Raw genomic sequence first — 72,089 nt, 5'->3', positions numbered from 1 at the left:
TCTGCCAGTTCGCCGACTATATCCACCGGATGCGTGAGAAGCGTCCCATTTGCGGCGCCTAGTTGTATTATACTTTTATTGCCACCTCCTTTCTTGTCCAGCCAGGCTAGCATTTTCCCTGCCTTTTCCCCTACATCATATATTCTATGTGTGGTCGCCGTTATGTTGTCTATAGCATGCCGCTTCAGGTGGTCGTCGTGTTGACGTTGACATAACTGTAGTGTATGAAGTGTTTCTGGCGTAGGGTCCGCCATGTGTGCTGTGTTTGCTATGTGGAGGGCCAATTCTAATTCCGTTAGTTCCTGTCTTTGTGATCGCTTGTGTCCCGCTATGGATGCTATGGCTTGCCCCCTCAAAACTGTCTTGTATGCTTCCCATAGGACCGAGGGAGATGTTACTGATGCCGTGTTCTCAGTAAAATAATACGGTGTCACTTTCTGTAGGGATTTTCTTATTGTAGGGACCTTGAGGTATCCCGGATATTAATTTACCTTTTAAGGTTTATATTGATGTCTGACACAAAAAAATGTTAGACTAGATGATCATGAAGGAAACGACTCAAACAGATATGTATAAATAGATTCTGAAAAGAGAAAAGAGCAGGGGTATGTAACCAATTTTCTACACGATTAGCATCTTAACGTGACTATTTTTGTCTCGTGATATTGTAATTAACCCAGTAGCCATTGGTACAGGGCCCAGATTACCTAATTTATTTTCGTAATATCCCCGATGCCTCCCGATTCTTTAAAAACGTTGATAATGCGTGAAACTGAAAAAACAAATGAAAAAAGGGGAGCAATCAACAAAAGCGCAACTGACTGCTTATTCTTTAATCTTGGTAAACATAGTATTTTATTCTTTCCAAATTACGTAGCTGCATAACTGAATTTCTTAAACTAGCGCGCACACTTTATTCAGAGACAGCGGTGATTTTCATACATTATTTGTTTACGATAACTCGCCACAGTTAAAAACGGGTGATTAAAAACCCAGGTCTTATATATGTGGAGGCCGAGCAGCTAGAACATATCTCTGGGTCAGATCGCCCCTAAGCAGATCTAGTATTTCAGCATTTCTAATACCCAAAGTACGGGGCACGTGAAAAGATATTTACCTAAGATAGTGCTTCGCCACAGATAAAGGGAGGCGACTGGACAAAACCACAGCGTCCCGCTTCTTCTTCGGTAGCCGAGCGGCTGATAAGTATCAAAAGAGTCGCGATTTCCCGGTCTTTAAATACTCACAGATGATAGGTTAATTAAAAAGTAGCCCGTCACATGGAATAACACGTGACTGATACATGTGACCATTCATGAGCTTCTTGTAAGTCGTGTTCTATGATTCTAGATGGGGAAAGCTGTACCCATAATGGTCACACTACCCATGCAAGCAACATGTGGAATTGTAAAACAACCAACATTATCTATTTTATCCTGTGTCCTTGTTCGCTTGGATATGTGGGAGAGACCTCCAGGCCCATTCAAATTCGGCTGACGGAGCAACACTCCGCTATAAGGACAAAAAAATTATTATCACCTATGGTCAAACATTTTATTGACTGTAATCATGGATCTGATGAATTCAAGTGGCGGATACTGGAGAAAATAAATATTGCTGATAGTAAAGGAGGTATGTGTATCAGAAAGAAACGTGAAGTTTTTTGGATATTTACTTTGGACACTTTTAAAAATGGATTAAGTAGCGGGATCCCCTGGGAAAACGCTATTATCTGATACCATGGACATTATCTGATTTATTTTATATATGTAGGCACTTTTTTTATGGATTCTATTTTTCTGTTTTTAATATCGAATATAACTTCTGCACTGACTGATCTATTTAGGAAACCGTAATAACTCTCTTTTTCTTGTTAACTCAATGACGCTTATAGGACGTTTTTGTACTATATCTTCCCTTTGCGGAGCAATATCTTCAAAATTCCATTATTGGAAATGATGTTTAGAACAATATAATATCGCGTCATGGTTATTTGACGTTGTTGGATTGTACATATTTCTCCAGCTCTATTAGATAGTCTGTCTTCCGGTCTTATTATTTAGTCCTTTCTTTATTATTATGAATTAGTCCTTTCTTTATCATTACGAATGGTCACATGTATCAGTCACGTGTTATTCCATGTGACGGGTTACTTTTTAATTAACCTATCATCTGTGAGTATTTAAAGACCGGGAAATCGCGACTCTTTTGATACTTATCAGCTGCTCGGCTACCGAAGAAGAAGCAGGACGCTGTGGTTTTGTCCAGTCGCCTCCCTTTATCTGCGGCGAAGCGCTATCTTAGGTAAATATCTTTTCACGTGCGCCGTACTTTGGGTATTAGAAATGCTGAAATATCAGATCTGCTTAGGGGCGATCTGACCCAGAGATACGTTCTAGCTGCTCGGCCTCCACATATATAAGACCCGGGTATTTAATCACCCGTTTTTAACTGTGGAGAGTTGTCGTAAACAAATAATGTATGAAAATCACCGCTGTCTCTGAATAAAGTGTGCGCGCTAGTTTAAGAAATTCGGTTATGCAGCTACGTAATTTGGAAGAATAAAATACTATGTTTACTAAGATTAAAGAATAAGCAGTGAGCTGCACTTTTGTTGATTGCTCCCCTTTTTTCATTTGTTTTTTCAGTTTCACGCATTATCAACGTTTTTAAAGAATCGGGAGGCGACGGGGATATTCCGAAAATACATTAGGTAATCTGGGCCCTGTACCAATGGCTACTGTGTTAATTACAATATCACGAGACAAAAATAGCCACGTTAAGATGCTAATCGTGTAAAAAAATTGGTTACATACCCGTGGTCTTTTCTCTTTTCAGAATCTATTTATACATATCTGTTTGAGGCGTTTCCTTGGTGATCATCTAGTCTAACATTTTTTCGTGTCAGACATCGATATGAACCTTAAAAGGTAAATTAATAGTATAATACTGTGTCCATTAAGCGAATAGTTATATCGTAATATTCTGAGGTTATTTTTGATAAAATGATTAGATGCATGTGATTAGGGAGACTGTTGGCTCTTTGGTTTTCCAATTGATATGTTTTGATCTTGATGGTCGTTGCGACCTACTTAAGTACTACAGCTTATATGGTCATTGCCTTGTTTACTGTAGAAGGGTTAAATTATTCCTTTCTTTGACCTGGAATATACATAGTCGTTTAACAATCTTATGGTGTAAATTGAATTCTTTTAATAATTCGGCCTCTGAATCAAAAATTGATAATTTCTAATCTTTAGGTCGCATTTTAAAAACTATGACGATAGGAATGTGAATCTCATAGATGGGTGTCTTCAGCTAATATCACAGAATAGTAGAAGCACATCCATACTCAATTTATGAAAAACCTAAGCTGAAAATTGTTGTAAGTAAGGGTACTTTTAATTAATCGATTGAGAACAAATGTTCCCGCATCAAGGCTACTCATGATTATGTTCTCTGATTCATTTTTCAGACAAACTTCTCTACATATCATTAGAGACAAAAAGACTTGTTAAATAAATCCTTATTTTAAGAGGTTAAAAGTTCCTTTTGGAAGTAAGTACTACCATATAACCTTGTTTGAATTTAGTTAAATGATCCCTCATGTAGTGAGATCGTAAGAGAGTTAGTTTATTTAAGCAGCCCCTACAAGTGAATATGAGCACTGAATCTAACCTGACTTTATTAGACTTCATTGGTCTATAAGTCTCTTTTGTCTATTTTTTGGGGGAGTGTAAATTAGATGGATTAATAACACTTCAACTAGGAGCTCTGTGATTATGTTGTCTACAAATGTATTTATGCTTGTTTGATTGTTACAAAAAGGTATTGTAATCCTTAGGATATAATTTTAGGTTTAAAGTATTTTATTACTTCATTGCATAAACAAAACAAACAAACAAAAACAGTCGTCATAAAGGGGGTAAGGCAAAGCTACCGCTCCACGGGCGCCCTCCATTTGCATGATGCTATAGTGATAACATCCTTCATTGCCTGAGTCCAGGTGGATGTGCGGTGACGACAAGTTCAGCAGTTACAATCCCCCTTCCCCAACTTCCCTCCTCCCCCCAACCACCAACTCCCTTCCCCCCTCCCTCTCGTGCTGTGCGAATGTCCCACACCCCGTGTATCTCTGCAGAGCATCCGTTCCCTTTGTCAAGCAACCCTCACGTACAAGCTAGGTGGGCGGGTTAGTCAGTGACGTTAGCCGCAGTAAACGAAGATATCGGGGACAAGTGAGTTCTTTGAATTCTGATTGTAGTAAGGTATGGAAGGGCTGCCACAGCTCCTCAAACATATCCACCTCCCAGCTACCGTGAGTGACAACTTCTCCATCCCTAGAATGTGCCACAGCCTGTGTAACCAGCCAACAATGGTGGGGAGTGTGGTGGAGCGCCAGTAAATGAGTATGTTCTGGATCGCCGAACCCAGGGCGATCGCTATCTGCCTACCCCTCCTGGACCGCAGCGGGTACATCAGGCCATTGGGCAACCCCAACAGGACATAGGCCGGGAGGCGGGGGAGTTCTATGTCAAAGCACTGATCGATTTCATCCAGGACCTCCTTCCAGTAGGGACACAATAGAGGGCAATCCCATAGAACGTGTGTGAGTGTACCAATCTGCCCGCACTCCCGCCAACAGGTGTTCGCTATGTTTCGGTTCATTTCGTGCAATCTCTCGGGGGTGTAGTACCAGTAAGTGGATATCTTATTATAGGTTTCGGTAAGCCCGGTGTGGTATGCTGAATGGCGTGCGCGGTAGGAGATGTGTTCCCAGTCCTTGTGACTCAACTCTCTACCCAGCTCCCTTCCCCAGCGTTCCCGCCCCGGGTTGTAAATGTGGAAAGGGGGTGGCTGCAAGAGTTTGTATAAGTCGGATATAAGTTTGGAGTCCGAGGAGCGCTTTGCTAGCCACGTCTCATAGGGAGTAAGTTTCCTATCAGCTAGTTCACGCACCTGCGGCTGAAGCGCCCAGTGTCGCACCTGTAGGTACCGCAGCCGTTCGGTCTCAGGCAGTCGGTATTCCTTGCTGAGATCCTGAAACAAAACGGCACCCTCCGGGCCGTATATATGACACAGCGCGCTGCACCTAGCCCCCCGCCAGTGCGCGAAGGCTCCCGGTTCCATCCCAGGCTGAAAGTCCGGGTTTTCGACCAGCGGCGTGAACGGAGACGGAAAGGTGGTAAGCTCGTGCTTAATATTCACGGCGTCCCAAACACGCAACAGGACTCGTGTGATAAAGGACGCGTAGAGATTGGGGGGACGATGAGCCCTGTTCATGAAGGGTATCTCCTGTAGGGTCCTACCCGCTACCGCTTGGTCCTGGAACAACCAGTGTTTATCAGATTCCCACCGGCTCCACTCCACTAAATACCGGAGCTGCGCCGCCTGGAAGTACTTGTGTAGATCTGGAATGCCGAGTCCACCGACTCCGGCGCCAGTGTGGATAAGGCTCTCTTGAGTCTGGGTTTGCGGCCCTGCCACACGAAACGTGCGATGTCCACCTGGGCCTGTCCGATCCATCCCTTCGGGGGCTGAAGAGGTAAGGCCCAAAACAGATACAGCACTTGCGGCAAGAGCGTCATCTTCACCGCTGCCACTCTGCCCAACAACGACAACGTCCCTTTGTTCCAGCGGGCCAACTCTTCCTTAATTTTCTTGCCTAATGCTGCGTAGTTGGCTGCCACCATAACAGGTAAAGAGGGCGCTAGCAGAATGCCTAAATAAGGAACCAGTTCCTTCGACCAGCGCATGGGAAAGAGGCCCTGCAGCTTGAGTCTCGTGGCAGTGGTCAGCGAGATGTCAAGGGCCGCCGATTTCCCCACGTTCATTTTAAAACCTGCCACCGCGGCGAAGGCCTCCAGCTCAGCGACGCAGGCCGGCAGCGCCCTTCGCGGGTCGTCAAGCGTTAAGATGACATCGTCCGCGTACAAGCTAACGGTGTGAACATACCTCCCCATCCGGACCCCAGTCGCATCCGGGTTCTGCCGAAGTCTCTGCGCAAACGGTTCCATATATAGAGCGAAAAGTAGCGGTGACAACGGGCACCCTTGTCTGGTGCCCCGCTCTATCGCAAATGGTCGAGAGCTGTAACCATTCACACGGACCACTGCGGATGGATATCTATAACAATTAAATATCAAGGTGCGAAATTTCTCACCGATACCCAATTTGCAGAGCACCTGCTCTAGGTATGGCCAATGCACTCGGTCGAACGCCTTCTCCGCGTCAACCGAGAGGAGCATTCGCTCCCCAGGAACACGGGAAGCTTTTTCCAAAATGTGGACTACCCTCTTGGTGTTGTCTACGGTTTGTCTGCTGGGGATGAACCCCGCCTGATCCGAATCCACCAGGCCCGGCAGATGTGGTGCTAGCTGCGCCGCCAGGATCCCGGTGTACAGCTTGAGGTCTACATTTAACAGCGAGATCGGCCGATAAGAGCCGCATTCCGTCCGGACCTTCCCCGGTTTGGGGATAACCGACACTGTCGCTCGGAGCAAATCGGGAGGGATAGCTTCCGGCTCCGCAAAGGAGTTGAAGAGTCGCGTCAGCAGCGGCGCCAGTTCCTGGCAGAACGTTTTATAGAAAAGAGGGGTGTACCCATCAGGTCCCGGGGCCTTTCCGTGCTTGAGGCGGGAAATCACCGTGATCACCTCCTCAATCCGTATGTCCCGTTCTAGGTATTCTGCCTGTTCCTTGGCAAGGGTGGGGAGATCGACCGAGGCCAGGTAGTCAGCCTCGGGTTGCGCCGAGGAGGGCTCGCCCGCATATAAATCCGCGTAGTACCGGCGGAAGCCGTCCGCAATCTGCTCATCGTCCGTGACGGTCGCTCCGTTGGGAACCGACAGCTCTTTCACCCGCTGGTGTTGGTGCTTAACACGAAGCTTGATCGCTAGGAGCCGGCCGCACCTGTCCTCGCCGGTATAGTACGCGTGCTTCAGGCGCAACACCGCGTATTCCGCTCTGTTCACGTCCAGAGCGGACAACAGTTTACAGGCTGCTTTAAGCTGCCTCCAAACCCTGGGGGCTCCCGTCCTCTGATGTACGTGCTCCAATTCCCTCACCGTGCTCCTAAGTTCGTCCCTTTTTTGTTGCCGTTCCCTATTTTCCGCCGAGGAGATGGCGATAAACTCGCCGCGAAGCACTGCCTTCAAGGCGACCCATTGCGTCGCTCTAGCGGTATCGCCATTATCATTGTGCCATCGGTAGTCGCCAATCGAGTCTCGTATTTGTTGTACAACCGATCGCCTGTGCAGCAGGGTGTCTCGGAGGCGCCAGACCCCTCGTGGGAGGGACACCGGTGGAAGCTGAAAAGTACCCGTTACCGGGGCGTGATCCGACAAGGTAAGAACGCCTATGTCAGAGGCTGTCGCTAGTGCACAAAACGGCCCGTTACTAGTAAATGATCTAGCCTCGCGTATATTTTATGTGCGTGTGAATAGTAGGAGTAGGCTCGGGCAGTAGGGTGGAGGCGCCGCCATAAGTCATGTAGGTCGAGGTCGCCTAAGCTGGATTTAGACCGCTGTGTGATTTCTCCCACCTGTGGACGTCGTTGTGCCGACCTATCCAGGGACGAGTCAAAGACCATGTTCAAGTCGCCACCGATAATTATGTGCCTATCTGGGGTGGTTGCAACTTCCTCTAAAGCAGAGCGCAGGAACCTATTTTGATGGTCATTAGGGCTATATATCGTGCCTATCGTGAACACCAAGCTTCCCAACCGGGCCCTATAGACCAGGAGCCTCCCTTTCTGTTCCGCTAGCTTGTGCAGGACCTCCCCCTTAAATTTCCTAGCCACCAGAATTGCCACCCCCGCCATTTTGGTAGTCCCAGAGGAGAAGAGCTGTATTGGGAATTTCGGAGATCGTAGCCTGTGACAATCCCCGGCCAGGAGGTGTGTTTCCTGAAGGAGACAGATGTCTGCCTGTGTACTTTCAAGGAGGGATAGCACAGCCTTCCGTTTGACCGGGTTGTTCAGCCCTTTCACATTGAGGGTAACTATCCCCAAGGCCATTAACGATAATCGTAAGGGTAACGCTGAACAAGCCTGACATGCCCCCAGGGGCCGTCAGCAGCTGGGGTCGTGCGGAATGATGGTGTGGGGTGTGGTAACTGTAGCAGCAGGACATCGCGATTCCCGAGCCTTCTGCAAGCATGATGCGAAGGCAAAACAAATGCAACACCAATACTCAACAATGCAGCGCTCTCCCCGGATCCCCCTCCCCTCCCCCCGAGCCCCCCCCCCAACAACCCGAGTGCGACAAACTCAACAGCCCTGCAGCGCAGTACCCGGAACTCTGTAAAAGCGGTGTGAGGACAAAGCAAGTGCAGCAGCAAAACAGTACAGCACAGTACAAACCCCGGATCCCCCCTTCCCTACCCACTGAACGTCCCTCGAACTACCCAACTCCCGGCCTCCCCTCCTCCCGTCTAGTGGCCTACCCTCTCCCCCCCTCTCCCCCCCTCTCCCCCCTCAACCCCAACCCCAACCCCAACCGTTCAAAGAACACCATTGTCCCAGTCTGGTCCAAGATGGACAAGTCCGTGGAGAGTTATTCGTGTGGACGTCCAGCCACCACCTTTGCCCTCCCGGAGCCCTCCCTCCCCCCCAGAACCCTCGCACCTGCAATGATGATGAGGCCAATATGATCTCCCCCCGGAGTATGCTCAGGCCGTCAAGGCCACTCCACCAGACGACGTGTCTCTGGATACCTCCCGTATGGCGCTGTCCATTTCAGCTCGGATCGTGGGAGAGTCCGGTCACGGAGGTGGGAGCGTGGGTCGTCGCCTCCGAATTGTCTGCCATCCCTCCCTGGAGTTGCGCCGGCGGCGAGGCGTTGGAGCGTCGTCATCCGTGGCGGTGATACCCAGCACTCCGCAAGTGTCCTGGAGGGACCGAAGCTGATGTAGCGACCCGTTCCACCGGAAAATGAGCCTGAAGGGGTGGCCCCAGGAGTATTGCGTGTCGTGTTCCCTCAAAAAGTCTGTGGCGATCTTGAAGGACTTGCGTTTCTGCAGTGTGATCGTTGATAAGTCCTGGAACAGGGCCACTTGATGTCCCCGGAAACACACCGGCTGCCGTTGCCGAGCCTCGCGCAGAATCCGCTCCTTCAGAGGGAAGTCCGGGAGGAAGGCCAGAATGTCCGGGGGCGGCGCCGAGGCCCGGCGTGGTGGACCCACTCTATGTGCCCTGTCAATTCTCACCGGGAAGTCTCCAGGCTCGCCCAATATGTCGCGAAACAGGTCCCTCAGGTAGGCAGCTGCGTCTTCCCCTTCTTCTTTAGACGGGACGCCTCGGGCCCTGATGTTGTTGCGCCTGGACCTGTTCTCGAGATCCTCAGCATGTGCCTGGAGGTCAATCTGTTGGTCTCTGAGCCGCAAGACCTCCTGCTGGAGGTGTGCAATCTTCTCGTCTCGGGAGTGGCTAGCGTCTTCTATGGTGGATACTCGTTCTCCAAGTGAGTCGACCTCTCTTCTCACCTCCCGGACCTCCCCAGCCACCTCCTGTTTCAGCGTTTGGAAGTCCTCCCTGAGGGTGCCGAACAGCGACTCCAGAAAAGATCTGGTTACTGGAGGCTCTCCCCCCTCCGCACCTCGAGAGCCAGTCGGGGGGCTCGGGGCTGGTTGACTCTTGTCCTGCCTCGGGGCACCTCTGCCCAACATTTCGGGTAAGGTGCGGTCTCCTTTCTTGCCCCCTCTGTTGCCCGACATCTCAGATGTGGGGGTGCGCCGTCGGAGGGAGAGTACCCACAAAGTTCAGTGGGATATGGAGGTGCAGGGGCCAAGACTCGCGCAACCGCACCTCCCCAAGTGTCACCCCACAGACGGATTCCAACCGGTAAGCCCACAGTACCCCAGGGGCGCCGATTAAAGGAAGGGTGCAGCAGTTCACCCTCAGTGGCAGGTCGGCCCGATGGCTCCGTGGGGTAATGGCAAACGTCCAGTAGTGGTGGCAGCAGAGTATTCCCTCTTCTGTCCAGGGGCAGGGCTCCTCGTCGTTGGGGCACTGACCTCTTCTCCGGGCCGACGCCCGAGTCGCTGCACCCCTGCAGGGGTCGAGGACTCCGCCACAGGGAGAGGTGTCACAGGTTGGTCCCCCTCCTGGTCGGCTCACGCCACCACAATCACCCGCCCGAGTTCGTGTTGGGCCCAGAGGCACCCCCCCTCCTCCACGGGTCCTCCGATGGTGATCCCGGCCCTGCTGTTGAGCCCTGGTTCCGCGGAGAGAAGGGCCGGGGGGGGCAAAGGCCCGGCGCCAGTCAGGGCTGTTGACTCGTGTGCTGGCTCCGTGTTTCAGGCCTGGCGTAGTCGTCCTCGGTACCGGGTCAGGCAGGGCCGCCACACCGTCCAAGGGGAGAGCGGGGCACTCTTGGACACCCCCCGGTCTTCGCCCGTCCCCACCTATCAGCAGGGGCTCCGGGAGGGGTTCCGAGGGTCGGCGCGCAAAGTTAGGCCTCCCGGCCTACCTGATCCCCGGACTGGCGTGGCAGCACTCCGCCGGCTCCTCCCCCACTCCGCCTCGGTTAAATCGCCCCTGTCTCGCCTGGAACCTCCGCCTCCAGGTCTCGCCGGTGGCTCGGGATGGATGTGCCCCCGAGCTGCCGGTCCTCGCTGTGTCACTGAAGCCCCTACGGCACCTCCGGCGGGTCGCGGCCTCCGATCCTGCGGGCCTCTGCTGGCTCCGGGGCCGGCTCTCGCCCCGGGGACTGCTTCGGCGCGGCGCCGCCGTGTCTGTGGGGCCACCAGAGGTGTTCAGGCTGCACCACTGCACTCACAGCCGCACCGCGCGCCTCCTCCGCTCGATCCGGGGGAGATCAGCGGTACAGGGCGGCACAGGGGCTGCGGGGTCTCGGGAGCTCGCGGTAAGAGCGTCTTCTCAGCCCGCCATCTTGGCCACGCCCCCTTAGGATATAATTTTAAATATATAATGGATGATTTCTATTCTAAATTTTATTTATAGGTTATACGTGGCTTGTCCTGAAGAAGGCGCTGGTTCGCCGAAACGCGTGTCGAGAATTTATTGTTGTGCCACTATTATTTTTTATAATAAACCTTTTTAATGAATTTTTGACATTTGTATGATCTTTATTTTATTTGTATACAAAATTGCATTTATTGTCTCCATATGTCCCATAGACATAAATTCTTGTATTGAATTATGTATTTTATTATATGTGGTTTTAATAATTTGTAACAATAAAAAGCAGAACTCTAACTGTTAATGTGTTGATTCCCCCATTTAATATTATATAAGACAATACAGTATAAATTGCCTAGGTTGTTACTTCTCATATACCATCCATATAATGCTATGCAGTTGATTGACGACCGGTCCAATCAATGACAAGTCATTAAAAAACATAAAAGGAGGCGGGGTCTCACAGCACATAGATTGAGATTTGCGTCCGGGGACCTCTGAGCCACCGCTGCCTTTTAAAGCTAATAACACGGCACCAGGGCATCGAAGAGCTCACCTCGAGAACGCCTTGGATGCTGGAAGCGCGGCGAGTGGATTGATCACGTTCTCTAAGCGGGCAGACTCGGAGGCTGCTACTGCACCCAAAGCGCCTGGGGCTTATGTCCACAGCCGCCATCTTGAGTTGCTCTACACCCTGAGAGCCACAGAACGAGTGGGCGCTCTCCCTTGGTGGGCCTCCAGAAGCCCTGAGCGAGCCGCACACTGGAGTACACGGCGTCAGAGACGACCTCGAGGGTGGACGAGCAAGGGCTGGATACCGTGTTCCGGCAGTGTGAAGGTACGGACCTGCTGGGGGAAGGCCCAGGCTGGAGAAAATACACACCACATTGCAGCTTAACAACAAACGCTGCAGAGGCAAACTGGGGAAAGGTGCAACAAAGTGATGAATTGTGCCTGATTCCAATTGGGCGGAAGCTAGGCCATGCTTTGTAGGCATACCCTAGAAGTGACTGAGGCTGCCGCATACTAGCGCGGCAGAAGACAATCATGGCAGGCCTTCAAGGGGATAATTGCTATATGCCACAGAGAGCGCTGCGGCGACTCCCGGACTGGAGCTTGGCAGGTGCGGGTGCTCGCCACCGGCACGAAAAGAGGAGAGGAGAGGATCTGCAGAACTACGACATAGTGGAGTGTGCGCTCGAAAGAAGTTACTGCTATGTTGGAGGGCTCATGAGGCAAGGATGCTGGATTGGGCAGACCCACAACTCATCCACCTACTGAAGGTAAAAGCCGCGCACACCACAGGATAACTAGGCCGATCGTGTGCGAACTCAGAAGTACCAAATTAGCGTGCAGGTCTGCCATTAACACACAATAAAATGCTGCCGAGGGGCGCGATCCCAGACCCCACACTGTGGCCTGCGATAACCACAATCACCCCACCTCAGAGGTGCTATCAGAGTCCAGTGGATAAGCAAGAGGACATAATAGCAGACAATGCTCTAGGAGAGGGTGGTCATCCCCTGCACCGCTGCTATAAAGATCGGGGTCACCTCCACACGACTTACAGAAAAGGGATTCGCTGGGACATTGGCATAGGGGGAACAGCACAGCAGATCTGGAAATACACTACAGCGCCATACTGTACTTGAGGGTGTCTGTTCCCGACACTAGAAAGGCTGCCTCCACATCTTGAAGCGGTCCTGCCCTACACCGCTGGGTATTTTGAGATCTCTACCCTGCTTAATTGGGCAAGCTACACCGCAAAAGTGATACTGACTAAGGGCTATAGCACGCTCCAAGACAGGGAAAGACACTGCTGCACATCTGAAGGACAATCCTGTGACCTCCTTGTGGAACAAAGCTGGTCCCTTGGCTACTGTCCCCATGGCATCTACACCAGAGGGATCATCCGACCCTCTCATTCAAGCCTTCATTTCCAATTTTCAGCACAAAATCAAAACAGAAATTGGATCCCTTAAGGCCGAATTTAAATCATGTATAAAGTAACTTAAAAAAGTCAACTGAAATTGCAATTCTCATATTTACATGACTAGAGAATCTGGATTTCATTAAAGACTCGGAGGCTGACATTATGCATACACCTTTAATGCAGATCCCAGCAGCCGCATCACAATACAAAGTTCCAAATGGAACAAAGGCAGCAGCTAAATGCCATGAGCCAACAACACAAAGCCTCTTTTAAATGAGGACATCAAAGAAGATAAAGTTCATGAAAGAGCTTGAATGCTTGAGGCGAAACTTCGCAACATAGGAGATGAAAACAGGATAACTGGAAACTTGACTGGAGAAGACAGGAAAGGAAGAAATCCAGGCAGGACGCACTCTTGAAAAGGTGTAGTCAAGATCAGGCATTATCTGAAAAGGATAAAGAAATTAGTCCAAAACTCAATAGATACAATTCAAAACATGTCAAAAAGAACAAGTCCATAAGTCATAAATCAAGGACAGTAAACATTACAATAAATTGTACAAGGAAACAATATCTATTGGATTGCCTCCGGAGGAGGGAGGGAGGGATAATGTCAGCCTCCGAGTCTTTAATGAAATCCAGATTCTCTAGTTATGTAAATATGAGAATCGCAATTTCATTACAAGACCGGAGGCTACATTATGCATGTTGGAAGCTTCCTAAAACAGCATCAGACATGTGTTGAATAGGTTTACACTAGTGAATAGCGAAGGTACCGGCATTGGACCAGTCAACAGCTTTCAAGATGTCATCCAACTTACCTCCAGACCAAAGTGATTTGCTAACCATAGCACCTCTAAGGGAATGAGCCTGAAATGTACTCAAGTCAACCCCAGCTAGACTCATTGTGGATTTAATCCATCTAGCAATAGAGGAGGTACTAATACCCTTATGAGGTTTAACAAAGGAGATAAGCAATTGATTAACACCAAACGGACGGAGTCCAGACATTCTAAGATCATATTCCTTCATGCACTCAACAACACAGAGTTTAGGATGAAGGTCAAACCGCGGAGGAAATATGGAGTCAGACATGGTTTTAGTTCTACTATGGATATGGAACTTGACGCCAAATACATTGTAAGAACGATAGGTAATATCAAGAGAACGGATATCCGAAGACCTTCTGCAAGAAACTAGGCATAAAAGAGTAGCCAGTTTAATAGATAGATTCTTCCTGTTGAGGAGAGAATTAGAAGGCCAATTACTAAAGAGACGAAGAATCAAATTAACATCCCAAAGTATATCATACTTGGGTCTAGGGGGTCTTTTAAGACGGATACTCTTCATAACCCTACAAATAATGAAATTTTTCCCAATTGTCTTTCCATTAACAAGAGTATGGCCTGCAGAAATCGCAGATCTAAAGCAGTTGATGGATCTGTAACTAAGTCCCCTTTCGAATTGTTCAACCAGGAAATTAGTCACATCAACAATTGGGGCTTCCTGGGGATCCAGGTCCCTTTCCATGCACCAACGTACCCAAAGTTTCCAGATTCTGTTGTATCTGTAATGGGTGCCTGGTGCCTAAGACTCCCTGAGGAGGATTGAAGCCGCATCCGAAAGACCTGAGATTCCGTTAGATCTCCTGACACCCTCCAGGCCAGAAGGGATAAAATCCAGTTGAGGATTAGAGGGTGTATCCGACCATCTGAATCTGTGAGAAGATCTTCCAGTGAAGGGATCAAGATTCAGGGTCGAGAAGACAGAAGGATTCAGCTTCCAATCGCTGAAATCCACAAGGAACCTTGAGTTCCAGTCCGCGGACGAGTTTGCTGCCCCCGGAAGATATTCCGCTTTCAGAGCAATCTTGTGCTCTAAGCAAAACATCCATAGTTTCCTTGCCAAATTCGAGAGGTCTGCAGACTTTGTGCCTCCAAGGCGATTGATATAAGCTACCGCCAACATGTTGTCCATCTTTAAAAGGACAGACCTCCCTTGAAGAGAATTTTTGAAGCTCATAAGAGCATAAAGTCCGGCGGTCAATTCCAGGTAATTTATGTGGTGGAGAGATTCCTCCTGAGACCAAAGGCCTCCAGTGTTCTGATTCAAGAGGCAAGCACCCCAGCCGTGCAGGCTGGCGTCCGACTCCAGTACGAATTCCTGGGATGATCCGAAAATGGCCTTCCCATTCCATGCCTCCAGGTTGTTCAGCCACCAAACCAACTCTGAACGTGAGTCTGAGTCCAGAGAAATATGATCCCCGCACCAGAGTCCTGACCTCAGAGCTCTCGCTTTGACCCTCTGAAGAGCCCGATAGTTGAGAGGCCCTGGAAAGATGGCCTGAATTGAAGACGAAAGAAGACCTAAGAGTCTGGCCAAGTCCCTGAGGGAGAGACTCTGTCAGGTTAGAGCATGTTTTATTTGCTTCTTTATTTTCGAGATTTTCTTCGAAGGAAGGAGGAGACAACGGAAGTTGTCGACCGTAAAGCCTAGAAATACTATGGATTTTGAGGGGATCAAGCATGATTTCTCCTTGTTTATGATGAAACCTAGGCTATGAGTTTCATCGTAAAGTCTAGGTCTCGAATTAAGTGTGATTTTTCTTGCGACATGATGAGGATATCGTCCAGGTAGATGATTAGACGAACGCCCCTTGATCTTAGGTGAGAGACAACGGCTCTCATGACCTTGGTGAAGCACCAAGGTGCGGAAGAGAGACCAAATGGAAGTGCCTGGAACTGGTACAAGTGACCCTTCCATAGAAATTGGAGGAAGCGTTGATGAACCTTCGCCATGGGAATAGTAAAATACGCGTCCTTGAGGTCTAGTTTGGCCAACCAATCCCCTTCTAGGAGTAGGTCTCTCAGAAGGTGAATTCCTTCCATTTTGAAGTGTCTGTAAGAAATGAATCTGGTGACTTGCCGAAGGTTTATAACCGGTCTCCAACCCTTGTCTTTCTTTTCGACCAAAAAGAGGTTGCTCACGAAACCCATGAGTTCCATAGGAACCTTCAAAATTACGCCTTTTTGAATCATTGAAGAGATTTCCTCTTCTATTATAGCTTGTTGTTCTGGGCACAGGGGAATACTCTTTGGGAGAGAAATCTGCACAGGTTTGTGATCGAAATCTATTGTAAAGCCCTTTACGGTGTTCAGTACCCAAGTGTCTTGAGTAATACATTCCCAATTTTTTAGGAAATACTTCAGTCTGCCGCCCACATTTAAGGGGGAAGAAAAGGAAGGTAGAGGGGGAACACTAACCTGAGTGATTACTCTGAATGTTTGATCCACATGATCTGAATCCCCTGCCACGCTATCCTCTACCCCTCTGAGGGTAGAACTGCGGACTTGGATATTGTTGGTATTGCTGGTATTGCTGGTAGCCTCTGCCACCTCTGCGTGCTCTATAGTTGGGCCTCTGGGAGTAGCGGCCGGAAGATTGGCCTTGTCTTCCGGCCTTTCCGTAAAGATTATTACCGGTATTAAAAACTTTCCGCATGTTTTGTTGCGCCCTGTCTAGGGCGGTAAATGTCGAAACATACTTGCCAAGTGATTTAATTAAATCCTCGCCAAAGAGGAGCCCCTTTTGATTTTTTGCGGGTTCCTTATCAGCGAGATCGCTGAGTTTGGGGTTAATCGAGTGAGAACCACTCTATGCCTTTCGGCATTGATGCTTGCATTGGCATTCCCCAAAAGGATAATGGCCCTCTGGCTCCAGCCTCTTATCATTTCAGTATCGAGGTGAGTTCCCTCCAAGTGGCTCTCCTCTGCTGAGTCAAGGATCCTTGTGAGTGGTCCAAGAACGTCGAGTAGACGATCCTGACAACTCTTAAAGGATTTCTCCATACCCTTCCTGGGGTCTCGCCCCAACTTAAAAAGGAATTTAATTAAATCAGGGTCAAGATTAGGGGTGTAACAGGTCTTATCGCCCACAGATGGCCTAGCACATTCTGCCCTCAAAATGTTGCGAGTCTCTCTTTCCAAGGGATATCTAATCCACTTCTTTACAAACTTTGCAACATGTTCCTGAGGACACCATTCGGAGCTCCGGGGGTGTTTCAGATTTTGAGGCGAGAGCATCTCTTCACCCAAAGGGTTACGAATCACGTCCTTAGAGGAGGATGTTGCCTCTTCCAAGCCTTCCCCAAAATCATGGTCTTCCTCATTAAGATCGAGGACATACTCGTCCAAAAATTCAGAGTCATCTGATCCACGTTCATCATAGTCGTAATGAGCATTCCTTAAGTTCGTGTCGCTTAGGACACCTGAATTCTTTGTGCCGCTAAGGACACCCCATCGATTCGAGGTGCGAAGACCTCCCTCACTCCTCGAGGTGCTAGGACCTCCAATATCCATTGAGGTGCCAAGACCTACCATGCCCAAATCATTATGATTGCTCTTCTTGTGCCTCTTACCCCGGATAGACTCATCATCTCGAGGGGGACGTTTTGAACTGATGATGTGAGAAAGACCCTCCTTCAAACAGGACTTCATCTCCATCTGGAGCATCTTTTTACATTTTACTGTTCATATCTTGTATGGGGGCGGAAGCCTCCTCAGAGCCCGAGCTAGACATGGTGTCAATAGTAAAATTAGCTCACACAGGGCTGACGATAAAACCAGTGAGGTTAAAAAAGCCAATTAACTAATCAGGGTATACTCCTAATTACTTAGAGGCAGCAAGCAAATAAAGGAAATTGTGAAATATAGGCCTTTAAGTGAGCCCAAATATTATAATGCAGTTAGATATATCCGAAGATAAAAACAATTGATAAATTGCGCAATCGGGGCTAATTAGAAAAAAGTTGCGCTACAAAAAAGGCCCAAATAAGCACTCGCTTGTAATTTAATCAAACTGCCACTCGAGGGATTACGAGCGCGCAGTGAAGCTGAGGCGTTGTCAAGGAAACTGCTCTCTATGATGCGAGGAGGCGAAGCGTCTTGAGGAAATGCCCTTAGCAACGTGACGACGCGGTGTCGTCGTTGCCTAGGGTCATTCCTTTAATGCCTCCGTGTTTCTCGCTGTGAGCGCGAGAGAAATACCGAGTAAAATAACTTAAATTTAAGTTACAACGATACTTACCATAGAGGACAAAAAAAGATGGTCATCGCCAAATGAGGACGTGCAAGCACGATTAGAGTGAGTCAAGTCAACAATTTATATGTTAAACTGCGAGAGTATCGAGATATAGGCACTCGTGAAGCATAAGCATAAGGCAACAACATTACACCATGCGAAAACGAGGGGGGGGTAGCGAATCTCTGTAAATTGGATTGACATCTTTGGAATGGACTGTGCCATGGCGCCTTGCCCGTTCTTGGACTGGAATAGGAATTGTTGGCCTTGTTGGCCGCTAATTGTTTTTGTACTTTCTATTTTTCTATTTTTTTTATTTCCTAGTGGAGGGAGGGAGGAGTGTTACATTAAGATTAAACAGGTCTCTCAGTTATGGCTATCTCCTGTTGGGAGTTAGGGCTTCAATCTCTACCATCATCACTAACAGAATGTCTACTGGAGCAGGGCGCAGGGCCAGGGGTATTTTCCTTACAATCCAACGCCACAACACAGATGGATAAATTAGCCATTCATAATGACCACTGTCCCCTGTTTGAAGATACTCTCTCTAATGTAAAGGGCCTCAATGCCCCTAACAAATGCCGTCAGATTTGGCACTATGTGCTGCATCAGGACCCCAACATTATTTTCTTACAGTAGACACACCTCCTGAGGGAGGATATCCATCCCATGGCCCATCCCAAATACCAACTCCAATGCAGGGCGTCCGCGCCTACGAAAACTGCTGGAGTGGCAATACTTTGTAAGACAGGAATCACCCAAGGTAATATGCGAGCAGTAAAGAGTAGGGAGGGTAGATACATTAAACTTGTAGTACAAATGGTGACACAAACACTTACACTTTTTAACCTTTATGCACCTAACCAAGCTCAAGACCTCTTCATCTAGGACCTTTTAAGAGCGCAGATATCACAGAATGAAAGCCACCTTGTCCTAAGGGGAGACCTAAACTTAGCATGGGATGCAGTACTAGACTGGAGTGCTAACACCTTCAAGATAAATGGAGCCATGTCTGCCTCCTTGAAAAAAGCAATTGGGGACCTGGGACTCATAGATGCTTGACACTATCATTTCCCTGACACACAAGACTACTCATACTACCCGCCTCCCCCGCATATCCGCGCATATGGTAGATGTAACGGAAATTAGAGAAGCAATCACAGCATATTTCATATCTAATGATCTCCCGGAGACCTCATTCCCGGTTGTATGGGACGTTTTAAAGCTACCACTAGAGGCCTAATAACATCCATAAGGATAGCGCGCAACTGGGAAGCCCACCTGGTTCAGGACAAGTTGACTAGCGACATTAAAACAATGGAGAAACTGGACCAAGAGACTCCCTCAGCCATTAATAAACTACGGTATAGAGTCAAAATATTGAGTTTTTATTATCCACTAGACATAATATCGAGTTAAAAATATAGAATGGACATAATATCGACTAGACATAATATAGACAACAAAAATATCGACTAGAAAAAATTAATATCGAATAGAATGGACATAATATTGAATCAAAAATATAGAATGGACATAATATCGACTAGAAATAATATAGACAACAAAAATATCGAATTTAAGGTAAGTTAATATTATTTTTTATTTTTTGTGTAATATAATTCTGTAGCGGGTTGTGGGTTTATAGGGGAATAGGGTGGGAAGTAATTTAAGTATAATTAATTAAATATGTTAATTTATTTAATATTTATTTAGAATGAATTGTTAATTAATTATTAATTGGTAATTAATTAAAATATAATTGGTAATTAATTATAATTGATTAATTGATAAATATTTTAATTTTACTAATTTATTTTCTGTAGCGGGTTGTGGGTTTATAGGGGAATAGGGTGGGAAGTAATTTAATTATAATTAATTACATTTGTTCATTTATTTATTGATATTTATTTAGAATTAATTGTTAATTAATGATTGGTAATTAATTAAAATATAATTGGTAATTAATTATAATTGATTAATTGATAAATATGTAAATTTTATTAAATTATTTTCTGTAGTGGGTTGTGGGTTTATAGGGGAATAGGGTGGGAAGTAATGTAATTATAATTAATTAAATATGTTAATATATTTATTGTTAATTATTTTGAATTAATTGTTAATTAAATAATAATTGGTAATTAATTAAAATATAATTGGTAAATAATTTCAGTTGATTAATAAATATGTTAATTTCATTAATATATTTTCTGGAGCGGGTTGTGGGTTTATAGGGGAATAGGGTGGGAATTAATTTAATTATAATTAATTAAATATGTCATTTAATGTATTGGTATTTATTTAGAATTAATTGTTAATTAATTTTTAATAGGTAATTAATTAAAATATAATTGGTAATTAAAATTAATTGATACATTTTTAAATTGTAAATTAATTTATTGTTAATAGGTCATTCATTAGTATTAGTAGGTAATTTTTATAGTTAAATAATTATAATTTGTATTTATAAATAATTATTTAATATATTTTATACAATTGTAAAATATTTTAATTAATTTGTAATTGGTATTACTATTTATGTTATTTATATTTATATATGAAGTATTTACTTTCCCTACTATTGCACTCACTGGAGTTGGAATAGTAATTTTTACCCCTACACTATCCAACACTTTCCCTACTGTTGCACTCTCTGGAGTGGGAATAGTAATTTTAACCCCTACGCTATCCAACTCTTTCCCTACTGTTGCACTCTCTGAAGTTGGAATAGTAATTTTAACCCCTATGCTATCCAACTCTTTCCCTACTGTTGCACTCTCTGGAGTTGGAATAGTAATTTTAAACCCTACGCTATCCAACGCTTTCCCTACTGTTGCACTCTCTGGAGTGGGAATAGTAATTTTTACCCCTACGCTATCCAACGCTTTCCTTACTGTTGCAATCTCTGGAGTGGGATTAGTAATTTTTCCCCCTACGCTATCCAACGCTTTCCCTACTGTTGCATTCTCTGGAGTGGGAATAGTAATTTTTACCCCTACGCTATCCAACTCTTTCCCTACCGTTGCACTCTCTGGAGTTGGAATAGTAATTTTTACCCCTACTCTATCCAACGCTTTCCATACTGTTGCACTCTCTGGAATGGGAATAGTCATTTTTACCCATATGCTATCCAACGCTTTCCCTACTGTTGCACTCGCTGGAGTGGGAATAGTAATTTTTACCCCTATGCTATCCAACTCTTTCCCTACTGTTGCACTCTCTTGAGTGGGAATAGTAATTTTTACCCCTACGCTATCCAACGTTTTCCCTACTGTTGCACTCTCTGGAGTGGGAATAGTTATTTTTACCCCTACGCTATCCAACGCTTTCCATACTGTTGCACTCTCTGGAGTGTGAATAGTAATTTTTACCCCTACGCTATCCAACGCTTTCCCTACTGTTGCACTCGCTGGAGTGGGAATAGTAATTTTTACCCCTAGGCTATCCAACTCTTTCCCTACTGTTGCACTCTCTGGAGTGGGAATAGTAATTTTAACCCCTACGCTATCCAACGATTTCTCTACTGTTGCAATCTCTGGAGTGGGAATAGTAATTTTTACCCCTACGCTATCCAACGCTTTCCCTACTGTTGCACTCTCTGGAGTGGGAATAGTAACTTTAACCCCTACGCTATCCAACACTTTCCCTACTGTTGCATTCTCTGGAGTGGGAATAGTAATTTTTACCCCTACACTATCCAACTCTTTACCTACTGTTGCACTCTCTGGAGTTGGAATAGTAATTTTTACCCCTACGCTATCCAACGCTTTCCATACTGTTGCACTCTCTGGAATGGGAATAGTAATTTTTACCCCTATGCTATCCAATGCTTTCCCTACTGTTGCAATCGCTGGAGTGGGAATAGTAATTTTTACCCCTACGCTATCCAACTCTTTCCCTACTGTTGCACTCTCTTGAGTGGGAATAGTCATTTTTACCCCTACGCTATCCAATGTTTTCCCTACTGTTGCACTCTCTGGAGTGGGAATAGTTATTTTTACCCCTACGCTATCCAACGCTTTCCATACTGTCGCACTCTCTGGAGTGGGAATTGTAATTTTTACCCCTACGCTATCCAACACTTTCCCTACTGTTGCACTCGCTGGAGTGGGAATAGTAATTTTTACCCCTACGCTATCCAACTCTTTCCCTACTGTTGCACTCTCTGGAATGGGAATAGTAATTTTAACCCCTACGCTAGCCAACGCTTTCCCTACTGTTGCACTCTCTGGAGTGGGAATAGTAATTTTTACCCCTACGCTATCCAACGCTTTCCCTACTGTTGCACTCTCTGGAGTGGGAATAGTAGTTTTTACCCCTACGCTATCCAACGCTTTCCCTTCTGTTGCACTCACTGGAGTCGTTACAGTAAATTTAAACCTCTTGCTATCCTACAGTAAAAATATTGTATATGTTTTGTTAATAATATGTATATATATATGTATTAAAAATATATATTTTTTAAAGTTATATTAATTATTTTATAATGTTACGTTTATTTAAGTATTTTAAATAAGTTAAAAATAATTTTATTTATTATTATATTACTTTTAAATTACTTTTAAGACATTTAAAAAATTCGATATTTTGACAGTCTATATTTTTTACACTCGATATTTTGGAGTCGATATTTTTGTACTTACCTGTTTGAAGATAGGTAGTCGATATTTTGTAGTCGATATTTTTACCTCGATATTTTGTCATATCGATATTGTGACTGTCGATATTCTGTCAGTGATCCATAAACTACGCCTGGCCATGCTCCGGGGTTAACTAACGGCACATAGAATTAATAAAGCGGAGCAAGCCTTAATGGCACTAAAGCAAAAGTACTATGATCGGGGATAAGGTTGGGACAATCCTAGCGCGTCGGTTGCAGAGGAGGGCAGCGAAGGCACACATAGTGAAAATTGAAATGACAGAAGTCACATGGGCCAAAACTGAAAAAGCTAAATTAGCAGTTTTTCATGACTATTACACTACTCTTTACGCGCAGAAGAACCCCACACAAATCAGATTCAGGCAGTGCTGACTAACTGCAAATGGACTCAAACAGATAAGCAACATGAGCAGCTCCTTGAGGAGCCACTCACACTAGAAGGACTTAAACGAGCACTGAAAGATCTGCCGGTAGACAAAATGCTAGGCCCAGACGGCTTCCCAGTCAATTTTTACCTCATCTTTCTCCCACAAATACAAGACCAACTGTTATGCCTCTTTAATTCATTCACAGACACCACTGGTCTGTTAGCTTCTATGGCTATGGAAGATATAGATATAGCACTCATCCCCAAACCGGGCAAAGATCACACACAACGCTCCTCAGACCGCTACCAATGCACTTATTAATACAGACCTGAAGATTTACACAAAAATCTTGGCTAATCGTCTAGAGCCTCATATGCCGGGACTCATAGAACCAGACCAATTTGGCTTTATCCGACACCGCCAGGAAGCTGACAATGTACGACAGATAGCGCACTTGGTAGAAAAGGCACACCACTGGGTCATTCCCGCCTGTCTGCTGTCATTAGACGCAGAAAAAGCTTTCGATCGATTGGACTGGGAATTCTTGAGGGCTGATTTACAGAAAATAGGGCTGGGACCTACGATGACCTCTAGGAAAATGGCATCATACTCCTCCTTCAAACCCAGGTTAGGGTAAATGACCAGCTCACAAATCCAAAACACATACTTAAGGGCACCAGGCAAGGCTGTCCACTATCCCCCTTGCCCTTTGCCCTAGTAGTAGAGCCTCTCAGTATGGTAGTTAGACAGTCAGGCGACATCAGTGGCATCACCCTTGGAGGAGTGAAACACAAAATGGCTCTATTTGCAGATGACTTACTACTCACGCTATCGAAACTGCACACCTCAATGCCAGCCATTCTCACTTTACTACAAACCTTTGAGGCAGCATCTGGCCTTAAAATCAATCATACTAAATCTTGGGTGCTAAACCTTATATTCCAATCCTGACAATCCAATCCCTGGTCCCGTACCAATGGTCTAAACACTCAATTAGATACCTCGGACTCAACGTAACCCCCACGGTACATACATGGGCGCAGGCAAATTGACAGGCGTGTAAAAAAGCAAGACCTGAGAACGTGAAAGTCCTTACCAATATCGTGCTTGCGGTGTCTTAATGCAGTTAAGATGTTGCTGTTGCCAAAAATATTATATTTATTTCAAATACTACCCACGTCAATACCACATGGCTACATTCTACACCTAAAGTGTGAGTTCACCACTTTCTAACAAATTACTCATGCTACCTCGGGTCAGGGTAGGGTTAGCATACCCCAATATATTGGAGTACTACTGGGCATCACACTTGCATTATATCTTGTAATGGATGGTTCGGAAAAGTGAGAAAACTTGGTTCCACATGGATACAGCAGTGGCATGTAGGCCCCTGTGGGACCTTGCATGGCTCCCGGGAGGAGCCAGACATGGCTCCCGCGAGGGGCCAGACATGGCTCCCGCGAGGGGCCAGACCACGTAGGGCCTATATAGCTACACCCACAAAAATAGTCCTGGAAATCTGCAATAAAATTGCAATATCCAGGGGCCTCACCTCCTTTCCATTGCCTATAGCACATAATCCGAACTTCCTGCCAAAGTCAAAGTCAAAAAATCTTATATAGCGCACAAATCACTGTTAGGATTGAAGGTGCTTGCAGACAGTTCCACTACCTGGATCATATTTCATTTCATTAGAGAACAGCCATGTTTTTAGTTCTCTACGAAAACGAAGGTTATCAGAGATAGATATGAGGTGGGCTGGGAGCTTATTCCAGAGATGGAGGCAAGATAGGAAAAAGAGCGGCCTCCATTGCGCACAGTGCGGATCTACAGAGGAATTAAAAGAGGTTTAGAGCTAGACCTCAGGGTTCTGGCAGGCTGGTATTTTTTCAGATTTTTTCCAAGATAGCCAGGGCCATTGCCATAGAAGCTTTTGTGTGTTAGGCACAAGATTTTATACTGCCCTCTCTTCCTAATTGGATACCAGCGGAGGAATTTCAGATTGGGACCGGATGGTGATCTGGGGGGGCAGGTCCAGGATTAATCTGGCTGCGATATTCTGCAAAATCTGTAGTTTGGAGAAAATATCCACCCTTTTTGGGTAGCTGTTGCGCAATATAAATTCAAATCCAAATTTATAGAGGCCAATAAGGTATTTCCATAGTCCATGCGACTTACGATAAGGCCCACCACCAGTGGCTTACGGGTTTCAATTGGTAGCCACTTGAAGATTTTTCATAATTTCCGTAGAATGGCATATGTTATGTTATATGTTATATGAGACTTATAACGCGCTCAATTACAGATGAGTATCCTTGATCTGTCGGGATCCATCTGTAGATCTTGCAGAGCATGCCGAGGGTGTTGAAGCAGGAGGACGAGACGGCGTTGACTTGCTTGGTCATTGAGAGCGTTGAGTCGAGGATGATTCCCAGGTTGGATGCGTGGTCGGTGGGGCTCGGGGCTGTCCCCAGTGCCGTTGGCCACCAGGAATCGTACCAGGCTGATGGGTTGGAGGCGAGGATGAGGACCTCTGTCTTGTCCGAGTTCAGCTTCAGATGGCTGATCTTCATCCAGTCGGCGACGGCCTTCATTCCTTCATGGAGGTTGGCTTTGGCGGTGATGGGGTCCTTGGTGAGGGAGAGGATCAGTTGAGTGTCATCGGCGTAGGAGATTATGTTGAGGTCATGCTGTTGGGCGACGTGTGCGACCCGGGCTATCTAAATGTTGAACAGTAACGGGCTGAGGGAGGATCCTTTGGGTATGCTGCAGATGATCTCGGAGGCTTCTGAACGGTACGGGGGAGGTGGACGCTCTGGGTTCTGCAGGAGAGGAAGGAGGTGGTCCATTCCTGAGCCTTCTCTCGGATCTCTGCAGCGTGGAGGCATGCGCGTAGTGTGCGGTGGCAGACGGTGTCGAAGGTGGCAGAGAGGTCTAGGAGGATGAGTGCTGCAGTCTTCCTGTTGTCTAGCAGGGTCCTGATGTCATCAGTGGCGGCGATGAGGGCGGTATCGGTGCTGTAGTTGCTGCGGAACCCTGACTGGGAAGGGTCCAGGATTCTGTTCTCTTCACGGTATTGGGTTAGCTGTCTGTTAACAGTTTTCTCGATGACCTTGGCCGGGAAGGGGAGCAGACAGATGGGTTGGAAGTTCTTGAGTAGGGCGTTGATCTCGGCGTATTTTCAGCTCTCTGGGAAGGTCGCGGTCTCAAGGGAGAGATTGATGACGTTGTGTAGGTGGGGTGCGATGGAGCTGCTTGCTTTGTTGCGGGAATGGGTCTGACGGAGAGCCGGAGTGGATTGTGCTTATGGTCTTGATGGTGTCATTGATGCTCACGCTGGTCCAGGCTAGCAAGGGGACGTGGTCGATGGTGTGCGGAGGGTCTGTTGTGTTGCTGTCGTTTGGGGCTGTCTTGGTGTTGCAGCTGTCGTGGATGTTTGCCATCTTGCGGTGGAAGAAGGTGGCGAGGGAGTCGCACAGGGCTTGCGACGGCGGGATGTCGTTGGTGTTGGAGCTGGGTTTGGAGAGTTCCTTCACGATGTTGAAGAGCTCCTTGCTGTTGTGTGCATTGTTGTTGAGGCGGTCTTTGAAGAAGGTTTTCTTGGCAGCCCTGATGAGGTGGTGGTGGTTGCGGACGGCGTCCTTGTGTGCTGCATGGCTGTCCGGAGTCTGTTCACTGTGCCATTTCTTCTCTAGTTTCCAGCAGGCTTGCTTGGAATCTAGGAGTTCTGGGGTGAACCAGCTGGCCCTCTTGCTGGTGTCTCTGTGGGGGGGTTTCTTCAGCGGGGCGAGGGTGTTGGCGCAGTCCTCGATCCAGCGTCTGGGTTGTGGGCAGCGACGTCAGTGTTGGAGGGTTCGGTGGGTGGGCTGAGAGGGAGGTTTGCATGTAGTTAGTCTTCGGTGATTTTGCTCCAGCGGCGGCGGGGGATCTGTTGGGTGCGGTGGTGTGTGGTGGGTTTCTGGAAGGTGAAGTAGATGCATCGGTGGTCGGTCCAGAGGAGTTCGGTGGTGTGGCTGACGGAAACATGCGGGCTTGAGAAGCGGGGTCGAGAATGTGGCCGGCAGAGTGGGTGGGCGTTGTGACGAGTTGCCTCAGTCCGAGGTTGGCGACGTTGTCGATCAGGGTGGTGGAGTTGCTGTCATTGTTGTTCTCAAGGTGAAAGTTCTGGTCTTCGAGGAGAATGTAGTCGGTGGAGGTCAGGGTGTGCGTGCTGATGAAGTCGGCGATGGAGTTGCTGAACTGGGGGCGGGGACCGGGGGGTCGGTAGACAAGGGTGCCTCTGAGGGTGGAGTTGGGGTCAGTGTTGATCTGGAAATGCATGTGTTCGGCAGTGCTGAGCGCGTCGGCGGTGCTAGTCGAGACCCTGATGCTGTTCTTGTGGACGATGGCGATTCCGACTCCGTTGGTGCGGTCTCTGCGGGTGATCTTGTAGCCGTCTGGGATGGCTATGGCGATGTAGGGTGTGGAGGAGTTGTTCAACCAGGTCTCTGTCAGGAAGGCGATGTCCATGGAGGTTGTGCTGAGCAGGTCCCAGAGCTCGACGGCGTGTTTGCGTGCGGAGCGGGTGTTCAGTAGTATGCATCGGAGGTGGTTGAGGTCTTTCTTGGCAGGTGGTTCGTCGGCTCTGTGGCTGGTGTAGGTGCAGTTCCGGGAGGTGAAAGACCGTGTGTGCATTTCGGGGCGGCCTTGAAGCAGTTGTGGGTCTGTCCAGGGTTGAGAGCGTGCAGAGTGCTAGCGTCGTAATGGCGGCGGTCGTCGTGGCGGGTGCAGGGCCCAGGGGTTCTGGCGCTGGGCGCGGTCCAGGTGCGGACGGGCGCAGACGGGCTTGCCGCACGCCAGCGGCGTGACCGCGCAGCGGCCGGCATGTATGGGGAGGTGGGAGTAAGGAGCAGCTGGGAGGCGGGAGGCGGGGGCAGCGAATGGGCAGTCAGGGGGGCGGAGACGCAGGGTACGCAGCGGCGTGGGCCATGAGGGGCGACGAAGGAAACAGAAGGCAAAAGGGCACAACAATTGTGGGCGAAACGAGTGGCACAGAGGGCAGAAAGATCTCAAAAGGTCAAAAAGGTCACAAGAATACAGGGGAAAACGAGTGGCACGGAGGCAAAAGGTCACAAGAAGGGCAAAAAGGTCACAAACAAGCATTTGCAATGCAATAGGCCTGGCATTAGGAAAGTTTGAGCTATTAGTATTGTAAATGACAATTTTTTTATTTATGTGTTGGTTTTGAAAATAGCTAAATTAATAGCTTTGTCATTTACAATGCCAATACTTTTAACTTTTGCAAATGTGACACCTATAGCATTTGTAATGCAATATGTGTTGTATTTACATGGCTTAGATGTATTGATATTACAAATAAAAAAAAAAAATTTTTTAATAATCAACACTTAAATAAATGTTATTATAATTTATAATGGCAATAGCTTAAGCTTTTGTAAATAACTTTTGTGAAGATTATGTTCAGTGTATTTTATTGTGACGAAAATCCAAGAACAGAAGTCAAATATTAACATCTTTTGTGACATTTGTAATAAAGCTTGAATCATTGAGAGAACATATGTGAACCAGTTGTTGTTGAATGGTTGCACAGATTGATGCTGTGGTCGCGCTGAGTGATGTTGTGGTTGCGACGAGTGATGCTGTGGCGTTCAGTGATGCTGTGGTAGCGCATAGTGATGTTGTGGTGCCCCTGAGTGATGCTGTGGTGGGGCTGAGTGATGCTGTGGTAATGCGATAGAATGTAATTATGTGGGGTGGAACTATGTGGCACTGAGTGGTATTTGGAGTGTATGTTGCATTGAGTGCAGTGTAATTATGTGGCGTGTAATTATGTGGCACTGAGTGGTATTTGGAGAGTATATTGCATTGAGCGCAGTGTAAATATGTAGCAAATACTTATGTGGCACTGAGTGGTATTGTGTGGAGTGCATGTTGTATTCAGTAGAGTTTAATTGTGTGGCGTGTAATTATCTGGCACTGAGTGGTATTGTTTGGAGTGTATGTTGCATTGAGTGTATTGTAATTATGTAGCATATAATTATGTGGCACTGAGTGGTATTTGGAGTGTATGTTGCGTTAGGCGCCGTGTAATTATGTGGCATGTAATTATGTGGCACTGAGTGGTATTTGGAGTGTATGTTGCATTGAGTGCAGTGTTTTTATGTGGCGTGTAATTATGTGCCACTGAGTGGTATTTGGAGTGTATGTTGCATTGAGTGCAGTGTAATTATGTGGCATGTAATTATGTGGCACTGAGTGGTATTTGTAGTGTATGTTGCATTGAGTGTAGAGTAAATATATATCATATAATTATGTGGCACTGAGTGGTATTTGGAGTGTATGTTGCATTGAGTACAGTGTAATTATGTGGCGTGTAATTATGTAGCACTGAGTGGTATTTGGAGTGTATGTTGCGTCTAGCGCAGTGTAATTTTGTAGCATATAATTATGTAGCATACAATTATGTGGCACTGAATGGTATTATGAGGAGTTTATGTTGTATTCAGTAGAGTGTAATTGTGTGGCGTGTAATTATGTCGCACTGAGTGGTATTGTTTGGAGTGTATGTTGTATTCAGTAGAGTGTAATTGTGTGGCATGTAATTATGTGGCACTGAGTGGTATTGTGCGGAGTGTATGTTGCATAGTAATTATGTAGCATACAATTATGTGGCACTGAGTGGTATTGTGTGGAGTGTATGTTGTATTCAGTAGAGTGTAATTGTGTGGTGTGTAATTATGTGGCACTGAGTGGTATTGTTTGGAGTGTAAGTTGCATTGAGTGCAGTGTAATTATGTGACGGGTAATTATGTGGCACTGAGTGGTATTTGGAGTGTATGTTGCATTGAGTGCAGTGTAATTGTGTGGCGTGTAATTATGTGGCACTGAGTGGTATTTGGAGTGTATGTTGCATTGAGTGCAGTGTAATTATGTGGCGTGAATTATGTGGTCTGATGTCATAATCTACCTTTTGCTCCTTAATTTGAAGATTTCATGAAAAAAATAGTGTGCTTCAATGTCAAACAGTTCATAAGTTACATGACTGCTACCATACAGCGGTTGGCGCGTTGAACAGGTTAACTATTCAAGTCTGCTGTTTCCGATGATAAACTGGAACACATGAAGTGAAGTTTTTGCCCGGATCGTATTAATAAGACAAATGCGGAGATTTGTGATGTTTGATTAAAGTGCACTCCGCTGGCAGTTATGAACTGGAATCTTAGTGAATTTTTAGTATGAGAATTTGCGCCCAATTACCAAGCCTTAGCAATTTTGACAGTCTCCCTCAATACAGTGTTATTAGTTTGTAAAATAAGTAACTAATAGCACAAGTTTACAGTTACAAATCAGCCCACTTTGTCATGCCCAGTGAGACAGAAATGTTAGTCGGTTCAATCTGTGGTAGCTTCTAAGCTAATCGCTGCATATCGCATAAGGCCAAACCACGTGACTTTCCGATAAGAGAAAGTAATATCTTGGGACAACCAACAAACATACTAATAACAAGTCACAGTGTTTTTTACTTTTTTTGCTAAGACGAACACCTGAGGCCACCAACGACAATCTGATCTGCTTAATAAAATGTTAACAAATCGACCAGTGTTTATTGCCCAAACAAATAAATGAAACAACAATGGTACAACAATAACTGGACTCATGTGCAGCCAGCTCCTCCGTTTTAGAAGTACTGGTGGCTGAAGTTTAATGGGATGACCGTCCCATCATTTTAGTGGACACATAGGTGTTAGCCTACATTTAACATGACCAAGCTTCTAACTAAAAGAGAAAGTGTGGTCCAGCATTTCCATAAAGGCTCGGTGTAAGAAAAACAATGCAGCAATGGAGTGCGATTAAAAATGAAACTGCACCAAAGTGTAATAAAAACACAGGCAAGGCAGGTGAGCTAATTTTCTTTGTATAAAAAAACGAGCAGACTGCTTTAAAGAGTCCCCTTGGGTCTTAGCCACTTCTCATACTAGTGCCCACACATTAACACTGGCAGCATCTGAAAGCAAAAACATGGTCCAGCCTTTTAGAGGAGGCTCTGCGTAACAAGATAAGCGCATTGTTGTTGGACAACCTCAAATTAAACGAGCAATGTTGTGGGACGGGTAAGGGGCTGGGGGACGACACGGGGAGAATAAGTGACACAGTGGTTTCGGGTAGAGAGCGGTGGAAAAAAAACAAGACAGAGACATGCACACAGAAACGCACACACAGAGACAGAGGCGCAGACATAAAAACAAGTCGGACGCCACGCTTTACAGCAAATGTAATGAAGACCTGTGAAGTCCTTGGGTGCGGCTGTAATACTAAGCAAAGCAGCAAAGATGCAGAGTACTAAATGTGAAAATCCAAAAAATGTTGTTTGCGAAAGAACGTAGCTCAAACGGAATGCACAAAGAAGCAAAAGTTTCAATTAGTTGCTACAGCGGCGCAGATATCACTAAAAATGCGGGCTGTGAAATGTGAAAACCGTAGTAATGTGAGAAATGGCGTAGCGAAAATAGAAGGCAAAAGACGCCAAAAGCCAAGCATTTGGTACTTTGTAAAAGAATACTAATAGTACGTACTGCGAAATAAACAAACACTACTAATGCTTTAGAAATGTGTATTCTTCAATTAACATCAAGATGAAGTTAAACAGCATGAAAACATGAGCTGTGCATATAACACGGACGCAGTCCCTGGGATTGGCAGTGGGGAACGGATTTGGGACGAGGGATGAGTTCCTTAGGCAGAAAGCAGTGTAACGGATGGCATTTTGTCAGCCCCTGGGATGGTTAGTCACTGGAGAGGGCGCACACTACGGAAGGAAGTTGGCAGTCTTGAGGGGTCAAAGCCCGTGGGTGGGGCAATCTGACTAATGGGGGGGTTTGGAGTAAGAGCAAACTCACAGGGGCGTTAATGGAAGGAAAGACAGGCTCACGGGCGGTATAAGGGGGGGAGCGGATTCGCTGGGGCAGATTCACAGTGTCAAAGCAGACTCACGGGTGGTAAGGGAGGAAAGGTGGTGAGGCAGACTCCCTGGGGGGAGGCAGACTCACAGGTGGTGGGGGGGCAGACTGACGGCTGGTGGAGGGGCAGACTCACGGGTGGTAAGGGGGGAGGCGGACCCTGTTTGAAAAGGGAAAGCAAGTGCAAGCAAGCACAATATGAATGAGAATGTACGTATTCAAATTGCTTTTGTCTGCACACCCGGGTTGAAACTGGGTTTGCCAAAATAGTTACCTAATCGGCTCTAAATTACGAGAGACCGCAATAAAAACAAGAAGCCAACGGTTTTCCCTGTATGAAAATACTGTAGGCTAGTTTGAAAAAAAAAGTTACTGATTTTTTAAATTGGACAGCACCCTTCAGAAATTATGCACCATAGCAAAACAGTTGTTTAGAAAAGAACATACAGATGAACATAGTATTAGTTTTCCCAAACGTTCACAAAAGACACACAATGTTGTGACTTTGGTTTTCTTTCTTTTATTCAGTTTTTATTCTTTCTTTTCTTTTTTTGATAGTTGCAAATAGCCGACGCGTTTCGTCCGTTGCCGGACTTCTTCAGGGCTATACAAAACACATACAAAAACATATATTACAAAAGTTAATACATCACACAGTCTGTCTATACAAAGACACCCTAAACCAAAGAAAAATAGCAGAACCAGAATAAATCAAGGGGTCCAGTCACTAATTAAAAACACATATTACAGATATGGGAAAACATTTACATTCCATATTAAAAGAATATACAAACAGGATAACAGTGATGCAATCAGTTTAATAAAGGAATCAAAGCATATTTCTGTCATCACGATATATGACATGGAGTGCCCCAGCTGTTTGGTTTTTGGAAAATAATGTCAATTTGTTGATACAAACCAAAAAGATGAACTTTCAATTAATGATGATAGCTTTAAAATACACAACATTATTATTGAAAGAAAAGCACGTCTTCTGAAGAATACCTTCAAATAATCTTTCTGATTTCGCTTTTTCACATACGTCCCGGTCAGGTTATCAGGGATTTTCTATTATTAATCTGTTAACAAAATTGCCACAACATATATCAGAGGTAATCTCCTAATATCATAATGCATGAAAAAATATATATATATAAACAAGTCCTAATTGTATTTGTATCAATTTCAAAATATTAAAACAAACGTTGTATTCAACATTGGTTTGTGACTGGGAAGTCAAGTTGTAATAATCTAAAACCTACATGTTTCCATGTCACTGCACTATATTATTAGAAAAAAAACCTAAAAAGGAGCCCTCTAGAATCAGATAATGTGTGTACTCACTGAAAAGGTCATAGGCAGGATCACAGATCCTAGTAACGGTCAGTGTAGACAAAAAGACAAAAGCAGGCCCACAGTGAGGTCTAAGGAGAAATTTCCAAAACAAATATATTAATTTGTGAAGAGAAGTATATCAATTCTGTAGTTTAAGATATATCACAAACATATCAGTTAATCATTCCAAGTCCTAGGTCAATTGGTCAAAAGACAGCAGAACAACAGACTTATCAAGAGAAAGACCTCTATACATTCATTTACGGCTCAAGTTCCCACTTAGGTTACAAAAAACCTTTGATTTTATATAATATAATGTACAAATAGATACTAGTGCATTTAGGACAAGGATAGTCGAAATTCACTTCGAAAAGGGACTTCAGTCATACACCTCCAAAAGGTATTCGCAGGGATGCATATAAGCCCTGATATATTCAAGCAAAGAATCAGGCAGTTGTTATACTGTATTCAGTGCAAAGGATCCGCCAGTTTAGGTAAGGTATACTGGTCCTTGACTAAAACCATAGTTACATATGCATGCAACCCCTATTGTCAAAGTGATCAGGCAATCTAGACTTGAATTCCAGTTTTGAACAAACAAAGACTAAATTGTAATATAAAAAGTCTCTAAACCGAGCTAAACATGTCAAAGTTTCATTCACAATTTAACAGGGGAGATTAGGGTCAGTGCACAGAGTGTAACTCACCAAGGGGCTGGAACATACAGGAGCATCGCGTTGTGGCCTTCTGGTTCGAAATACCAGCTCCAAATACACAGTATATATAGGTATACTAATTGATTAATTAAATCAATTAGTCTTAATTGAGGATTAATAATTACCGACTAAAATACGAAAAAAGCGCCGCCATCTTAGAGCAGTGAGAAAGAAACGAACCCTTGATACCAAACCACACGTTAAGTGAGAAAAAACAAATTTCGAAAAGTCCCCAGATGACAAATGTCACATCCAACTTCAGACTATGCATTAGATGTAGGACACCGATAGATGTTAATGGAAAATTCGTAAGAAACGGGCGGCCTGTTATCGGTCTCCCGATCACATCGTAGAGTGAACAGACAGCGGCCACCATCTTTAAACGTTCAAATCCTATATACCCTGCGCGGATAACTACAATTTGATAGTGCATTTCGAGAGTTCACGCATGCTAGTATGAGTAAAGTTTACAAGTGATAAAGTCACCTTATAGTATCGTCATTGTCCATCATAAGCATAAAATTATATTTATAAAGTTAAAGTATGTTGGTAGAAAACAAAATATTTAGGTAATGAAGCCACCAAATAATATAGCCATGCGCTGGCATAAACCTGAGATTAAGAGTTTTCGTAAATGAGCCCATGGCCTCAAGAATACATTAGCCCTTACAGCACAATAAGTGCCGTGACAGGCGCCATCTTGGAGTGGTCAAAAATCGCCGATTAAGTAAAGGAGCAGGGATACTAACAAGTATGTCCCATGCAAACAGTTATTGCCAGAACCTATTTTTCACAAATAGCAAGCCTATTATGGCAACCCAATATATAGAGGATGGATAGTCCTGCTATCGTGACAAAAGTTCAAAATATAACGTATATGAACTAGATAAGATAACAAGTTTGATATGTCAAAGACTGTTTAAGTGACATTATGTGTGCAAAAACACGGTATAACATTAAATGAAACAGGGCGAATACACATAGTTCCAAATTCACCGGAGGAAAAAAAAGTCCTCATGAGCATAATAATACTAGATTATTCTTATCTAGACAAAACTAACCCTGGGCGTAGTTCGCGGAGTCGCACTCCGCGGAGCTACGCGAAGACGCAGTTGCACTCCGCGACCTTCGCGTAGCTCCGCGGACATGCGTAGTAGCTTGCTAGACCCGTTCGCGTGCCGTTTTTCGTCTTCGGGAGCGCGGTGCGCGTGTTCGGGGCGCTGCCTGCATGCTCGAGATAGCTAGCGCGCTAAGTTACTCAAGAGGTTTGTCCCGCCCGCTTGCGTTCCCTTATTTCCAAAGTGCGTGATCGCGTCAAATATCGCGCAAACTTACCCCCGGCGCACGCGATAATGTTATTCAGCGCGCGAGAACTACGCTACGCACCGGATCGCGGAGTAATCGACAGCTTCGCGTTCTCCGTAAAACGCGGAGCTGCCAAAACTCCGCAAGCTCCGCGAACGGAGCGTAGTTCTTCGCCCAGGGTTAGACAAAACACCCTGATTCATACTTATCTAGTATTGAGAAAAAAGAAAGCAATGTCCCAGCACAGTTATTAAACAAATACAAGATAAAATATATTGTATACTAGGTGTTTAGGCATTTCCAAAAGTACATACATGAAATCAGTTTTACATTTGCAAAGACAACGCAAAGAGCCCAAAACACAGGGCTTAAGTAAATAGAGAGCAGGCAGAATGATATCTGTTTACCGCATTGAGTTTAAAAATGCAGACCGTTATAATAGGAGGGCAAAGGCGGCAGATCTAGTACTGATACCCATAGAGCCCTATAAGAAAAAACTAAATAAATTAAAAGTTACAAAACATTATGATAGGAGAGCAAAGGTGGCAGATCTAGTACTGATACCCATAGAGCCCTATAGGAAAAAATGAAACTCATTATTGGTGTTCATTCCCTGCTGAACCGCTCTCAATCTACAGATCCAGCGCGATTCCCTTTGTCTTAGAAGTAAACATCTGTCTCCACCCCTTACATTACAGGCCACATGATCAATGGCATGAAATGTAATGGTGTCGTGATCGGGATGGCATTCCGATACATGTTGTGCCACAGGACTGCGGACATCCCGGTTTTTTATGTCACGGACATGTTCCTGAATACGCTTTTTAAGGTTCCTGGTGCTACTGCCCACGTATATCATTTTACAGTGACAAATGAGGGCATACACCACATGTGTCGTGTTGCAATTGATCATTCCCCTTAAAGTTTATTCCTTAGGACCATTATACCTAAACGTCTTGATTTTATTAAGACCAAATTCACAAACGGAACAGTTGCCACATATATAAAAAACATCCGTTTTAACAGGCAACCATGTGGTGATCATTGTCTTAACCGGTTTAGTATAGCTGGGACAAATCATGTTCTTAATGGATGTTCCTTTTTTATAGACCACCCTGGGTTTGGCAGGCACAATGTCCCTGGGGATAGATTCTGACACTAGCAGGTGCCAGTGTTTCCGAAGCAGATTATAAATATGGTTACTATATAGGCCATATTCAGTTATAAAGGTACATTGTTGGCTAAAAGACTTCTCCCTCTTGGGGGCTCGGGTCGTAAGAGTCTCACTCCTATTTTTCTTTTTTATCTTGTTTTCTGCTTTTTTAAGAACTTCTAGATCATACCCTCTTCTTTTGAAGTTGTGAGTCACCTGTCGTATCCCCCTCTCAAAGTTTTCCTCTTCACTGCAATTACGCCGTACCCGTGTCATCTCTCCAAACGGGATGGCATCTATGGTATTTTTAGGGTGACAGCTGTCTGCCCGCAACACACTATTGCACGAGGTGGGTTTTTTATACAGATCACAGTGGATGATCCCATTCTTTGCGTACAGTTTCAAATCTAAAAAGAAAATTTCATCCTTAGATCTGGTCATGGTCAATTTGATGTTACGTCCATTGTCGTTAAAGAAAGCAAAATACTGATCTAATTCCTCACTGCTACCCTTCCAAATCAAAAAAACGTCGTCAATGTACCGAGCATAAAAAAGAATATGCTCGATCCAGTCCCTTGCGCCACGGCCCCAGGCATGCTCCATCTCAAACAGACCCATAAAAAGGTTAGCGTAAGATGGAGCAAACCTGGAACCCATGGCAGTACCACGTTTCTGGATGTACCAGTCACCATCATGTAGAAACACATTATGTGTAAGAATAAGTTCTGACATAGAGAGCAGCATATTGCTGTGTTCTAAATGACTCGCATTACGTTGATATAAATAGTATTTTAGTGAGCGTAAGCCATTTTCTAATGTAATGCAGGTGTAGAGACTCTCTACGTCCATTGTTACAAAGGTAAAATTGTCATGGTCCCAAGTCACATCCTCTAACTTACAGAGGAGCTCCCTACTGTCCTTCAGGTATGATGGCAGATTCTGCACCATGGGTTGAAGAAATAAATCAACATATTCTGCCATGTGTTCAGTGGGCCCTCCATTCCCCGATATGATGGGCCTACCGGGAGGAAAGACCCCACCCTTGTGCACCTTGGGCAGTGCATAAATGCAAGGATACCGTGAATTGTTAGCCATCAAAAATCTGGACTCCTGGTCAGATATGAGGCCAGATTCCTTCCATTCAGCAAGCCGCATGTTGATATTGTTCTCTACAGATTTGATAGGATTAGATTTAAAAAAAAAGTTACACTGCTCAATTAGAACAAGAGAAATAGTTTTGATGCCATAGTGCCTGAAAAACCCCGTCAGGGAGACCAATGGTCACCTATAACACTACAGCATCAAGCACACCGACTTTCTGAAACAAGCCCTCGGCATTGCTGTGGGGGGGGAGCGTTAGCCTTTGAAGTCGGAAGCGCCAAAAACAGTGCTATGTGTCATGGGGCACATTGCAGTAAGCACGGAGAGACGGAGAGCAAATGGGAGCGAGGCATTGTGCAGAGGGGGCGGGGGAGAGCATTCCTTTGAAGTGTGAAGATCTTGGCATTGCTGTGGCGGGTCTGATGCGATGATGGACTCAGCGTAATCCGCCTGCCAAAGCCCTCTTGGTCAGCTTTCCTGTTCCGCCTCTATGTGTCTTGACATCTGCAATGCGCACGCGCATTGGCAGAGGTCGAGACCTTAAAATGGGGGGAAACGAGTGGCACAGAAGGCAGAAGGGTCCCTAGAAAGAGCAGAAAGGTCACAAAAAACGGGGAAAACGAGTGGCACAGATGCAGAAATGTCCCAGGAAAGGGCAGAACGGTCAAAAAAAAAAACAGGGGGAAATGAGTGGCAGAGAGGGCACAAAGGTCACAAAAAAGGGCAGAAAGGTCACAGAAATGCTGGGGCAGCTAAGCAACAGAAGGCAAAAACGGGCAGAGAGACACGGGGCCACGAGGGGAGCAAAAGGAAAAACCCGGCAGAGAGACACGGGGGCACCGAGGGGAGCAGAAGGGAAACCGAGCAGAGAGACACGGGGGCAGTGAGGGGAACAGAGGGAGAGAACGGGCACAGACCATGTACAGGCAGTGGGGGAGACAGACAACAGCAGTCACAGACACAACAATGAAAATGCAGTCACTACAGCGGGAGCAATGAAAGAAAATACAGGCAATACAATGAATGAGCAAACCTACAGCCTACCACTGGCCACCAGGAATGAGGCGCAAGTGGTAGCCTGCGGGTGGAGGAGGGCCTCAAACTTCCTCAGCAGCGGCAGCTGGGGCAGGGACACACATGCGGTGCTGTGCGGAGGGGGAGCGACCTACCTGGAAGGGTCGCTCTCCTCACCGCGCAGCGGCCGACCTATATGCGGAGGTGGGAGTGAGGAGCAGCTGGGAGGCGGGAGGTGGGGGCAGCGGATGGGCAGTCTGGGGGGCCGGGGCCACAGGGGGCGCAGCGGTAAGGGGCAACGAAGGAAACAGAAGGCCAAGGGCACAACAATTGAGGGGGAAACGAGTGGCACATAAGGCAGAAAGGTCACGAAAAGGGCAAAAGGTCACAAATATACAGGGGGAAACGAGTGGCACAGAAGGCAAAAAGGTCCCAAGAAAGGGCAGAAAGGTCACAAACAACGCGGGGAAACGAGTGGCACAGAAGGCGAAAAGGTCCCAAGAAAGGGCAGAAATGTCACAAAAAATGGGGGGAAACGAGTGGCACAGAGGCACAAAGGCCTCAAGAAAGGGCAGAAAAGGTCCAAAAACATGGGGAAACGAGTGGCACAGAGGCTGAAAGGTCCCAAGAAAGGGCAGCAAAGGTCACAAAAAACGGGGGGAAACGAGTGGCACAGAGGGAACAAAGGTCACAAGAAAGGGCAGAAAGGTCACAAAAAACGGGGGGAAATGAGTGGCACACAGGCAAAAAGGTCCCAAGAAAGGGCAGAAAGGTCACAAAAAAACGAGGGAAACTATTGGCACAGAGGCAGAGAGGTCAAAAGAAAGGGCAGAAAGGTCACAAAACTGGGGGAAACGAGTAGCACAGAGGTACAAAGGTCACAAGAAAGGTCAGAAAGGTCACAAAAAATGGGGGAAACGAGTGGCACAGAGGCACAAAGGTCACAAGAAAGGGCAGAAAAGGTCACAAAAAACGGGGGGAAACGAGTGGCACAGAGGGCAGAAAGGCCACAAAAAATGGGGGAAATGAGTGGCACAGAGGCACAAAGGTCACAAGAAAGGGCAGAAAGGTGACAAAAAACAGGGGGAAACGAGTGGCACAGAAGGCAAAAAGGTCACAGAAATGCAGGGGCAGCTAAGCAATAGAAGGCAAAAACGGGCAAAGAGACACGGGGCAGAGAGGGGCACAGAGGGAGAGAATGGGCACAGACCACGTACAGGCAGCGGGGGAGACAGACAACAGCAGTCACAGACACAACAATGAAAATGCAGTCACTACAAAGGGAGCAATGAAAGAAAATAAAGGCAATACAATGGAGGATGAACAAACCTACGGCCTACCACTGGCCACCAGGGATGAGGCGCAGGTGGTAGCCTGCTGGTGAGGAGGGCCTCGAACTTCCTCAGCAGCAGCAGCTGATGCAGGGACACACAGGCGGTGCTGTGCGGAGGAGGAGCGACCTACCTGGAAGGGTCAAGGGTTGTTCCCCAATACATACTGCTCTGTTGCACGCAGCCAGTGGACCAGGATGCACAGTGGTGGAGCGATCCTTGAGATAACTATTAAACCAGTCCAAGGCCTTCCCTCGAACCCCCAACTCCCAGAGCAGCTGTAACAAAATGTCATGGGAGATGGTGTTGAAAGCGGCTGACAGGTCTAATAGAACCAGAATAGCTGATTTTCTTTTGTCCAAGGCCTGCCTGATGTTATCTACCATTTCAACTACCGCTGTTTCAGTACTATGTGTCGCTCGGAACCCTCATTGCAAGAATCAAGAAGCTTATAGCTTTTTAGATAGCGTGTTAGTTGTTTATTTACCAGGGCCTCGAGAACTTTCCCAAATTAGGGCAGCAGTGAAATGGGACGATAGTTTCCTAGTTCACTGGCATCCAGAGTGTGCTTCTTTTTTTTTTTTTTTATCTTTTTATTATTTTAAAGACAAACAAACAAGACATGATACATCGGAGGAATCATCATTAGAACCAGAGTCCAACACTGCGCAGGAAAATAAGTGTTAACATTAGTCCAGCATTACAGCAAGGCGTGTACCCCGGTGCCATGACGGCACTGCAAGAGGCATCCCCAGCAGTCGACAGGATAACATAACGAATTCAGGACTCAGGTTCTTTGTTTAATACCCCATTTGCAACCATCCTCAGTATCTGTCTATCCTCCCACCCCCCAACCCTGCTGCAGGCGCTAATACCTAAGCAATGAATGGCGTTGTAACATCGCTCTCTTATAGTGTGTGTGTACAGGTGCTCTCACTCATGGCGGATATTAATCAATTGAACCCCCCGGAGATCAAGGGCCACCCCCCACACTAGTCTTCCCAGGTTCGGTGAGAGCTGCCCCAGACCGCCCCTCCTCCATTAATGAGTCGGAGTCCGAACCTGCATTTACGTCCGGCGTCCGGAGCTCCACCACCAAGGTCTCCCACGCCCGCGCCGCTTCCAGCGCCCTATCACTGTGGGATCTGTGGGCCTGCTGCAACCTAACAGAGCTCTCGCTACCCGCCCACATGAGCATCGCTGCTTTCCATCTATCAAAACTAGGGCCAGCCGCTGCCTTCCAATGTGATGTAATTTCCCTCTTTGCCAAGATAAATCCCAGATCTATAAATTTACTCGTCAGTTTGTTCTTACTAGTGTGCGGGAACCAATGTAAGAGGCAGGCACCTTTATCCTTAGCAATCTGCCGCTCAGTCACCTCACAGAGCAACCCGGTTCTCTCCTCCCCACAGCATATGGCCTAGGTCCGCATCCCGTAACCGGCAGCGGGGACAGGCCGCAGTATCTGTCCGGAAGTACTGATTAATTTTAGCTGGTGTGAGGTATGCCCTATGTAGTATAAAAAATTGAATAAGTTGGAACCTAGCGTTTCTGGTACCCTTCCACGCTCCTTTAAGAATCTGCAACCAAGCCGTGTCCGGGACGTCCCTGCCAGGTCCGCTACCCATTGTTCCCGTAGCCTCTGCAACGGGCGGAGTCCTTCCCCCAGCATCCGGCGATTAAGGCAGGCAACCGCTTTATACGTGCCCGCCGCCATTACTACATACTTGCACGCTCCGCTCATCGGCGGCTCCGAGAGGCCTGCGCCCCAATACTTCTGTATAGCACCTATAAAGGCCGCATGCATCAGAAAGTGGCCACGGGGGAGCCCAAAGGTCTCCTGCAACGTGCCATGGGGCAGCAGCACCCCGTCCGCATAGAGGTCACCCACCATCTGCAGGCCCAGGTCCTCCCATTCCGCAAGTCCGGACCAATCTCCACCATGAGGCAGCGCCGTGCACATACCCAGCGGTATCTCAGGCGCATAAGGGCGCTGCCCTCCAATTCTATTGTGGAACCGTTTCCAACAGTGCCTCAGGGTGCACCCCAGCATCGAGAGCCCAGAAGTCCCCAGTCTCTGTTGCAAGATCACGAACGACAGAACATGCCTCGGCACTTCCGGTGCAGGCCGCCCTTCCGGGCCCCTAAACTCTAGCGCCACTGCTCGAGTGAGGATCTGAAACTGCGCAGCCAGGTAATATAGTTCAAAGTCCGGGGAAGCCAGTCTCCCCTCAGCTCTCAGCCGCATCAAAGTATCTAGCGCCACCCTACGCCGTCCGACGCCCCAGATGAAGTCACTCGTCACAGAGTGCAGTTGCCGAAAAGAGGCAACCGGTATGCGTATTGGTAGGGTCCTGAAGAAATACAGCAGGCGAGGAAGTGCTACCATCTTTAGCAGCGCCACACGGCCTGCCACCGACAGCGGCAGGGTCCCCCAAAATCTTATGCTACCTCTCAAGCCCCTAATGGCTCTCCCAATGTTACCCTCAAGGAGATCTTCCAGGGAATGATACATCTGCGTTCCCAGATAGGGAAGGCACCTCGGCTCCCACACCAGATCGGACGGTAACTCAGCGGGTCGCACGCAACAGTCACTGGGAAAACACAGGTCTTAGCCCAGTTAACCCGCAATCCCGAGATGTCCCCGAAGCGGTCAAGAAGAGTCCTCGCCCCTGCCAGGGCATCCCCAGCATCTCCCAGAAACATCAGGAGATGGTCCGCATAAAGTGAAATATAATGAGCCTGACCACGTAGCTAAAGGCCGCGATACGCCTCCCCCATTCTAGCGCGCGCTGCCAATGGCTCCATTGCAAGAGCAAACAACAGCGGGGAGAGCGGGCAACCCTGCCAGGTGCCCCGCTCCACCGGCCAGGAATCAGAAACCACCCTGCCCACTCGAACCCTGGCTTTCGCTGAAGAGTACAATATAGCAGTCCAACGGACATACCCGGCACCAAGCCCAAACGCCGTCATAGTTGAGAAGAAATGGGGCCACCCAAGGCTATCAAACGCCTTATCAATGTCAACCGAGAGGAGTAGCGCTTGCCCCTCCATTCCCCGGCCGCCATCCAATATCCTGACCAGCCGGCGTATACTATCAGCCGTATTACGCGTCAGAATAAAGCCCGCTTGATCTGGATGCACCAATCGTGTCATAAAAGGAAGGAGTCTAGTGGCTAGCACCCGGCTCAGGATTTTATAATCAGCGGTTAGCATAGAGAGGGGCCGGTACGCTGCCGGATCGGTTGGTGGTTTTCCTGGCTTAAGAGCGGGACGATTATGGCCTCCCTAGTGGAAGCCGGCAGCATTCCCGTCTGGCTGGCCTCCCGGTACATCGCCAGTAATCTGGGAGCTAGGAGATTCATATAGGTCAGATAAAATTCAATAGGCAATCCATCACTGCCCGGCGTCTTGTTGCGTGCCAATTGTTTAATGGCGCAACGAATTTCAGACAGTGTAATATCCTGGCCAAGGGCCTCCGCCTCCTGCTCCTCAATGGTAGGGAGCTCCAGGCCCCCCAGAAACTCCTGGGCATCCACGTACCAGTCTGCAGTTGGCTGGTGTAAAGAGCCGCGTAAAAGGAGCGAAAGTGGTTGCCTATGAGGTGCTGTTCATAATCCAACCTACCCGAGGGTGAAGCTAGCGCCAAAATGGGTACGCAGCGAGGAGTAGGGTCAGCCAACCAGGCCAATAAGGTGCCTACCTTGTCTCGCTCCGTGTGCGCGCGAGACAAATAAGCTCAATGATCAAAACACCATAGGCACTCCACCTCCACCGCTACCGCCTCCTTCCGAGCAAGGACCTCCGCGCGTGCTGCGGAACCGTCCGAATGGGCCTTCCAGCCTCGTGCAGGGCCCCCTCGCCCACTTCGATGGCCTGCAACAATAGCTTCCTAACTCCCACCCACTTGGCTATACAGTTCCCACGGACCACCACCTTAAAGGCATCCCATTCCAGAGCCACCGTCGTAGCGGAGCCCGCATTCTCTGCAAAATAGTGTTCCACCCCATCTCCCAGTTCCGCTCGGAAGACCTGATCTTCGAGCATCTCCGGGCGCAATCTCCAAGTAGGGATTCTGGGGCGTTCCGCCACCCAACAGAAGTTTATCAAGAGCGGATTATGATCAGAGATAGTGCGTGTTAGATATTCGCTACTAGCCGCCAGCGGCGCCAGACCAGTACTACACAAAATGGCATCCAGCCGTACGTGCAGATCGTGCAAGGCCGAATAATATGAGTAATCCCGATCCACCGGATGTTGCGCTCGCCAAATATCAATAAGTCCGCAGTTATCTTGCCAGCAGGCCCGAGTTCTAGCCAACTTATTAATCGGGGCCGTGGGCAGCGGAGGATGGGATCTATCCAGAACAACATCAGTTACTGAGTTAAAGTCTCCCCCATTTACACCGGCGTCGTAAAATAGTCCGCAAGCGCAGTCGAAAGAGTCTCCAGAAAGGGTGCTTGTTCCACATTAGGAGCATAAATACTGCAGAGGGTCACCTCACGCCCATACAGATGGCCTCTAACCGCTACATACCGGCCCTCAGGGTCTATTAATTGGTCTAATACTTGGAATGGAACCCCAGCCCTAACCCAGATCAGGACCCCTCGTGCAAAGGCTGAATAAGTGGTGTAAAATAGCTGCCCTCGCCATCTACGCTGCAATGCAAGCCCCTCAATCCTATTCAAATGACTCTCCTGGAGAAGAGCCACCTGTGCGCCCCTGCGGACTAGGTATGAGTGGACCTTGTATCTGCGCTGCATGGAGTGCAATCCCCGAACATTCCAGGTTACACATTTCACATCAGGTAACAAACACATAGCTGCAAGTCAAAAGCCGCACAGAGCGGCCCTCTCCCTTCGGCCACCAGGGAATGTCTACAGGACACCAGCACACAACGCCCAGCAGCGCCAGTTTCTTGGTAAAGCTCAGCAGCAGGCAACATCCCCAAATCAAAACATACCCATCCGCCAACTCTTCCCCCCCTTCCCGTTCATCACCCCCCCCAGAACAGGCACCAACATAGTGAATCCCATCCAAACTATCCCAACTATAAGCCTCGAGCAAGCTAAGGCCAACTAACTAACTGTGACCATCCGGTGGGGGTAGGATAGAGCCTAGAGACGGTCTGCGGTAAGCCAAAACCCAGCCAACATCTGCCCCAACAAACCCTAAAAGTGCAAAACCTCCCAGTCCCCCTGGCACCCCCCGCAATCATCATCCCCGCTCCAGCCCCGATCATGATCATTCCTGTCCCCGGTTCCCAGCCTCCCACTCTCCAACCCTCCATCATCCACCCCCGATAATCAAGCATTGCAGTGCATCGTACTAGGGCGAACACCCAGTCTTGTGAACAGTACAGAGTTTACTCATCCAGCAGCCCATCCGCAGTTCCAGGCGTGACAGTCGGTAAATGGGTATCGTTCGTCCCGGAGGTCTCCGCCTCCGACTGCCCCTTGTCGCTACCAAAGTCCGATGCCTCCGGCGTGGCCCCCGGCAGGTCCCCGGAGAGCGCAGTCACCGCGTCTGGGGCCCCCCTGCGTTCCATGGCCGTCTGCGATGTGGATAGCTTCTGAAGACCGCGCCTGCATCGTCGCAACCTCCAGGACCTCCGAGGCTGAGAGTCTTTAGTCAGCTTCTGCTCTTTGCCATCTTGGCCGTCCTTGCCTGCCCTATAAGCTTCCAACCACTCCCAGGCATCCTCCGGCGTCTCATGAAAGTGGGTCTTCCCATCGAGGATTATACGCAGTTTGGCTGGGAAAACAGAGAGTATTGAATCCTTCCGCTCTCAACTCCTTCTTGACCGCTTGGTAAGACATACGGCGCCGCTGGGGGTCAAAGGATTAGTCTGGGAAGAGTGTGACATTGCTGTTGTCCACCTGATAGGGACCATCGCTGCGGGCCCTCCGAAGGGCTCGCCTCCTGTCAAGGCACTTCAGTACTCCGTAACCCCATCGCAGTGTCGCCAGGACGCTCCAGGGCTCAGCGCTGTTGTAGTCTGCGCACTCCCTGCCACAGTTCCCTGCTCTTAGGTGCCGCCGTCAGCGGTCTCGAAAGTGCAATAGTCGCGCCACCACTGGCCACCCCTACTGCGGTGGCCTAGCCGGTACTCGGTGCGCCCGCTCCAAGGTATAGAATCTCGACAGCCCTTCGGGTGCCACAGCGGTTTGAAGCCAATTCTCCAAGTAGGCCACCATGTCTGAACCCTCAATTTTCTCGGTAGGCCAACCACGCGGATGTTATTGCATCTATTCCTGCCTTCCGCGTCCTCTGCCCTCCGTTCCAACATCGTTAGACGGTCCAGGACTTCCACCATTGTCGCCGAGAGCGTGGTCTGCGCCGGGCCAATCTCCTGGAGAGCAACTTCGTTCTGTTTTACCCGATCAGCAAGTTTCGAGTGATCCGCTCGTAGCAAACCCAAACCAGTTGCAACTTGTGCAATATCTTGCTGGAGGGCCTCTCGAGATTCCGCAATATCCACCAGAATTTTATCCAGTTGGAGCTGAATTCCCTGATCTCGTGGCAGTTCCTGCTCGCCCCTATTCTCTGGAGGCAGGGGGTCAGCATCAGATGGTGGCTGCTCCTCTTCCTTTCGCGTTCGTGGTTTGCCCATGGCTGCAGACGATAGCACACCTCCGGCCTTTGTCGCCGTGCCCACGCTGTTGTCCAAATCAAATTAATGGCACCATAGCAGCTCCCCCCGCACCTCCGCTCCGGGGTGGCTCTCGCCTAGCGATGCGAAGTCAGATCGCTAACAGCAGTCGGGATCGCTTTCCAGTTCACAGTCTATGTGCTCCGCCGGCCCGGCCCAGCCCTAACACCGCTCAGGGCCTTTCGCCAACTCGAGAGGCCTAGCTTCCGGTCCCAGCCTTCACTTGTCTGCAGCGCTCCGGGCACTCGCTCGCCTCCTGTCAAGGCACTTCAGTACTCCGTAACCCCACCGCAGTGTCGCCAGGACGCTCCAGGGCTCAGCGCTGTTGTAGTCCGCGCACTCCCTGCCACAGTTCCCTGCTCTTAGGTGCCGCCGTCAGCACTGGTTTCTGCACCCGGAGTGGGTGACAGGGATCAACGCCATTTTAGATCATCCGACGGTCGGCACCCCCGCTCAAGCTAATCGCTCCGGCAACCGTCTCGTGCCTAGAGTCGGGCAGATCTCAGCACCCAGCTACACCAGATCGCCCCATGCTTCCTTGGCTCTACTTGGGGGTCTGAGAGAAGCCGGAATCAGGATAAAAGCGGGGATCGGGCGCGGAGCTCGACGCTCACGCTGCCTGTCCCATCGGCTTCCAAGCCACACCCCCCAGTGGGCTTCTTTAGGATGGGTAAAGTAAAGTAGAGAGAGATGACCCAACTCGTTCCAGGGAACAGGGTACTTTAGACATCTTGAGCCAATAGGAAAATCCCTGGAGGAAAGTCTTACATGTCTTCACACCATCCTTACAGTCATTATACTCATAGATTTCACCATGCACCCACTTACCACTAAAGCCGACACGGATCCCAAGTATACTCTCAAACTAAAATGTAATGCTTACCCTGTTTTATTTATATAGATTCTCTTTTGTCTCAAAATTTAAAATTAAAAATTTCGGAAATAATCCCGAAAGGTACATACAATCAATATACTAAAAGATTCATTAAACAAAGCATAAAATATAAAACCCCAGTAGGAAAACAGTTATGGTTGCCTGATTAATAGCCCTATGTGATTTACGTGGAACCATTTGTACAGGAATATCCCTTGCATCTAGAAGTCCCTTGGCTTTTTTTGGGTTCCTTAGTTAACACAGGCGTCAATGCGTTTCGGTGGTTGAAACCAATATATACAGGGCCACCTTCTTCAGGACAAAATTTCATATGGGGTCACCCCTCTCATTAAATAAAGTTATATCTATACATATAAAAAAGGAAATCAGCTGTATTTTAAACTATACATTTTAGCATTTATCAGAAACCAATTCATTTCCTAATCATCCACTTGGGGCTATCCTAGGTCATATTTAATCCTGGGTATTGGTTAAACAGAAAAAAACATTTCTACTGCCTATACACAGTATCATTCTACTTATCCTTTAAATCTATTAAATATCAACACGAGAAAAAGAGAGCGGGACAAGATGCATTACATTTCAATGTGAAGTATTGCGGGAATTCTAATAAGTGTCTCCCCAGTCTAGAAATCTTTTACCAGTCATTCCACCCCAGCAATCATACACCTTCCATTCCTACTCATTTTGTGCTCTTTGATCACTTATACTAACCGTACAACTGGCAGTTACGTTGTAGGGAAAGGCCCAGATACAGTCTTTATCTTTGATGCTCTAGGGTTGGGACTACCTTTCTGATAAAAGAGAAAAAGTTGATATATAAATATAGAAGAGGCTGTACCTTCTCTTGCTTCATTTTCTCTATATATATTTGTAGTTGATCTATTTGTTTACCTTTGCATTTACCGATGAGGGTTATATTCGTACTCTGCTCTTCCTCCACTAGTGACTTATGAGAGTATTCTTCTCTCCGATTATGGGATCGATTCCGATCCCGTAAAAAGCGCTCCGAATCATCGTACGGAGCATTTTTATCCATACGAATCGTACCCGTAACCGTCCCCGTACGAACGACGTAGTACGATCCACACCCAATGCAGCTATCCGTACGAATCGTACCAGGGACCGTACGAATAGAATTCCCGTACGAATCGCCCTCGGAACCCGCTGTACACGACGTTTGTACGGTTCGCGGCTGCTTTTTACGACCCGGCAAGTACGATCCGTGTCGGGTACGCTCCGTACGACCCTTTTTCTACGGGAGCTGGAAACTGTCGTAAAATCAGAGTTCGCCCCGAAACAGGTACGGAACGCCCCCCCCGGGTACGGCGCGTACACGCCATAATCGCAGGGGTACGCGCCGTACCCCTGCGATCATGTGGGGTACGTGCCGTACACCCAGCGTACATGGGGTACGTGCCGTACCCCATGTACGCTGGGTGTACGGCACGTACCCCGTGTACGCTGGGTGTACGGCACGTACCCCATGTACGCTGGGTGTACGGCACGTACCCCCCATGATCGCAGGGGTACGGCGCGTACCCCTGCGATCATGGGGTGTACGCGCCGTACGGTGTGTATGTGATTGTGCGCTTTTCCGTCTGAATCGCCCTTACCTGACGTGGACCGTACGACTCGCGTCTGGGTACCCGGTCGGGATTGTAATCGTCGGATCGTACGGCGTCCGTACGAGTCGTACGGAAACGGCTCCGGATGCGAGTCGTACGGACGGTGATTTTTAACTGATCGGAATCAACCCCTATATCTCCATAATAGATATATGTATGCTTGTATCAATACAAAATTCAGTGATGGACCCCTGTGAAACAGGCTACTTCTAATCCAGAAGGAAGAGCAGAGTACGAATATAACCCTCATCGGTAAATGCAAAGGTAAACAAATACTAAAAGGCTCCATAAAATGTTCCCTTGCACCCCACCCACATACTGGCAATGCAAGAGCGCAGTTGGGGATTTCCTTCACATTTGGTGGTATTGTCCATTGTTAGCCACCTATTGGAAAAAGAGCCTCAGTCATACCTAAGAAAATAAAAAATATTATCAATCGTAACTGGTCATTGCTAAACGATAGACAGGGAGTGAACATCCCTAAGCCCATGTTTAGTTTCCGAAGCAACAGAACTATAAAAAACTGTTTGGTACATACGTTTAAAGACAGCCATCGAGGAACCCAAGGGAGTATCCATAACACCCCACTCCCTACAGGGAACTTTGCATGCAATATGTGTTCCAACTGCTCATCGCAGATGAAGGGGAATGTGATTACCTACAATGGTATTAAGCACAATATCAAAAGTTTCATTAACTGCAAAAGCAAAAATTTGATCTATATAATAAAATGCCCGTGTGATAAGGCATACATTGGTGAAACAGCTAGAGAGGTAAAAACGAGAATAACAGAACACAAGTCCGCAATTAGGACAAAGAAAAAGACTGCCCCCCTAGTTGAACATTGGCTTACCCACAATCACAAGTTGGAAGATCTTAAGTGGTGCGGACTAGAAGCCATATCGCATAGCATGAGAGGCGGTAATGATAACATTAAAAGGAAAAAGAGAGAACAATTCTATATGTCCCTTTTTAACACCTTTAGAACCGGTCTCAATAACAGAGAGGAATGGGAAAGGTTGATTCTATAACGATAACTGTGTTTAAAGTAAAGAGAACAGAACCATGTTATCGACGATCTAACTATGTAGATAACTGTGTTTACAAATCAAGTAAGTTGCATACATAGACTGCAAAGTGTACCACTGTATATGATCAAAACTTACTGTACTGCAAAACCATTTGTGATGATAAAGATAGAACAGTAATAATGGACAGTTTGTTTTTTGCTTGCTTATGATTTATTTGTAAATAATGACAAAATACATTCTATTTATGAAGAGCAGGGTAGACAATGTCGGATCGAAGTATACTCACAACTAACAATGTTAGGTTTCAAGAAGATGATGTTAATTGACAGTCTGTATTGTATTGCATAGCGCAACATTTTTTGGACAAAAGATCATTGTATTTCTATGCAAGAATGGCAAAGTATCATTATAATCACAGTCAATTGTAGTTCAACGTTTAAAAAGTAACGAACTCCAATATTCCACATATCAATCCAGTATTCATCATTAAGTGAGCAAAGATAGGCTGTGTTAAGTTTGAATTTATAATCTCTCTACATAATGTTAAACAGGATCACTACTTGGTCGAGACCTGGGGATATATGTTCTTTTCCCAATCCGAAATGGCCGTCCTATTAGATGTAAGACCTGAGAGCGTTTTTGACGAGCTTTTCCCAATCCAAAATGGCCGCCATAGTAGCAGTAACTCAAAAATACCGCTTTGTATATTAAAATAAATTACACAATAGGCCGCAAGAATAGGAGTAGGCCCGATGAAAAATTGAGAGAGAGATTGTATTACATATTGTGGAGACGTTTTGTACACGCCGGAGGTTTATACAATCAGAGTCACTTCCGGGTCACAGCGTTGTGAAGCTGAGCATAAATAACCTTTCGAATCAAATATATCGACGCAAAATAGTGCACTTACAATCAATATTTGTCAACAGTGAAGATAGTCTATTATATTCAAAAAGTGAATATAGAACGAAGAATAATTGCATGATAGGGCGTATGCTTTCCGGGTCAAGCCCGGCAGCGGCAGTACAAATACGCCGCGTTTTGAGGTAGCCTTCTCATTCCACATCGGAAGGAAGGAACGAGCATGGAGGAGCAGGGAGGCCGATTTTAAATCAGAAGGTATGTAGACGAAGGGCTTGTTATACTAAACCCTGGACTAGGGGAATGCTTAGTGGGTTGTAATAAGTTAGAACTCCAACTGGTTAGAATCTGTGTATTTAACTGAATAACCCTTGCACTCGGGACTGGTCTGTTAAACTAAATCTTGGACCGGGTGAATGCTGGGCGGGTTCAATTTAGGAATAACTCCAACCAGCCACCATCTGGGTACTTAACTAAGTAATTCCTGTACCTATGATATACATCTATTTGCACTAATAATGACATAAAGGGGTCAGCTATAAAACTATAGCACTGAGTAACCTAGTCATAGAAGAATCATGGATAAATAGTAATACGATTATATGACCATAGTTTTATTCGACTTACCTCCACAGAAATCGAATTTCCTGGCTAAAAGAAACTACTGGTTGATGGATATTCACAGATCTACTCAACCGCAATTATAGATATTGGTGAGTACTCACCCATTAGACAATGAGAGGAATATTTAGAATGACAGGCCTGTTTTCCATATATAGACCAGCATATGAGATTTATCATACGTGATTTTTCCATACATAGGCCACAAGAAGAATTTATCTTTCAAAAAAAGAATACCTTATCGTCAAAAAGAAACCACTTCTATTGACAACGGTGGCCCCTCCGTGCAAATATAAAAACGTGATGTTCTATCCTCAAGGTAAACTAATGAGCTTCTGGTAGAATATCTGTAATAATCTGAGCATGAGCAAGAAATAAAAGGGGCATATCTATCTCTATTTCTCCCATAGAACTTTTAAACAACGGTGATTAATTCTCATGAAATCGACATCAAACTGAATCGCAATCCATAAGCGATTTCAATACAAGATACATGTACATTAAGCCCTATTATCAAGAAATAGAACCAAAGAACTAGTAACAATATCTTGGTACTACGTATATAAGACGAGTATGACAGTAACTGAGGGGAGTAAGTAGCAAGGGACTAAGACAACAACCTTGAAGAGTACGGTAGAATAAATAAACATAATAAAGTACACAATGATTCTAAAATACTGTCATTTGTTTATAGATACCGAGTCAAATGTCCTTAATGTCCTGAAGAAGGTGTCAAGACTTACAAGCACCGAAACGCTGCGTCGACTTTTTACACTTTGACTATTTTTATATACTGTATTACTGCTTTAGGTGATTTTTTAATCATTTTGCATTATGTTTTAGATTGTAACCCATTTTGGGAGGCTTAAAATAAATTCTGCACATCTCTTTTTTATAACTCTTGTGTACGTCAGTTACTTCCCTTTATTTAATTTTGTTGTTGACTTTGTAAGATCCTGTCCAGGCTACATATAGCAGAGCTTAAACCCAATAAACTCCTCCCCAGTTCACTCCAGCGATCCCAGTCTGCTACAATTATAACAGGGACTCCCACAATTACGATACCTAAGACTCCAACAGTGACTATCCTGGGACTTAAACCTATTACCCTCCTTGCCATGACACAAGCGGAATGGCGTATAGTATCTCATATGCTTGGAGCAGGCAAACAGACAATAGCGGTGTACTGGAAGGAGGCAGACACGCCACATGTTGCCTTGTGCTTCACCTGTCGGTGGCATACCATGGCAATGGAACTTTTAACAACATGGGTGACCTTTTGCAAGAACACATTCACAAACACATGGCAGCCGCTGGAAGATTCTTTTTCTAAGCTGGAATACGCCTGCTTACAGCCACCAAAACTCAGAACCTTGCATTTCTTTGAGGATAACCTCCTACCTTCCTGCGCAGATTACCTTTGGAGTTAGATCAGATGGTACACATAACAGGCCTGAGGAACAGCTCCCAACACACTCACTAAAGCAATCTCCCTTTCTTCTCTTCCCCCTCTCTCCTGACCCCAGGGTTTTCTTTCTTTATAAATAATATATTGTTTCTTATTTTCAATCGCCTAGCAAAGAAATACGTTTAAAAGTTAAATACCAAGGACAATATATCTACTGTTTATCAGATGTGAGGCATGTGATATTGTAAAGTAGATCAGATATATGTGGAGGTGTGGAATTAAGCTGCCCACACCGTGTTTAAATTGATAGTTCCTTTATTAATACCCGGAGCGCCGGGCAAACACAGCTAAACACTATTGCGGTCGGCGCCAACTAACATGGCCGCCTTCCGCTTCCGCAACTGCTCTTCCGGCTCCGGTCCGCAACAGCTAGACCGTCACCACATATCTCCCCCCTTTGCATACATATAGAAAACCAAACAATTCAATTGTCCATCTCAAAGTCCTTGAACTTCTCCGGAATTCTCACCCTTCTTCCAGCTCTCGTCACCTTCATTCCATCGCTTTGTTCCCTGCTTTGTCCTTCTGACTTTCGTTCCACGCTCCTTGCCTTCACGGTGGTCTCCCCAGTACCTTTTTCCCTTCCGTCTTCTCCTTTCTCTATTTGAGACTCTCTGCCTTCTACGTGCTCACTTCCCAGTCCATCTTCCACCTGCTGCATGCCTTCTTCTACCTGCTCTCTCATCTGTCCCTCACGTCCTTCCTCACTCGTTCCCACATCCTCTACTTTCTCCACTCCATCAGTTCCCCAATTCAAAATCTTGCTGCACTTAGCCATCCTGTCCTGCGACCACACTTTGCCATCGCTTAGCAGTGCAGATCTGGCATAGGGTTCGAGCACTTGTAGGGGCGGGGTGAACTTGCTTTCCCCTTTTCTTTTGAGCGTGGGTATCTTCACTCTTACCCAATCGCCCTTGTCCAATGTCACTCCTTGGACGCCATGTCTTCTGTTGAAATGTTCTGTATACGTTTCTTGCGCTTTTTCCAGGTTCCTCTTGACCACCGCAGGAGACCATCTGCTCTGCACAACCATCTTCCTCCACACAGCATTGTCCTTTGTGAAGGGTACTCTTCCGCGTAGCACCTTAAACGGGCTGTATCCTGTGGTGCCTGGAGTGATTCGGTAGGCCCACAACATTTTTGGTAACTCCTTTTCCCAGTCCAGTCCATCGTTGATGGCCGCCTGAATGGTGCCCATGATCACCCTGTTAAAACGCTCCACTTGCCCATTTCCTGAGGGATGATATATTGGCGTGTGTTTCACCTCAATGCCGTTCCTTACTACAAATGCATCCCATTTCGTAGACGTAAACTGTGGTCCATTGTCACAAACAATTACTTTCGGAATACCTTCCTTGATGAACGCATTTCTGAGGAATGATATGACAGCTTCCGTGTCCATGACTTCCTGTACATCAATCTCCGGCCATTTGGAGTATTTGTCAATCAACACTACCACATATTTTTGCAGACCTTCCCTGTTTAGAATGGGTCCCATGATGTCGACGGACACCATCTCCCAGGGTCCTTCGGGAATTGGAAATCGTCCCAATGGAGGTCTCATTACATTCTGGGATTTGTCTGCCCTTGCGCACGACTCACATTGTCTCACATACCTCTCTACCTGGGAGTCGATGGCTGGCCACCAGTACATCTGTCTAGCCAGGCCTTTGGTCTTAGTGATTCCCTGATGGCCTTCATGCAGCAATGCCAGTAAATGGTCTATCACCCCCTGGGGAGGCACTACCTTGTCGCCCCTTAGCAGGAACACCGGATTCTCTCCTAGTGACATCTCGTCCCGCACTTCCCAGTATCTTCGTAGCGTTTCTCTGAGATGTCTCTTCTCAGGCCATCCATGGACGACATACCCCTTTATTGCTTCCAGATCCTCGTCCGCTTTGTATGCCTCTTCCCACTCCTGGGCACTTATCACTCCTTCCATGTCCTGAACGGTGGCCACCACATACCATCCCATTTGGGGGTCTCTTGTATGTCAGTTCCTTCTTTCGCTGCCGCCCGGCTCAAGAAGTCAGCCACTTTATTTTGTGGCCCTGGTATGTGCTCCACCTCATACACGAAGTCCAACAGTCTCAATGTCATTTTGGCTATCCTGGGAGTTGCGTGAGCGCGGCCACATGATGTCAACACCTTCACCAAAGGTTTGTGATCAGTTCTCACGAGAAATTTGGCTCCCCACAGATATTGTCTGAATCTCTCCATTCCCCACACCACTGCCAGCATCTCTTTCTCAATGGCGCCAAGGACCTTGAAGCAAAACTGATGGTGGACATTTCACCTTCTCCGACTTCTGCATCAGCACAGCCCCCAGGCCTTTCTCACTGGCATCCGTGGTGAGAACAGAGTAGGCATCAGGATCAAACCCTGTTAGCGGAATCGTCGTACTGAGTTCTTGCTTGAGCATAGCGAATTCTTCCTGTTCTGCCTCCCGCCATTGGAAACCGTTCCTCTCCTTCAGAAGTTGTCGCATGCAATGAGTTTTCGTGGCAAAGTTGGGGATAAATTTACTATAGTACTCCGCCATCCCCAGGAATGATCTTACGTCCTCCTTTCTCTCTGGAACTGGCGCTTCCACGATTGCTCGCATGTTGGCTCTCTTAGGCTCTTTACCTCTCTCACTCACTTCATGACCGAGGTATGTCACTGATGGCACACCCAGCTTGCACTTGGACCACTCTGCCGTTAATCCGTTTGCCTGCAGTGTTCGTAGCACCTGATGCAATTTCTCATTGTGATCTTGTTTAGATGTTCCCATGATCAGGATGTCATCTTGGAAGAACTGGACGCCACCCATTTTTCTGAAAAGTCTGTGCATCAGGTTTTGGAACACCGCCGCTGCTGACGCCAATCCGAATGGCATTCGAACGAACTTGTAACAGCCGAACGGGGTGATGAAAGACGTGAGGTGGCTGCACGATGGATGTAGTTTCACCTGGTGGTAAGCTGAAGATAAGTCTAGCGTGGAGAACCACTTGATGCCTTTCGTTTTTGCCAACATCTCGTTGACGGAGGAAGAGGGAATTTGTCGACTAGGATATTTTTGTTCAGTTCCCTCAAATCGATGCATAGCCGCACCTTCCCATTGGGTTTCTGGGCCACTACGAGGGGCGAGAGCCACTCCGAGCTCTCTATGGCTTGTATGACCCCGCTCTTCTCCAGTCTGTCTAGTTCTGCTTGGACCGCTTCTCGACATCTGAGTGGAATGTTTCTCACTTTATGCACGACTGGCGTGGCTCCCTCCTTCAACTTAATGAGGTGTTGGAATTTATTTAGTTCTCCTATGTGTCCCCCGAACACCTTGGGGTACTCTCTGCACCATGCTTCGGTGTCGCAGTTCTGTTCCATGTCCATCAATAGGATCTTCTCCACTCCTCCAGGGTTGAGTTGTATCCCTAACGCTCCCTGGTCCTTCCAACTGAGTACCGACGGTCCTTTCTCCGCCACGTACAGCTTACACATGGCTTGTCGGCCCCTGAACTCAAATAACAAAGGGCAATATCCTAACATTGGAATCCTCTGCCCTGTATATGTGACTGGTCGCAAGTCAATAGGACGTAGCTCTTCCTGCACCTTCGCCTTGAATTCCTTGTTCCATACCTGTTGTCGTATTATGGAGATGGGTGCTCCGCTGTCCGCAATCATTTCTATCGGCACTCCACCTATCTGCATGTCCAATCTGGGTTTGTCCGACTCCGTGCCTCCCACGTCTAGTATTTGGGCATCAATGTATAGAAACTCTTGCTGATCGTCCTCCTCCGTTCGGCTCGCATCCTCTTCCTGTTGCTCCTGGTCCACATACCTGACTGTGGCTCCTCTTGGTTTGCGACGGCATACCTTCTCATAGTGACCGAAGGTACTGCAGTATGCAAACTTCGCTCTAAATGCAGGGCACGCCTTGTCGTTCCCCAAATGCGCCGTGCTCCCACATCGGTAACAACTGGGCCTGCCACCTCTGCCTGCCTTCTGCGCTGTCCCTCCGGACGGTTGTGGGCCTTTCCTGTTGTCTTGATACCTTGCTGTGTCCTTTTGCTTGGGCTTCTCTCCTCTCTGGTTCGTCATGATTCTGCAAACTGTCTGAGTTCCTCCAACGTCCTTCCTGGCCACTTGCGCACACCGTTTTGACATCTCCGCTTTCTTCACCATGGCCCACACTTCCTTTAAGGGCGCATCACCATTCACCCACAGCTTCTCTTGGACGTGCATGCTCGTTGTGTGCATGATGATTTGATCTCTGACGAACTCATCTGGGGGGAGGACCAAATTTGCACGTTAGGGCCAGTTTTTGAAGTGCTGCTACATATTGATCCACAGTCTCACTCACTCCCTGCTTCCTGTGGAAAAAACTGTGCCTGTCAATCGCTACGCACACTACGGGTCTGTAGTGCGCGTCCAGGTCTGAAATAGCGTGGCTGAAAACATCATCGTCGTTATCGTCTCTTTGCCCTTTGACGATGGTATCGAACACTCTGATGCCTTCCGGCCCCAAGTTGTGTAAAAGTATTTTCAACCTTCGCTTACTTGAATAAGCCGCTCCACTCTCCTCTTCGAGCGCCTCCAGATAGTTCTGGAAGTATCTCTTCCAATCTTCCCAGGGCATCGCCGGTTCCCCTCTGGACGGAAGAAATGGTAACATCTGTGTGAGTGATGTGGATTGCGCCGCCATTTTCTGGACCAAGTTGGGGTTTGCTGGGACTGTGTTATTGCGGTTGGGAGGACTGCCAGGAGCTTGGCGTTGGTCTGCGCCTGCTTCCTCGCTCCCTCCCGTCGTCGCGCTCCTTGATGCTGCGGCTGTGTCTCTTTGGAGACGTGACCCTGTGCCCCCATCACTTTCCGACCGTCCTCTATGGACTTGTTGCTCCGCCAGCTTGTAAATAGCGCCCGCTGTGAGGTAGTGCGCCAGGACTCACCGGCTGAACAGCGCGGTTGTATCTTCTCCCCGTGGTGCGTGTTGCAATGCCCTTGCATGCAGGGACTGGAGCCGATGGCGAGGGGAACACGTGTCAAGCTGCCACCACTGCCAGGCGGTAGGATCAGGGTCGATGTGCAGTCTGTGATCAGCTGCTACTGCTGCTCCCTTCAGGCTGTCAGTATTGCAGGTGTAATTTCAGGCGAGACGGCACCTTGCGCCTTCCTCTGCCGCGCCCCGGGTAAGGACGGACTTCCCTCGCCTCGGCGGGAACGTCCGTTGCGTGATGCTCGGCACCCCGGCGGCCTCCGTGTGTTCTAAGGCCGCCGCGGGAAGCACACCTCGTCGCCACTGTGGAGGTGTGGAATTAAGCTGCCCACACCGTGTTTAAATTGATAGTTCCTTTATTAATACCCGGAGCGCCGGGAAAACACAGCTAAACACTATTGCGGTCGGCGCCAACTAACATGGCCGCCTTCCGCTTCCGCAACTGCTCTTCCGGCTCCGGTCCGCAACAGCTAGACCGTCACCACATAATAGAGCAAATGTTAATGCTGGATATCAGTGTTGTGAATGATTGAGCCTTTGCTTTGCCTTTCTTTTCTACTGCTCCTTCTCTTTTTTTTCTTTCTTTCGGAACTCTACACCCTATTGGCCCTGACGCTCAAGCCTCCGGATTGAAATCGAGGCCGGAGGAAGAAGAGGGCGTGCAAGCCGACCAGCAGGAAAGGAGCCCGGAACCGCCAGCCAGCCTTCTCCTTGCCAACCTTGTATCTAGGACCCACGTCGAGAGCCGAGCTGAGGACGCGAGCCCAGAGAGGGAACCAGGAACATTCAAGAAGGCGCCGGACCTGATCCAGCACTACGAGGAAACGAGCCACGCTCCAGGAGGAGCGTGGCTGCGGCAGGTACGTGCCCGTCTAGGAGGTGTGTTTAAAAGAGGTTCCTCGGGCGGGAAGTCGGGGAATCGGGCGGAGGGAGGCTCATAAATAGCACAAAACACTCTCTAGCGCCCTTCTTTCATACACGGGTGATGGACAGTGGTGTGCTTTATTCCCTCACTATCCCCTCCCATCTCTCATTAGGACCGTTCAGGATTATTTCCTAACGAAGGTCTTTCTCTCCTTTTTTTTTTTTTTTAACGCTGCACGGAGTCCTCCGCTACGCTCCTGGTGTTTTCTTTAAGTGGAATACTGATCAAAAGACAAGCCTGGATTAAACACTGATGGAAGTGGGAACCAGTATTTTGTCTATTAAGAAACTGTGTAAACAGTGAACAATACCTAAATGAGAGTTCTAATATATGCAGTGACTGGCTATTCAAGTCTCCTGTGTATTGTTAAGTAATAAACAGCGTTCTGAATCCTCAATCATTGTATTTCTGCTTCTCATTGGCTCACACATGGTGGAGAATGCGGTCAATATAGCTCCATAGACAATATGGAAAATCTTTTACAGCAACTAATATCAGGACAACAAAAGTTGGAATGGGCCGTCGAGAAGCAGTTGACGTCGGCCCAGGCGGACCGTGAAATGTTTAAAGAAACTATGTCTCGACAGGTTGAGTGCATACAGAAGGTTGCCACTGACCAGATGCAGAATCGCCCTGTAGGGCAGACAAGCAGCCCCCATATCGCCTTGCAGAAATACCTCCCAGGAGAGGACCCTGACGTGTTCCTTACTAACTTTGAATGCGCTGCACATGCTTGCGGATGGCCTGTCTCCAAGTGGCCTTTCTTTCTGGCCCCTTTGTTGTCTGGTGAGGCCCAAGCTGCCTACCAGGTAGCCAACCCTACAGGAAATACCCCATACGCCAAGGTAAAAGAGATAATCTTGGACAATCTTGGTATTGACCCTGAAGCATATCGGGTCCGGTTTAGAAAAGAAAAAGGTGCACCTGGGGATAACCCCAAAACATTATTTTTTAAACTAAAAACCGCTGCGGATAAGTGGCTCAAACCACAAGAGCGCTCCAAAGAGGAAATCATGGAATCAATATACTTTGAGCAATTCCTAGAGTCACTTCCATACCCCACACAACGCTGGCTAAAGCAGCATTCCCACCTAACAGCCACTCAAGCGGTAGACATGGCTACAACTTTTGCTCATGCTCAATCCTGACCTTTGTTGGATACTGACAAACAACGTATGAGTATATCCTCCCATAAGACTGAAAAAAGACCCCAGAGACCTATCCCTGAGACACCTCAGCCTCGCTCTCGGCCCGAAATAGCAGTATCCATGGGACCACAATGTTATGAAAGCGGAGAGTGGGGCCACATTGCTCGGTTTTGTCCCCTCAAAAAAACAACCGAGGAACCAATGGACGTGAGCTGCATTCCACGCACTGTCTTGTATACGGAAGAGATGGGTCCCTGTTTTTACGTGAGTGTCCAACTACATGGGGAATCTGTAAGAGCCCTACTTGACTCTGGGTGCCGACAATCCGTTATTTGAGAGTCCCTGATGCCCTCCTCTGCTCTTTCTACAGCCAAAGAACAAGTACCCATTAGATGTGTTCATGGAGATGTCCATACTTACCCAGTTGTATACCTCCCTATTCTTTTATCGCATGGGAAAACACTACAAGCCAGGTTAGGCGTACTACCAAGACTCCCTGAAGATCTGATTTTAGGTCTAGACAATCCCATGTTTTTATAGTTGCTAAAAGATTATATACAAGGTCCCCGCTCCCTTCTTCCCAACCAAACCACTCTCCTCACCAAAGCTCCTTGGCTAACAGACCATAGTTTCCGATATAGTCAGGAAAATGATCCCACTCTGCAACATGCATGGGCTCAGGCAAAACAGACCTCTACAGGACAAACACCGGTCTATCCTCTCTTCCATATTTCTAATGGCCTTCTCTATAGAACAGAGAACGAAAAAGCATCCCCCCCAACTATTAGTACCACAACCCTTTAGAGAACAGATCTTATTCTTTGCACACACACACCTATTCGCTGGGCACAGAGGTGCACAAAAAACAACTCAGATGGTTCTACAGACCTTTTATTGTCCAGGAATATACTCACAGGTTAACAAATATTGTCAGGAGTGTGAGGTAAGTCAGCAAAAGAACACATACAAACCACCTGCTGTTCCCTTACAACCCCTCTCAATTGTCGGGAAACCCTTTGAGCATGTTGGGATGGACCTCATAGGCCCCATTCCTCGCACAAAAAATGGCAATTTATATGCCTTAGTCATTGTAGACTACGCAACCCGTTACCCTGAAGCTTTCCCCCTTTGAACACCCACAACTTCCAACATAAGTGACAAATTAGTTGAGCTTTTCTCATGAGTAGGGTTTCCTAAAGAGATACTCACCGATCAGGGGACTCCCTTCGTCTCGAGTTTAATGTCCCAAATCTGTAAAACCCTTGATATCTCCCACATAAAAACCTTGGTATACCATCCGCAGACCGATGGTCTTTGTGAGAGTTATAATGCCACCCTGAAACTCTCTCTGAAAAAAAATGCTTACCACTGAAGGTCGAGAATAGGGTATGCTTTTCCCCCTAGCCCTCTTTGTCATTCGCAGCCAACCACAGAGCAGCCTAGGTTGCTCACCGTTTGAGCTTCTTTTTGGAAGACGTCCGCGAGACCTCCTTGAGATCACTAAAGAAGCATGGGAACAAGAAAAATAAGAGGAGACATGCTCCTTCCTTGAATAAACCTCGGCCTTACGTACCAGAATCCACAAGTTAAGGGAGTTTGCTGACGCCAACCTTGAAAAAGCTCAAACTAAACAACAGGTCTTTTACGATAAGGAAAGAAGTGGAGACAACTAAATGTAGATGACTGGGTTCTGGTTCTGCTACCCTCCAATATAACGAAGGTCTGCTAAGAGTGGAAAGGACCTTATCGAATTATAAAAAAGATAGGGCTCACTACCTACCGTGTACAGCTAACACCTAAGAAATCCCAAATGTACCATATCAATCTCCTAAAGAAGTTGCTCGGTCCAAAACCCCAAAACGTACATATCACACAGCCCCCAAAAGAGCAAGAAACCACTCTGAACCAGTTGGATGCAAACAACACATTAACCGACCCTCAAAAGAGTACCTTACACGCGATTCTTTTACCATTTTCCTCCCTCTTTTCCGACTCCCCCAGAAAAAACAGTCTCATCGAACATGCCATATCCACTCCACCAGGTAAAACCATCAAACAAAGACCTTATCGCATACCAGCGGCCAGACGACCCGCTATTGAAATAGAGATAGACAAAATGTTGAAAATGGGAGTGATACAACCCTCCCAAAGTGAGTGGTCGTTACCCATAGTACTCGTGCCAAAACCTGATGGTTCTGTGCGCTTTTGTATAGATTTCAGAGCTGTGAACGCTGTATCTAAGTTCAAGGCTTATCCTTTACAGAGAGTGGATGAACTTATCGAAAGGCTTGGAAATGCATAATACATTACCACCTTGGACCTCACAAAGGGGTATTGGCAGGTGCCCCTAAAGAAAGAAGACCGGGAGAAGACCGCCTTTTCAACCCCCACCGGTCACTATGAGTTTAAGGTTCTCCCCTTCGGTCTTCATGGGGCTCCTGCTACCTTTCAGAGGCTCATGAATAAAATCCTCTTGAAACACCCAGAGTACTCAGCAGCCTAACTTGATGACATAATTATATATAGCCCCAATTGGGAAAAACACCTACAAGACTGTTGTGAGGTTTTCCTGGCCCTTCAACAAGCAGGTCTCCATATTAATGCAAAAAAGTCCTGTGTGGGCTACCAGCGAGTTAAGTATCTTGGATACCTCCTAGGAAATGGAGTTATCGACAACAGAGTGAGAAAATAAGGGTGATAGTCGATACCCCCTTTCCCTCCATAAAGAAAGAGGTCCGGGCCTTTCTTGGCCTATTGGGCTATTACAGAAGGTTTATTCCCCGCTTTTCCGACATAGCTGCTCCCCTATCCGATCTTCTCAAACAACAGGTAAAAAACCAAAGATCTCTCACATCCTTCCCCAATTGCCCTACATGCGTTTCAAGACCTAAAAAAAAGCCATCACCACCGCACCAGTGCTTAGGTCCCCAGACTTCTCCAGACCGTTTCTCCTTCAGACCGATGCCTCCAATCAGGGGATTGGGGCTGTCCTTGCCCAGACCTCCGCAAAAGGTGTTGATCACCCCTTACTGTTCGCAGTAGGGAATAAATCAAACCTAAACCACAGTAGAGAATCAAATAAAACATAAGACATTTGGTAAAACCTCATAATCATAAAATCACATCTAGAGGCATAACTAGAGGCATAAAAACAGGGTGCATAAAACATACTATATACGTTACATTTCCTAGCACCTATAGAAATCACATTATGGCCTGCGCCCTTCAAACCTAATAGTCCCCCGGGCCAACTGGCCATCTCCAAGGGCTCAAATGCCCTCTGTCCAAAAGTCAGGGCGCGCTGCCAATGCAGCGAAAGTCAAGGGTGCGCAATCTGAGAAGGCCTAAACGTTGCAGCTGGCACTAACTGCTGCGCAGCTGTGAAGACAAGGGGGGCAAAGGAGTATACTCACTCCTAACTTCAGCATGTCCCCTAAAGAAAAGAATAACCTAAACGTTGCAGCTGCCCACTACTTGCTGGGCAGCTGTGAGTGTAAAAATGAGGCATGGGCTCTCAATGGCCATTAGAATCAATACACAAAACTTTGGAGCCATGCACGGGCTCTGAAAATGAACATGTCCCAATGGAGCCCACTAGCTTCCTGAAATAATAATGTGCAGTAAAGAAAAAGAACTTGCCCCAAAAGGTGGTGCGCACTGGCGCTTTAAATAAATATGTTCACAGGCGTTGGAGCAAATGCTGGGGAAAATCATGGGCCCCTCCGGGCTCTCACTGGGGCACTTTAAACTCAAACATGCCAATAATGTGAGGGTGGACTGGCGCATAAAACAAAACATGCATGCCTCGGTGGAGCGACCCGCTGAAAGACGGGTCGCTCGAAATGCAACAATGGCACTGTGCCTCAAAGGGCACAAAACATGGAGCTCCCACTCACCAGGAATCTGCAGCAGGACTCCGGTCTCTGCTTCTCTTCACCCGGGCCCCCTCCTGGGACCCGGGACTCCTCTCGAGTATGGCGGGGCAGGCACCGACAATATGTCTCAAGCCCACTCAGCTTGGAATCTCCATGGGCTGCCGGGGCTCCCAACCGCTCACAGGAGCCCCGCTCCTACTCCTCACATGGGCGCCTCATCCCCCGGCACAGTCCAGCGCGGGGTGGGCTCCCGCCTGGCTGCAGCAACACCCGGGTCTCCCAGCAGCTCAAGGGAGGCCCAGTAACTTCTGCTTACGTCGGCAGGCCATGCCCACAAATAGGCGGGCCGCGACGGCAGCGATCTCCTGAGTGAGGGTTAGGCTCCCTCCAGTTTAAGGCTACGAGGCAGGGTGGCACCCGCAAACAAAAATTAAAGCCAAGTCGCAAGGGCACCCGCGCATTCAATAAAGCAATGTCACGGGGTGGTCACCCATGTACTAATTACAATGCCCACAAAGACGCATGGTGGGCACCTGCTCATTTAAATAAAAGAGAAACAGTATGCGGGGTGGCACCCGCCTGTTAAGTAAAAGTCAAGTCGCGGGGTGGGCACCCACGCATTAATAAAATAATGCAAATGAAGACGCAGGGTGGGCACCTGCTTAATGAAATCAAAATAAGTGGGGTGGGCACCCTCAAAGCTCAGTAGGAGGGGGGAAGTCCTAGGCTGGGGGATTCCCTCTTAGCAGCGGCACCCAGTCCAGTGCTGCCAGGAAAATGTAAAGCGCTTCCTAGAGAGGAAAATAAAGCGCTCACCAGGCGCTAAGGGTAAGTCCTTGAAGTCCTTAGGGAAAAAGAAATGGAGCACCAAGCTCCCAGCAAAGACGTCTTCAGGGCAAAAGGGGCAGGCAGGGCCTAGGGAGGCCAGCCCTCCTCTGGGCCCCCAGCACCAGCATGCCCCGCAGGATCAGCACCCAAGTACAGAACATTTACATGGGGTCACAGCCCCTTCTTTTATACACCATTCACCTTTGTTCTAACAGTGTAGGCATGGGAGAACCAGATACAACTTGTTCAGGGGAGCTTTTGAGCACTTTGTTTTGCTCAGCTCCTCTCTCCCTTTCACAGGACAGGCCAGGGACATCAGATGCACCACAGGAGGTGGAGCCAGCATTGTCAAGGGAAGGCACAGCCCTATTCAGGTCCCAGGTGCAAGTCCTCCCTCCCATCTACATGCAGATCTCCCTATTCACCACTGGGCTGACTCATCCTGACTCCTGGAGCCAACCACACCATCCAGCACCTGTCACTCACAAGCCAGACATGCAATTCACATCATGCAGGCAGACACACTGCACACAGAAATGCCAACTTCTAAAAGTGGCATTTCTAAAATAACCACAATAAATCTGCGCACACTATTGCGCAGCATTTATTCACACGAGTTCGCACATACTAAACTCCACCCTGCACTCCGCTCATATCAGGAATTACCATGGGCACACAAATTCCCCATGCATACCTATGGGAGGGCAGGCCCATCTCACCCCACGCACTCAGAGTGTGCACGCACTTTACACTGGGCCACAGTGCTAAAGTGCGCAGAGACCTAAAATCACTACCACTATGTCAGAGGCTTAATGCAAAAAGTTTAGGGGTAAACCTGCCAAAAAGGGACAAGTCCAACAGCAGGTCTTAGAGACACTTGTTACTCTAACCCCTACACTGCTTTACCATGAAAACCCACAATCAGTACGGCCAACACACATACAGGGAGGCCATTTTTGGCTAGGGTTGTGGACTTCAAATGGTCCGCACTTTCAGCTGCAGAAAAACAACAGCCAGGGTCATGTAAAAAAACAGAAAGTAGATCTCATGCTAAACAAACCAAAATTGAGTCACCTTTCCTTAAAGAAGAAGAAACCCATAGTCCTGGACCTACAAACCGTCCCTTAAGATCTATCCCTAAAGACACAGTTACCGTGCAGCAATGTACCCATAATCTTCATGCAAGTAAATGTTCACCGTCTGAGACGGTCAATGTCGATGTGCTCCCCAGAGGATCCCCAAAAGTGTTTATAACAAAGGGCTTGAAAATGATCATTCAAAAGCAGGCACACCTATAACAAGCATTGGTATAGCCAATAGGTCTCGCCTTTGGGACCTGCTGCGTAACTAAATATTTATAAGGTCCCAAGGGCGAGACCTATTGGCTATGCCAATGCTTGTTTTTCTCAGCTTGGCCTGAGCATTACCCGATCCTGATTGTGTGTCATTTTAGCCCCGCCCCTATTGATTAACATTAGCCACGCCCCTTCATTTGCCAGGTTAGCCCCCCTCCCCGGAAACATTTCTGCGGACGCCCATGTTCTGATGGGTCTTGTTATGTTAAGTTGTGCTATATATAGTATGGTAGGATATGTAATATTATCCAGTATATTGAATGGTAAACACAATGGCATTTGTTTCCTTCTGCTGATAATCTGATCTTCTACAGTAATGTTATGATGTTCTATGTTATTCTACGCTCTGAAGTGCTATGCCAACTTCTATTATATCACACACAAGATCATTGACATGGGAGCAGGTCAGTAAGTGGGCTTCTGGGTTGCTGACAGATTTCCTAGGTCATTGCTGCAAAGGGGTACCACAAGAAGCCCCTGGGTGTATTTTCCACAGGCAGAAGCTGTAGTGGAGGAACCTATTCTATAGTACTATATTGTAACTGCAATTCTATAGCGCTTACTACACCTGGTGGGGCTTTGAAGCGCTTCATGACCAATAGCACGCTATTGAGGAACTCAAAGTTAGTGGTTAGTCCAGTGATTTTTGTTGAACCCATATCCCAATCCCACCTTTGAATTCAGACTTGCCATCAGAACAAACTGGTTGATCTTGGGAAACCTCTATAATTTACTTGTTCTTATCTGCCAAAAAGTCGGTAGCGCCTAGACGCACGTGATTCACCTGGGTGCGCTATACATACACCACATACATTAAGAAGAATACCTTTGAGTACTCGCGCATTCTCCGTGCATTTTAATTAAGCCATTTGGTTACAGAAAGAAGGGCCCCAGGCTGAGGACACGGATGAATAAAACAGAGGACGGCTGGACGAACAATAAAAACAGACCCACTTTACCAACACTGCCAAAATCCTGCAAAAGTCAACACCTCCCAGGAAGGGCAAATCACAGAAGAACATTTATGAGAGGAAATATTTTCCACCATCTCCAAGGAGACTTTTTAAATACAATACCTCTAGATCAATATGTGGTTTACTGGATGTATGCTCAGGATATTATTGGCTGCCTCAGTCCTGAAATACTCAATATCTTATGTATTTCGATTCGAGGTACACATTCTGCAAAGCCCTGCATTTGATACAGAAGGATAGCAGATTGCGTCAATAAAGCACTTTAAAACTATCCTGGAGATGTGATCTGGTGACTAAGTTGAAGCGTTCAGAAGAGGAGACCTGAGCCCCAATCTCGGCTTCCCCCACTCAACCAAACGTCTGTGATCCTGGGCACGTCTCGTTTATCTAACATAACACAAAAAAGAGCAGACCAGGTCTAGAAAGGTTGTGCAGCCATACCGGAGACCGCGAAGCAATTAGAAGCATGTGCGAACGAATGCTGCTGAGTAACAAAAGCTTGGACAAATGCTAGGACACGTCCCATCAGCCCACCCTCATGGTGGAATTTCATCATGTGGGAGGTGGTGAACACTCTCAACCTTGCCTGGCCATATAGTGCCGGGAATAAAAGCCAGAACTCTAGCCATGATGTTCATCAAATCATAAAAATAATAATAAAGGTGCAGTGCTCAAGTGATCGTGATGGATAAAATTAACTACTAAGACTCAGGAAACGTTCAGACTGAAGTCTAGGTGTCAAGAATTAAAAGCACGCCGAGTAGTTGGAGACTGAAACTACTCACTGGCGCTGTGCAGAGTGGTCAACATGTTACAGCCTGTAGGGGAATTACACCGGCTTTCTTCAGGACCTATAGTATGGAATAGCTACTGCAAATAACAGTGATTTGTGAACTCAAAAATAACATAAAATGTACGTATCTACCAGGAACTTGACACTCCAATGTTCACTGGAGAAAAAGAAGAAACATAACTTCTTCCTGTCAAAAGACAAAAGATAACACAACAACACATGGTTACCCACATACAACTGCATGAATACACAATCGCCGTACATGTAAATACACCTGCGTGAATAATTTGCATTCCGCATAGCATAAAAAGCATAGTAGCTTAATCACACAGAGGCATTTCCTCACAGTGATACTCACCCAGCTTTGTGTGGGTGAAGACCTCACCTCACCCGGCAACCGCTCGGGAGAATGAGGCCCCGCTCTACAGTGTAGAAAGAGGACATAGTTAGCACACAAACTATACTGTGCCCAGCCGAATTGCTCTACACATGAACCCAACAGACGTGTGATAGAAACCCATCTGCCCGACCAAGATAACATGCCCACACTGAAGCCAACATTGGACACTCAGAAACTGCACACACAGAAATATTGCCCATGTCCCAAAGCGCAGTGTAGGTACTGATAAACGCCTCTGAATTACTAGTTTTGACACCCACTATAAGATACTCTATAAAAAACATGAGAGAGGTATATACGGGATCCTGACTGTAGATCGCTGTTTTTAGAGTTTGTGGGAAAAGCTGATAGAGATCTCTGAGTGGCTATTTTTGGACTACCCACTCCGACAAACTCGTTTAGTATCAGCATCTTGTAAACACGGTCTCTGAGCTACTTAAAATCATGCCACCTCGGTAAGAACTTAGTGAAAGCAGCAATGACATCTGGCATCTCACCTGTCCATCGGTACCCCTCGTTATGACCAAGCGGAAGTGGAGGTGTAGATGGTACCGCCCTCCTCATCTTTATACCGGACGCAAAATAGGTAATGAGCCACATGGGGCTTCAAGTCATGCCCAATCGTCCGCCAAAAATTCGCGTAGGTCAAGAGCATAGAAAGCGGACAACAAGAGTCCTAAAGGAGGCTGGAAGTGAGGCTGCTTCACCGTGTCCGTGAACCGAGATGCGGACACGGACGTGCGCATGCGCGCAGTTGAAGCCGCTGTACCCTCGCGCATGCGCAGCAGCAATCGGGGCCGCGATGCAATCAACATTGTTTGTGTAAACAGCGACCCCGCCATACACTCCCATGCTGTGCCCTATAACGCATATTGCAAAAAAGGGACAAATAATGGAAAAATAGGGAAACGCTATTATGAGGAGAATCTCAATTAATATGGAAACGTATATATGGACCAAAACGTTCTTATTGGTCTGATATCCACCATGGCTTGGCAACACATAACCAAGCCAGGAACGCTGTTCGCTGGACATATGTAAACTTGAGTAGCAAGAAAGGTCCTTGCGAAGGGATCAAGAGGAATGGCGATGACTGTGCCTCAGAAATAATGGATTGTTATTTAAAAAAACGCTTACACCAAAAGGAGTCTTTATATGGTGGAGCGTGACTAGGCCCTAAGAAAGGACATTTACTAATTATAAGAATCCGTCCCTCATAATTATTATCATAGAAGTCCTCCGGTTGTAAAATGGATTAGATGTAATTATCATCAAGTGTCAAAGAGCAGGGATAGGATTGGATGGGGTCGGCAGACAAGGCAACACACACAATTAAGTTGGGTGAGCCCGAGGGTGCAAACAAAGATACGTTTGTATCCATAAAAAGACCCGCAACTTAAAGTTGCTCTAAATACTCAAGAAACAAAGGTGTTTATCCCCTCCCCTCGATTCGCAAACATATGGCAGTTCCTAGAGGCGAATGCAGTCTGTAGTGGGCGCTACACTAGAAGATTTATCCCATGTGCTCATTCAATAGCAACAAGCACAGGGAAGACGCATTTACTAATTCACCAGCCATACTTTGAAAAAGACTAATCCCTTGTGTTACACAGCTGGACGGAGCACAAAGGCATCCTTCAGAGCCCAGGTCTGCAGTCTTTGTAGTGCGGAACCAGACTAAAGCAATTTGGGCTCGGGTTTTTCTCTTCTGCCTGCCCACGCTCCTGCTTCTCGTTATTACCACTTTATTATCTTTTCTCCAAATACTTACATGAAAGGTAGCAGTTTCACTCTGCCTGCTGTCCAATGTGCACCGAAAAACAGCAATATGCTCCCCAGAGTCTGTAGGGATCCCATGTCAGCGATGCCTGCACGGATCCCAGGTGAATTGCTTTGGAGACAGGCAGAAAAATTCTTCCGCGGAATGCGGGCAAATACCCTCGCCAAGATGGGTCGTCCAAAGACTGCTGATTCCGAAATCCCAGAAAATCACATTTGCAGTTCCTCTTGGGCTCCTGAAGATGTGGCGGTCACACTCGTGAGATGTCAGCTCTGTTGGTTGTGTGCTGCCAAGGTAAAAGAAATGACCCACTGGCTGGGGTCTGCAGTGGAGAAGCCGTAATTGCCCTGTGCACGGTTCCATGTGCCCCGGGGTTCCCACCGTACGTACTGCTCTCAAGCGGCAATCCCATATGCCTCCTGCAACCTTCCGAGCCCAAACCAGACCCTCATTCAAACAAACATGCATGCAGGCAAGATACACCTTGCTCGAGTCAGAGAAGGGGCGGGTCCCTCCCTCGCAGCTACAGCATTACACGAACAAGAGACAAGGAGGCTCGAAAAGTTTTAAAGCTTGTTATTCACCAATTCGAAGGAGGGTGTTTCACATGGCAATACAGTTAAACAGCACTGTACAAAGGAAATCATGTGACAACCCGGAGGCACTTGGTGAATGGTGATATATACAATTAGTGAAGGTGAAGGTGCAAGTGCTGAAGGTAGGCTAATGTAGACCCCATGGGGCAGTGGCCACCTGTTCCCAGCCCCAGTGCTTCCTACACCTCTACAGCGCAGAGCTATTATGACCAACATTTAAATTCACCATATCCTATGTCACACTTTACAACTCCAGGAGCATATGGTCCCACCAGCTCCACGTCAAGTGTAAAAATTCCATCACCCACCTCCACATACCCGACAGCAGTTCAGGATGGAGCAGATGTCATAATGGGAGCTTTGAAACAGAGTGTAGTGGTGAGGTGTCCTCAGGATCAGCCGGCGGATACTCCACTGGGTGTTCAGATTGTGAACCACTTTTTCGATCTCCCCAATTCCAGACCTTCAGAAAGGTGTTAGTGGGGTAGCCCAGGATTTAGGGTAATATATGTACTACCCCTACTGTCACAGATATTGTTCGGGAATATTTATTTATTTATTTGTGAGTTTTATATAGAGTGAACTAGACCCAAAGGTATCAGAGCGCTTAACAGAGTAAGCACACCAATAACATTAGGTATATCGAAAATAGATAAAGATATAGGTAAAAAGGACAAACGGTATACAATGGGATATGTAGGCAAAGTAGCAGCAAGTGCTTGAGTTACATAAAACGTAAAGAAAAATATATATCAACATTATATAAAAGAAGAATCCGATAGGCAGAGGGATGTGAGGATGTAAAGTTCTGAGGTAGACATAGTAGGGAGTTGCAAGTGTAGAGAGTAGGTGCACAGTATTTCCCAGAGGTAGTGAACGATCCTGGCAACATAGCACTTAAGATCAGGAAATTAGCACTTTACAGAGTAAACACAACAGCAGAAACTTGAGGTACATAGAGAGGAAATAAAAATAAGTCTTAACGGTAAGAAAGGTGTAGAGGAAATACAATAACGAATGTAATCAAGAAGCAGCCAGAACCAGAGTTACATAAAGTGTGAGTGAAAGTACATAGCGACAATAAGTCAAAAAAGAATACGAATCACGTTGGCCAGGAAAGATGCACAACACGCCATACAAGCACTACACAGGAGGCTATACGACACGGGGGATAAGACGGGCAGGTTGCTTGCCTGGCTCAGTAGAAAAGAAATAGATAGCAGGTGGGTGACACAGATACAGGATGAGGGAGGGCAGATCCACGTTACCCCAGTTGCAATAGCCAACGCCTTCGCAAACTATTACGAGGCCTTTTATACACAGCCCCCCTTAGCTGAAGAGGCGCAAATACAGGAATATTTGCAGACGGTACAGCTCCCCAGGTTAGAGGAAGAGGACTTTCAATCCCTAGACA

At 47.1% G+C, this 72,089-nt stretch overlaps 1 long non-coding RNA gene across 1 annotated transcript; it reads right to left on the bottom strand.

Moving 5' to 3' along the window:
• Positions 1 to 32,415: 32,415 nt before the first annotated feature.
• On the bottom strand, positions 32,416 to 68,916 carry LOC144767428 (uncharacterized). The gene is made up of 5 exons (XR_013598199.1): positions 68,797 to 68,916; positions 68,258 to 68,321; positions 33,263 to 33,342; positions 32,924 to 32,997; positions 32,416 to 32,522 (listed from the first exon to the last, which is right to left on the bottom strand). It is a non-coding gene; the product is annotated as an uncharacterized LOC144767428 (long non-coding RNA).
• Between the last annotated feature and the right edge of the window lie 3,173 nt (positions 68,917 to 72,089).

This window comes from Lissotriton helveticus, chromosome 7, assembly GCF_964261635.1.
Source record: "Lissotriton helveticus chromosome 7, aLisHel1.1, whole genome shotgun sequence".
NCBI lineage: Eukaryota > Metazoa > Chordata > Amphibia > Caudata > Salamandridae > Lissotriton > Lissotriton helveticus.
Note: the sequence above shows the minus strand (reverse complement) of the source record. Positions and strands in the feature narration are given on the sequence as shown.